A 69,097-nucleotide genomic window follows, 5' to 3' on the forward strand; every position below is an offset into this window, starting at 1 on the left:
CCGAAGGCAGACGCTTAACAACTGAGCCACCCAGGCACCCCTAAATGAATCTTTTGAACCTCATACCTAATTTCCTTTCCTTCTTGGCTTCACTTTTGTAGCTCAGAGCCAGCTGTTTTTTACCCATCTGTAGCTGGGTGATGAAAATATGTCCTATTAAACTGGCTCTCTGGGGGACAAACCCCCCCCCCAAAATTCTGACATGTAACACTCCTGGTTTCTGTAGAATAAATACTTCCATCAAGGCCAATGTGAAGCTACCCATGGTCAACAACTGTCTTTCAAAATTCCTGAATATTTTACAATTTGCTCCTTTTGGCCAGTATAAGACAGCTCCCGTACTCCATTTTTTTTTTTTAAAGATATTCATTTTGTATTTTAGTTTGACCCCTGGGCTTTACTTATTTCTTAGCTTTGTTTTCTCTTTGTCCCAGTTTCTTTTTCTCCTTTTTGTTAAATCGTGAGCTGCTATTAGCGCTTTTTGGAATGAGGGACACAAGGACACGATTCTTTGGTCAATAAAGAAAAAGACAGCTTTCTAATTGTAAAGGCGTAAATCTTAGTTTGGCTCTCAAAGTCTGTGCTGGGCTGTTTTGGGTGTTCCTCACATGTGTGTAGCTCAGGGGTCACTGGGTACTTGTGAGAGTTCCAACCTAGAATTAAGGAATCCCCTTCTCCAGTTCCCTCATGTGGGAAACCCCCTCCACTTTCCTGCCCTCAGGGGCCCCTTTTCTCTGTTTCCTTCATTCCTTTGGTCAGAACCGACTATGGTGTTTCTCTTGGCAGTTTAGGGCACTACAGCTTTGCACCTTAAGCCTGACTCCTCAGGGCAAAGCTGGGAGATGAAAGAGAGAAAAAATTGAAAATCACCCAGAGGGAGCATTGCCTCTCCAAGCTCTGGCTCTTCTCATGACCCACATGCTTTTGTCTATTTTCCAGAGTCCTTCAGCACTTGCTTTTTGTGTGCTTTCCAGAGCTTTTCTAGTTGTGATCAGTGGGAGAGATTGGCTCTTAAACTATTATTTTTTAAAAAAGATTGTATTTATTTATTTGACAGAGAGAGAGAGCACAAGTAGGCAGAGCGGTAGACAGAGGGAGAGGGAGAAGCGGGCTCCCTGCTGGGCAGAGAGCCCAATGCGGAACTCGATCCCAGGACCCCAAGATCATGACCTGAGCCGAAGGTAGGCGCTTACCAGACCGAGCCACCCAGAAGCCCCCTTAAACTATTATTTTAACCTTCAAAATAAATTAAATATCATGGCTAGAAAAAACTCAAGTCTCTATGATTTTAGACTCTGCTCCTCCCCCCCCACAAAAAATACACATGCTCCCAAGGGCATAGCATTGTGTTAGGGTACTTTGAATTTTTATGTTAAGCCTGAGATCCAGAAAGAAAAGCAGACAAAAGCTTCCTGGGGAGCTCATTATGATTTCTGTTAAATGTACCTGTTAACTGCTTACTTACGAGCAAAATGGCATTGACTGTTCAAACTGTAAACCACCTTAGAAGTCAACGCCTTCATTTGACAGAAGAGGAAATAAGGGCTCACAGAAGGGGAATAATTTGTTCTGTCACTCTGGAAATGCATGGCAAAAACTGGGCCAGAACTTAGCCTGTTTAACAACAGTTACTCAGGCAGTTACTAATGACTTCCTAAGTGTCAACTGCTATGCTGGGCTAATTATGGCAGATTTCAAGGGGGACATGATATATGAAGCTTGAGGGAATGGAAAGTTTTATGTTTTATGCGGGAGAATGGCATATAGTAAAACAAACAAACAAACAAACAGCAAATCCCAGTTTTCAGCTTTTGAATTCACTATGACTTTGGTTAAGGGACTTACTTTTTCTAAGCCTTCAACTGTCCGTAAATAGACCTAGTAGTCTAATCTATAAAGGTTTTTTGTTTGGGTTATAAGAGATAAAGCTTATAAGCATTTAGCTAATGCCTTGCTCAATGTTTTGGTTGTTATTATTCTCTGAAACTCACAAATGCCCAAATTTTATACACTTATCATGTATTGATCTCCAATGTGAATGAACACCTTATGGAAAGGGTATCTAACATCTGGGAGGGAAGAGGCCCCCTCACCTAAGCTTCATCTCCCTGAGCTCCCATTTTCCATTGACCATTCCACGTTCTGGTCTGAGAGAGTTTATTACAAAATGATGAAGGGAGGTCTGAGGAAGATTCACTCGTCATAGAATTTCGGCAGCTCATTACCCAAGATCACTTGATGGTCCACACCAGCAGCTGTAATAGTGACCAGGTAGATGACGCCCCCGCTAGAGCCATCCCGATTCATGGCCAGAGCGATAGCTGCAGAGAGTTTCAGGGTGGAGAGGGGGAGAGAGAATGACTTAGCTTCAGGAATCTTTACATTCCTCTCCCGTTCATATGCTTACTACCTCTCAGACCTCAAAACCCGTCTCCTAGGGACACGTATCAAGGGGTGTGCAGGTAAATCAACTTGAAAAAAAAAATAAGCCTTTATATGTAACATCTCCTGGTACCCATGGTCTCAAAACTCCCACCAGGATTGATTTCAAGTTGCAAATAGCTAGATAAGCAGCTCATGAGTTCTTGGATATTTAACAGTTGGCTCTCATGAGCTCGCCCAAGCCAGCTCCAGCACACCTCTGATTCTTATAGTAACTGTATATTTTGATTTGGGGTACTCAAAACAGTCCTGGTTTCTGCCCTGGGTCCTGGAATCCCATCTAATTTAACATTGTCCTGCTCCCTTTCCCTCTCAAAAGTGTTCCAGTTTGGACATTAAATTAAACGGTCACCCATGTACTCCTCACCATGTTCCTCATACTCTCCTTCCTTCCCAGGTTTAAAAACCCTCCCCGGGTACCCTCCCACTTGGTTAGTTACCATCTGTGGTGAAGCTCCTGCACTCCTCAGGGGCCATGCCCGGCTTATATGCTGCATCCACATAGCCGTAGATATAGGCGCTGCCGGAGCCACCGATGGCGAAGGGCTGCCGAGTCAGCATTCCTCCTAGGGTTCCATACACCTAGGGGGGCTCCTCAGGTCAGACTCTGGAAGCATCAGTCCTCTCCTTGCCACTGAGACAGGCAGGGTGTCTCCGTGTTCTGCAGTGAAGCCCCCCATCTCCTACTCCCATCGTGAGATTATACTCTGCTTTCAGAGGCGGTGTCCTGGGAACCCATTGCTAGAAGGATATAACCTCTATCTCCCCCTATCGGGTGGTGGGAACACCAAGGGAGGGGGTACGTAGGAAGACATGCACCTGGCCCCCGGCACGTTGGTCCCAGCCGGCTACTATGAGATGCGCGGACAGGTCCTCCCGATACTTATAACTGATATTCCTCACCACGTTGGCAGCAGCCAGAACAAGCGGAGGTTCTTCCAGTTCCAACCTAAAGGAAGTGTTAGTAATAGGGGTCAATATAATTTCCTGAAGTTCCACCCACCTGTGCCGTTACCATCATCCCTGACAAGTGACATGTGAAACCTGAAACCTGCGGTTGCAATAGTTCAAACTCCAGCTCCTCTCCCACATGGACAGGGCGACTAGTCTCACACCACCCACCAGTAAGAAGATTCAACGTTCCCCTCCTTTACTCTGTCCCACCCACCCATCCCCCAATTATACAACGCTTAGCTGCAAGGGCCGTGCCCATGTGGGTAAAAGCAGATAAGCTTTACTCCTGCACCTTGGTTTCTCACCCGGTAACTTCCTGATATATGGTGGGCCACATCATCATCTTCTTTCTCGTTATTTAGAGTGGGACCGTGATTTACAATGTTCAGGCCATTTTCACATATATTATTTGATTCTCAAAATAACCGTCGGGTGAGATAGGGTAGGTACTATTAATTATCTCCACTTTACAGAGGCGGAAGCCACGTTGGAGATTCAAGAGCCAGTTCAACACTAATAAAAATAGGAGCGCAAACAAGAATTTTTCATTTTTCACTGCAGCGTTCCTGGAATGGGACACTGTCTCGGGGTTGGCTGGTGGGGAGAACTCTGGTGAATGTGGACCTGAGGACCCCAAAGCTTCATACCCGTGGAGCTCCAGTTGGTAGGCGGCCATGTCAACCATGGCTTGGGCATCAGCAGCTGAACCAGAGAGAGCACAGTAGATGTGCTGGTGTAGTGGGGACAGCTTGTCAAACACCCGGTTTACCACCGCCTCTCTGCCGGGAAGGAGTCAGCAGTCATCAACATTAGCAATGCCAGAATTTTTGAGGTTAATCATCCAGTGTTTCACAAATTTATTTGACAAGAGAATAACCCCGGAGCCCATGAAATTTAATACTTGGATTAAAACAGGAAGAAAAAAAAATCATCTCAAATAAATGAAACACTGCAAGTAATTATCAAAATTAGACTTATTTTCAGGCTTAGACTTTATAATAAGACAAAAAATAGTAAATGAAGAATCATGTTCTTAAGCAATTTTTCTTTGCTACACCCATCTTGAGGAAGTTATGTGTTCTATGGGACATAAAGTAAGTAATATTGACCTAATTCCATTTACTCATTTTGCATATGGGGAAACTGGCCAGGATGGAGAAGACAAAATTAGTTCAATGTGTGCTGGATGAGAAACCAGAATATCTGCTTGGCAGGACCATCTTTTTGTTCTTTTCTTTTCTTTTTAAGATTTTATTTATTTATTAAAGAGAGAGAGCACAAGCAGGGGGAGTGGCAGGCAGAGAGAGAAGCAGGCTCCCCGCTGAGCAGGGAGCCCAACGTGGGGCTCGATTCCAGGACCCTGGGATCATGACCTGAGCCGAAGGCAGACGCTTAACCCACTGAGCCACCCAGGCGCCCCTGAACCATCTTTTCTATCTCTAAATATAGATGGAAGGAGGGCCCCTGAAACCTTTGTGTCCTACCTCCTCATACCCTATTCTTTTATACCCATCCCTGCAGGGACAGGCCACATAAGCATCCAGGCCCCAGATTCTCCTCCACTAATTCAGGGACCCAAGCACTTGCCCAGTATCTCATTAGAGGGGCCCTTCTGGAAGCCTAACTCAATTTCTGCAAAACTCCATTTTACCAGTATCTTCATGAATGGGTAAGAAAAATCTGTATTTGGGGCCGTTGGCTTCCTTCCAGAAGCATTCACCTTGACTGGTACTTACCCTGCAGACACCCGGGAATCAGAACCCACCACAACACCTCCGTCAAACTCCACTGCCATGATGGTTGTCTGCAGAGACACAGAGGATGGAATGTCAGAGCAGGATGAACTTTGATTCCCTCATGTTACAGATGAGGAAACATTCCCAGAGAGGGGAGGTGACCGGCTCAAGATCATACAGCAATTTAGGCCAGAGTGGACTCCCAGGACGGGATATCCCCTCCATCCCTCCACTTTCTCCATCTCCTCTCCCAGCTGCAGGGGAATGTCACAGCCTGGTCCTGGCACAACATGGAAAGAATCCTATCCCTGGGCCCCAACCTTCCTAAGTTGAATTCTTCCCACTATAAAGAGAGAGAGGCAGACATGTGGCTCAGGGGGGTGCTTCCAAGCACTGGCGGGCGAGGCAGCCCCACAAGTGAACGACCTCACCACCTGTGCTCGTGGTGCGTGTGGATGTGCTACAGACCCAACACAAAGCAGGCTACTGTGGCCTTGGGAAACAAGCTCAAGTCTTTTTTTGGCCCCTAATTCTCCACCCCACACAGTTGATTAAATAGCAGAAACATCAAGGGGCGTGGTGGTTAGCAGGGTCATGCAGTAAGTAAGGAGGGAAGCAGCCAGGAACACACGAGATGGTTTAAAATAAAGGTTTCATTTAAGGATTTCTTTTTTTTCCTTTTTTTTTTAAAGATTTTATTTATTTATTTGAGAGAGAGAATGAGATAGAGCGAGCATGAGAGGGGGGAGGGTCAGAGGGAGAAGCAGACTCCCTGCTGAGCAGGGAGCCCGATGCGGGACTCGATCCCAGGACTCCAGGATCATGACCTGAGCCGAAGGCAGTCGCTTAACCAACTGAGCCACCCAGGCGCCCTTTTCCCCCCCTTTTTTAAAGTAGGCTCCACGGCCAGCGTGGAGCTCAGTGCGGGACCTGAACACAGGACCCTGAGATCAAGACCTGAGCTGAGATCAAGAGTCGGTCGCTTAACCGACTGAGCCACCCAGGAGCCCCTCACTTAAGGAATTCTGATCAAGAGGTCAATAGGTATCTCAGTAGCCAGGGGGAAGAGATCTGTACCAAGAGAGGATTTGCCTGGGGAGTTTGAGCTCACTTTTTCAGGTCAAGAAAAGAAATCAAGGAAAAGAATTAAAGAAGGTGAAAGGGATAAAGCTACATGTTTTCTACTCCTGTTGAGTTGGCAAGAGCCTTAAAGATCCTTGGTTCAAATGAGGAAAACTGAATCATGGAGGAGGTGATTGACTTGTGAAGGTCACCCAGAATTAATAGCAGACTGGGACTAAAACCCAGGCCTAACTTCCGTCTCTTGTGACTTCTGCTTCCTATTTCCCACTGCTCCTCTGGCAGTGACGGGAGATGTTCTACCTTACAAATGGTTTTAGTGCATTCTCATCACTCCATAGGTAAGTCCGGACCCCAGGGCCATTGCCCTGAGTGTGCTTTCTGACATACTGATCTACCATGAATTGAGGGCCATTGAGAAAGGGCAGTCCCATTCTAGAGGTTATTCCTCTAAAACAAAGCTGCCCCCAAGCCAAGAGTGGTGGCGGTAGCTTAGGAGCAGAAGTCAGCCAGCCTTGGCCTGCGGACAGCCTCAGTTGCCCAGCTGGGCAAGCGGGTGGGAGTGGGCGGGAAGGACACAGGGAAGGGAACGTGGCAGCCCCCGGGCCAGGTGGGAGCCTTCCTGGGTCAGGCTGGGGAAGGACACCACCGTCTCACAAGGAACCCCCGTTATCAGGGCTGGGGCTATGAGTTACCCAGCAGTCTGTGTGATGAGCTGTCCCTTCTCAATCATTGCCCATATTCTCCTCGCCCGAGTGCTGTCCTGCTTCACCCAGGGCACCATTTCTTCATCAATCTGCACCTTCTCCGACCCCCTCCCTTGATTTAACCAGCCCCTCTCTCCAGTCCAGAGTTGAAAGCGAAAGCGCTTTAGAGCCGCTTCCCCTTGACGCTTCCAGCTAAGAGCCACAGCACCCCCTTCTCCACCCACCTCGCGGGCCCAGTCCCTTGGCGGACTCCCATGTGACCCCCTTCAGAATAGGGATGCCCCGTCTTCATCGCAGGGAATCTCTACAAGCACTGGCTGCTACAAGCTGCCTCCTCACTCTTTCAGTCCCTGTATTCACTCCTCGGAGTTGCCGCGTCCCCCTGCCGCTCCACCCCCTCCAGCTCTCTGCTAAACCTCTAGCCCGCACTCCTTACCCCAGTGTGGACTTCTCCGACCCGCAGCATCTCGGCGCCGCGCCGCTTGCCGCCTGGGGCACTGGTTTCCGACCTGGGACCGCGGGCCGCTGGTGCCTCCTGTATTGCGGCTTCACCGCGCCCGCTAGGGGGCGCCTGGGTCCTCTCTGGGAGGCTTCGCACCCGGCGCTAACCTAATTGGCACAGATCTGCCGGGAGACAGGTGACGAAAGAGGCTGGGGTAAGACTGGAGGCTGGGGTCAAAACGTCCCGACAAGTGGAATTCGCGAGACGAAGCCAAGAAAGGAAGGACGACGAGTGTGCGTGATGGAGAAGGTGGAGCCGCAAGGCTGCTCCCCGGAACCTCACCTCTGATTTCCGCGCCTTCTCCCAAAGTAGCCTGGGCGGGCAACATGCTGCAGGGGGGCGGATCTACCGAGCCGGCTGCCGCTTTCGTTTTCTCTTTCCGCGAAACCGCCCGCTTCTAGTAGCGCGGCCAGAACCAGCCGGCCCTGGGACTTTCCGGGATCCCCGCCTCCGCCCGCCCTGCCCCCCTCTCCCGGCCGCGGGTCTCAGCGCTCTCTCGGGCACAGTCTCGGACAGCACCCGGAGCCTGCGGCCCGGCGCCGACAGCGGGGAGTCCCAGGCCGGGGCGCGACCTCCGGCAGCACCCACGCACCCATGGCCAGCTCAGGGTCCCCCAGCCCCTGCCTCTGCTCGTCTCGAGCTTCCCCGGCGTGGCTGGGGGTACTGCTGCTGCTTCTCGCCGACTGGGTGCTGCTCCGGGAGGCGCTCCCCAGAATATGCTCCGTGCTGGTCCCCACCGCGCTGCCCCTGCTCCGGGTCTGGGTGGTGGGCCTGAGCCGCTGGGCTGTGCTGTGGCTGGGGGCCCGTGGTGTCCTCCGGACAACGGTGGGCTCCGGCAGGGAAAGCGCAGGAGTCCGGGGATGGCTGGCCGCTCTGCAGCCATTGGCGGCGGCGCTGGGCTTGGCCCTGCCGGGACTGGCCTTGTTCCGAGAGCTGCGCCCGTGGAGAGTTCCCAGGGATTCTGACAGCTCCAGGCTCCTGCACTGGGGAAGTCGCCTGGATGCTTTCGCCCTCAGTTACTTGGCAGCAGTGCCCGCAGCCGCCATGTGGCATAAGCTCAGCGGACTTTGGGAGCCGGAAAGTCACGGGGGTTCAGGAGACGCGGTGCGCCGACTTCTAGGCTGTCTGGGTTCAGAGATACGACGCCTCCGGCTCCTGCTGGTCCTGTTGGTTCTCTCCAGTCTTGGTAAGAGGGACGCAGGGGCAGAGGGACGGACACTAGGGGCCCGGGCAGGGATCATAGTAATAATGGTCAGTGAGATCGGTTAGTGTGGGGTCTGGGAAATGGACCAGGGGACCAGGGGACCAGGGGAAGGCGACCGAGCTCTGGTCGTGAGAAAACTTACTCCAGTGTCAAGGAAAGAGCCCTGGACTGGGTGGGAGTCAGGAGTCCTGGACTCCAGTGCTGCTTCAGGCGTTGCTTCGCTAGCCACCTTGGGCAAGTCCTTTCTTCTGGGCAGCACACCCTATGACCTCTGGTCTTCCTGTGTAAACCTCTGAAGGTCTGATGGGGCTCAGGGTCGTGAGTTCCAGGGGTCAGGTGCAGGGCTGGGTCCTCAGTGTCCTCTTTCTGCCGGCGCCCTCCAGAATACCCGTGACGGGTTCGAGAAAGAGTGGGATGGGGGAGGGGGGCAATCTGCTTGGAACTGATCTGCTTAGACTTGATATTTGTGACTGACCCCTCCCTCCTCTTCCTCTCCAGGGGAAATGGCCATTCCATTCTTCACCGGTCACCTCACTGACTGGATTCTACAAGACGGGACAGCTTCTGCCTTCACACGGAACATAACGCTCATGTCCATTCTCACCACAGCCAGGTCTGGGGGCTGAAGATGGAAGGCTGAGAATGGGGGACCCTGAAAAAGAGGGATCTGGAAGTTGGGGCTGCTGTCCAAAGTGCACTTCTTTGGGACCTTCTCTCTGTCCCCTGAACACACCCTGATCCTTCTTCTCCCCATCTCTCTCTAGTGCCGTGCTGGAGTTCGTGGCTGATGGGATCTATAACAGCACCATGGGCCGTGTGCACAGCCACTTGCAGGGAGAGGTATTTCGGGCTGTCCTGCGCCAGGAAACAGAGTTTTTCCAACAGAACCAAACGGGTGTGTCCTGAAACTCTTTCATTACACATCTGCATACTCTTTATTTTCCCCATATATCCTCTTTTACTTATAACCTTGCTCTTTCTCTCTTTCTCACATAGACATTGTCATTTCTTATTCTTGATATACCTCGAGCATTATAGCCGTTACCTTCAGAAAAACCTAGTTTTTCCATCTAAATTTCCATAAATTTATCCCTATGTGTATATTTAGATAGAAACTATAGAATTTCAAACCTGGAAATTTTGAGATCACAGAGTCCAACTGCCTAGTTTGCAGAGAAGGAAGCTGAGGCCCAGACCCTAAATGATGAAACTGGCATGGTCACATATGGATAGGGATGAGCTTGGGGTTGATTCCCAGCCCAGTACTCGATAGAGTTTTCTGGACTGCTTTCTAGCAGCACTCTGTTTTTCTCCAGCTCTGTTATATGACCAGCTTAAGCTCTTCTTGCCTCTGTTGTGCAGCACGGGGTATACATGCTCTTTACGGGACAGAAATGTGTCAGAGAAATGGAAATTCACATGGGCATCAATTTCTTTATAGTTGAAATGAAAGTCTTTCGCCAGGTTTTTACTCTCTAACACTCATTCTGCCTGCACCGAGATCCCTAAACTCCCCTATCCCCCTTACCTTGTTTTCCTCAGCCTCCTCAGAACACCATGTTGCCGCCCCCTGCCCCTGGCTCCTCTCCCTGGCTCATTGCTAGTCCCTCCCGCCACTCTGAGCCTCTCATTCATCCACTCTCTTCTCCCCAAACCCTGGCAGGAGCCATCACTTCTCGGGTGACAGAGGACACATCCACCCTGAGTGAGTCTCTGAGTGAGAAGCTGAGCCTACTGTTGTGGTACCTGGTGCGGGGGCTGTGTCTCTTGGGGCTCATGCTCTGGGGGTCACTGCCACTCACCATGGTCACCCTGGTCACCCTGCCTCTGCTTTTCCTTCTGCCTAAGAAGCTGGGAAAATGGTACCAGGTATGTCCAGGGAGTTGTCTCACCCTACACAGACCTTCATGTCCCAGACTGGGTGGAATTGATTCCTCTCAGGTTTCTTTCCTGGCACCCTCACTGATACCCCACCTTCACAGCACTCCCTGTCCCTGTAGCCCATGTTCCCAGATTGTTCAGTGTTGAGCTCCATACTCTCTGTGTCTTCTCTTCCACCTTCCGCCCACAATCTGTCTCTATGAACATGATCACCAGTCTCAAGATTATGATCCCCTATGGCCCTTCTGAATAATTTCCTCTGCTCTGCACCCCTTTAGTATCCAGAAAGAACAACTGTGCCCCTTTCTCTTTCCTTCGTGCATCTGCCTCCTCTCACCTTTAACCTCCAACTAGGTAACTCAGGTACTAGTGCCCTGGTGGTTTGCCAAGCCCGTGTGACGTCCCTTGTCCATGTCTCCAAAGGTGCTGGCAGCCCGGGTGCAGACGGCTCTGGCAGAGTCCAGCCAGGTGGCCATTGAGGTGCTGTCAGCTATGCCCACAGTCCGGAGCTTTGCCAACGAGGAGGCTGAGGCCCAGAAGTTTAGCCAAAAGCTGCAGGATATGAATACCCTCCATCAGAAGGAAGCTCTGGCCTATGCAGTCAACCTCTGGACCATCAGTGTGAGCAACCTGGACATGAATGCCTAGTCCCTTGTCCCCGAGATACCTCGACTCCATTCCCTTTTCCATGACCCTGCTCCACATGCCTCCTCCACCGAGCAGTGGTTGGTTCTGTGTTCTCATCCCAGCAACCTGGCGCTCAGCGTTCCTAACTGCCTCCCTCTTTTTAGACCTGCCGGATGGCTTCCTGTCACCATGGTACACAGAATCCATCCAGCCCCCCTTTTAGGGAGGTGCCGTGTCTTTCAGTCCCAGGCCCTTCCTTTGCCTCTCAGGCAGCCCTGAGGCATAAAGTCCTGCACCCGGCCTGCGTCATGTGGGACTACGTGGCTGTGCTAGTGAGAGCCAAGGGAACAGCAGAAGCCAAGGATGAGGGGCATCTCTTCCGTCACTGAAAGAGAACCAGAGCAGCATTCAGGAATTCCCGGCTCAATGCTGCCATTTACTAGCTCTGTGATCATGGGCTAATAACTTACTTTCTCGAGACTGTTTCCTCATTTTATTTTTATTTTTTAGTTTTTTAAAAAGATTTATTCATTTGAGAGAGAGAGAGAGCATGAGCAGGGGGTGGGGCAGAGGGATAAAGAGAGGGGAAGCAGACTCCCCGCTGAGCGGGGAGCCCAACAACTTGGGGCTCCATCTCAGAACTCTGAGATCATGACCTGCACCGAAACCAAGAGTTGGATGCTCAACTGACTGAGCCACCCAGGCGCCCCTGTTTCCTCATTTAAAAAAGTGGGGATGGTATAACCTTGTTTATAGGGTTCTTGCTATGAATATTAGATGACATTATATTCATTTAAAGCCTTTTGTGAAGAGTGCTCTGCAAACAAGTGCTCTGCACACAAGGCGATAGTGGTGATGGGGAGGACAGTGATGACTTCTATGGCATAGCTGAGCAAGACTCCGTGGAGCCCCCATGGTGCATGCTCCCTTTCCCCCTGTGGAGCCCCCATGGTTCATGCTCCCTTTCCCCCTGTGGAGCCTCCTGCTGTTACCTGGCGGAAAGGGACTTTATATCTCCGTAATGCTAATGAGTCTAGTTCTTTGCACCCCCCTCTAGATTTTTCAACCACAATCCCTTTTCTCCGTGGTCTTTCCACAGATCTCAGGGATGCTGCTGAAGGTGGGAATCTTATACATCGGTGGGCATCTGGTGACAAGTGGGGCTGTAAGCAGCGGGAACCTTGTCACATTTATTCTCTACCAGATCCAGTTCACCTCAGCTGTTGAGGTGAGAGCCTTCCATTTTCACTCCCCAGTGCTTTTCCTTCTTAGGTCCCATCACCGTCTCTGTCACCTTCCTTCCATTCTTTACCCTTCTCATATCACATCGCCCTGGCAAGCAGATTTGTTCTCCCCCTTCTCAATACTCATACCTCCCCTCCAGGCACTGCTCTCCACCTACCCCAGTGTACAGAAGGCTGTGGGCTCCTCAGAGAAAATATTTGAATACCTGGACCGAATTCCTCGCTGTCCTGCCAGTGGTGTGTTGACTTCCTTAAACTTGGAGGGCCTTGTCCAGTTTCAAGATGTCTCCTTCGCCTACCCAAACCGTCCAGATGTCCCAGTGCTGCAGGTAAACCTACCGATCTTTGTTTTTCAGCAGCCTGACTCTCATCTCTACCATCCTAAACTTTCTTCCTGCCTTCAGCCTGTACACGAGGTACAGATAGATCCTTCCTAACCCCTCAAAGGCAAAGATGAGCACCGTCTACTCCATACAACTGCCCCAAACTCAAGAACCTTTTGGATTTGTAAGGAGAATGGGAGAAGAAGAGGCTCTCAGGGAGAAGGGTCTCACATCCTAAGGAACTGCTGAAGCAAAATCTGTCTCTACTATCTTTTCCTATTCGTTCCATTTGTCATTTAGAATGTGATTTTTTTTTTTCTGTTTTCTCATGATATTTGATATCAAGTGTGTGACATAGTGGTGCTTGGTCTTTGCTCTGATCTTTGCCTTGTCTTCCATCTCTACTCCTTGGGGAGCTATCATCCTTGAGGAACAGAAATCTATGCCTGTGGGAGGATAGGAGTTGCTGTATTTTCCCATTTCCCCCCCCTTTCTTCCCTGGGTAAGACATCCTACTGTGTAATAAGACAATGACAGCCTTAAGGTTAGAGGCCTTAGGCTGTCTCTCTCTCTCTCTTTTTAAAGGTTTTATTTATTTATTTTGACACAGAGAGACACAGCGAGAGAGGGGCACACAAGCAGGGGGAGTGGGAGAGAGAGAAGTGGTCTTCCCGCTGAGCAGGGAGCCCGATGTGGGGCTCGATCCCAGGACTCTGGGATCACGACCTGAGCTGAAGGCAGACGCTTAACGACTGAGCCACCCAGGTGCCCCTGTCTCTTATTTTTTTTTGATTCTCTGGCCTCCAGGGGCTGACGTTCACCCTACATCCCGGTGAGGTGACGGCTCTGGTGGGGCCCAATGGGTCCGGGAAGAGCACAGTGGCCGCCTTGCTGCAGAATCTGTACCAGCCCACGGGGGGAAGGCTGCTGCTGGATGGGAAGCCCCTTCCCCAATACGAGCACTGCTACCTGCACACACAGGTGAGCAAGAAGATGGCGGGGGCGGGGGCAGGGGGGAGGGCAGGGGACATCACTGAACACCCTAACCGAGCACTCTGAGAGGAGGACCAGGGAATGATAGACCTTGGGTGGAGATGGGGTGTAGTCAGGAGAGAGAGTGTGTAATTTTGTGATATGCTTTCAGCAGAGATTTGGAGTCATCAGTCTCTAGATAACCATACTCCTGTGCTCCTTGTTCTCTGACTCTTCATCATATTTTGTCCTAGGTGGCTGCAGTGAGACAAGAGCCGCAGCTATTTGGAAGGAGTTTTCAAGAAAATATTGCCTATGGCCTGGTCCAGAAGCCAACTATGGAGGAAATCATAGCTGCCGCAATGGTGTCTGGAGCTCATAGTTTCATCTCTGAACTCCCTGAGGGCTATAACACAGGTGCTCTTTCAGCTCACATCCTCACCCGGACATCTTTACCGAGACCTTTATTCTGTAGTTCTTTCCAACCCGCTGACATCAGTTTGAAGTTGTAGGGTCTTGTACCTATGGCTTCTTCATGCTCACATCCTCAGAACTCTGTCACCTTTTCAGAACCTTCCCTATCCAGCTGCATCCATCAGTCCTTGGTGTGTATATGTGTGAGTGTGCGCCCATGTGCACACACAGGCAAGCATGTGGAGGCACATGTGGTTATCCAGCCCTCACCTTGGCTCTTGTCTCCGCAGAGGTAGGAGAGGCTGGGAGCCGGCTATCAGGGGGTCAGCGACAGGCAGTGGCCTTGGCTCGAGCATTGATCCGGAAACCACGTGTACTCATCCTGGATGATGCTACCAGTGCCCTTGATGCAGACAGCCAGTTACGGGTGAGAGGGACATTTTGTTAGTGACTATATCTCCTCCATTCTTCCTTCCTTCCCTCATCCCATGTTATTTATACTAACATAATTATCCAAACCAGTCCTTGCTATTCTCAGTTCCCAATAGTTGCTCCCCAAGATGCTTAGAACCAATTCAAAGACACTATCTATAGACTTTGAATCTCTGAAGCCAAACATAAGAAGGCCATCCTAATAATATTAATATCTATTGAGTTTTTACTCTTTTACTCTGTGCCAGACATGCGACTAGGCCCTCTCCGTGTATTATCTCACTCATTTATTCATCGTGAATGCCTGTGAGCTGGGCATTGTTATCCTCATCCTACAGATGATAAAAAGGGGGCCAAGAGAGGCTGAACCACCTGCTCAGTGTCACTGAGCTGTTGAGTAGCAGAGCATAGACCCTAAGTCAAGCCCGCCTGACTTGAATGTTCATGCTTTTTACCACTAAGTTGTATTTCTTGAAAACAGAATATAAAATTCCCAGTTTATAGGTAGAAAAGAGAGACTATTCGATACCCTTCAATCTTTTCTTATGGGTTTCACCTTAGGGCCCTTACTTTTATTCCACTGTTGCCACCTCATGTAAATAGCCCTTAACAAATCAAAGGCTGGACAGACAAGCACTCGGAACGAGAATCTGCGACTCCTTGGGGTTGTTGGCAGAGGTAGCAGTGACCCTGGTGAAAGCTTTCCGGGCTCTGGAAACACAGTTGTCTCCCTGGGCTCTTGACAGAGTCTGTGTCTTTTCTCAGGTGGAGCAGCTCCTATACAAAAGCCCTGAACGGTGCTCTCGGTCTGTGCTTCTCATCACCCACTGTCTCAGCTCATTGGAGCAGGCTGACCAAATCCTCTATCTGGAAGGAGGCTCCATCTGTGAAGCAGGAACCCACCAGCAGCTCATGGAGAGGCGGGGGCGCTTCTGGACCATGATGCAGGCTCCTGGCGGGTCAGGAGCTCCAGAATGAAAGACTTCTCAGACCTGCACATGCCGTCTCCCTCCCTTCTTTTCCCGTCTCTAGTGGAGAGTTTGGGAACAAATGGCTTACCACAGCTGCACGGTAGGCAGCTGCTTCTAGGAGGAGCGACATCCTAGAACATAACTCACTAGCTGATGCCTGAAATTCCGCCACGAGTGTTGCCCCCTCTCCAAACTCCTCTTGATAATGCAGATTTCTTGGAAGAAAACAGGGTTTAGAACTTCTTCGTGTAACTGGGTTCAGAGCCAGGATTTTGGTGTGGAACCCTGGAAATGAGAACTTTAGAATATACAGAAAGGGGGAGATCAGCTACTTTCCAATATGACTAAAGTCATATGCCGGCCCATAAGCACACTCTGCATTCTTGATATTTATAATAAAATTGGTGTTTTGTACTGTGGTTTCTCGTGTTTTCAGCGCACCGAATGGCTCACCAACTCTTGCAGTGAATTTTTCAGGAGTCTGCTGTCTCCCTCCTTCAGCAGCCTCAATGCTTCACAGTCCCAAGTGGGCCATATCCTCCCTTAAGTTGTCTGTTTCCTACGGTTGCCTCCTCCACTCTCCCACGCCCCTACGTCGGCCCCTGAGGATGAGCCAGAGTGGGATACAGCACCCTCCAAACACTAGCAGCTGCAGTTCGGAGTCCTGGCCTTTCTGAGGGGGGAAAATGGAGGTCGAGCGTAGCTAGCGGAAAAGGGAGTGCAAGCGCGCCGACCGAGAAACTGACTACCACCTTCCCCGCCCCGGTCCTTTCCCGGAGAGCTCACCTGGCTCAGGGCTGACACCTGCCGGAGTAACTTCAGGGTAATGGGCGGGGTTGTCAAATCTCTTCCATTCTGGGAGGGCCTCGGTGTGTGACGTCAACGGTTGCCGGGCAGTTTAGGCCAACAGAGGTTGCAAGGAGAGGCGGAGTTTAGAGGAGTTTTCCGCGGTGCTCAGTGGAGCGACAGTCTTGCAAGGAGGTGCGGGCAGAAAGGGCGCTTCTTGTGGGTGGCTATAGGTTAGGGAGACCGTTGAACCAGGAGAGGCCTTGAGGGACTAAGTCGAAAGATTCAGAGACTGCGCCCTCTCCTTGGTGCCTCCTTCCCTCACACACTGTGGGTATATTCTGTTGCCGGTTGCCCCAGAACCTGTCCTCAAGCCTCTCTGCCCCCACGTACTCCTCTTTCTCCCACTTTTATAAAATGATGCTACTATGAACACCCCAAGCCCCGGAGGTGAAACTACTCCCAGCTTCTTGCTGACTTGCAGCTTTCAGGCTGAGGCTAAGCCTTTAGACGATACAACCCCATACCCACTTCGTAACTGTTCCAGAAGATACCCGGCGGCGTGTTGGTGTCTCTCACTGGAATCGCAGCACCAAGGGGGCTTTCGAAGCCGCTCCCTCTCTTTCTCCTTTTCTTCTGACAGTCTGCCATCACCCATTCTTTCACCAACTAACATAGGGCGGAGCAGAGAAACTTGTTCCCAATATGATATTCCTGGTCTCCAGTCGCCCACTGGCCTTTTCTTGGAAAGGGCAGGGGGATGTAGAAAAAATTCTGGTTCCCTCCCCTTAATGCTGCGGGCTTTCGCTTTCGCTTCCTCCTCCGACGATTTCTGGGTCCTAGGCGACAATGGCGCTGCTGGAGGTGTGCGGAGCCCCCCGAGGGCAGCGGAAGGATTGCGCGTTCCCGGCCCTGGGAAGCCAGCTTCGCTCCGACCCAGGACACTACAGCTTCTCTCTGCGATCTCCGGAGCTCGCCTTTCCCCGGGGAATGCAGGTCGGGGCTGTAAAGAGAATCCGGGCTGGAGGGGAGGCGGGGAGGAGGGCCCAGAGGAAGGGAGGGTCCTCCTTGAGACTACCTAGAGGCCGGGAAACCCAGAGGGGGCCATCCTTTAGTGAAGGAGAGCCACGTCCAGGGCCCGGTGCCAGGCAAGAGGCCACGTGGGAATAGGGGGCTGACCGCCTGAGGGTTAGAAAGTCAGATTAGGGCAGAGTTAGAGATGTGGTGGAGGGAGACAAGAGAACTTTCCTGCCAGTTCTCCCTTACACAGGAATCACGAATCACGAATCACGAATCACGAATCAGGAAGCCTTTCTCCTGGGACTCTCATGTGCCTTGGAAAACCGGGGAACTTTGTTAGCCTCCTCTCAGCCACTCACTGTTGTGTGTCTTGGCTCAATCACTTCGTCTAGGTCTGGGTCATCGCTTGGGGATATTATTAATAAAACGTGTCGAGAGTGTTAAATGACCCATGAATGGAAAAAAAAAAAAAACCACCCATTAAAGTCGCCCTTAATATGTTTACTTATGGTTAGCATTGATTTCCTTTCATATCTATCCTGCTGGAAGATGGAAAAGGTTGGCGTCATGTGCTTCTTCTTTTCCCTCTCCCAAGTCATATCCTGGTAGAGATTGGTTATTAACTGTTCCAGTTTTTAATGGTTGGAGAATTTCTGCCCATCTCCTCACTCCCAGACTCTTGTGAAACCTTTCCTGGAGCCTTGTGTTTCAGAAGGTTTCAGTGTCCCTTTCTGTGCCTTTTCTCTCTCATTAGCCCACTGAATTCTTCCAGTTCCTTGGTGGGAATGGAGAAAGGAAGCTTCGGATTGAGATGAACCATGGCACTACCACTTTGGCCTTCAAATTCCAGCAAGGAGTGATTGTGGCAGTGGATTCTCGGGCTACCGCTGGAAATTATATTTGTGAGTGTGTGTGTGTGTGTGTGTGTGTGCGCGCGCGCGCGTGCTCGCGCGCACGAGCAGGCAGAATCTGGGGAGCTGGGCCCCTCTCTCAGCAGGAGCCCCACATCTGCATCAAAGCAGAAGCAGATAATTGATTTCGGACACACTGGGAGAGCTGTGGGGTCAATCCAACTCTCTCAAAGCTCCATCTTCTTCCAGGCACCTCAAGGAGTAACAAGGTGATTGAAATTAACCCTTACCTCCTTGGCACCATGTCTGGCTGTGCTGCAGACTGTCAGTACTGGGAGCGTCTCCTGGCCAAGGAGTGCAGGTAGGCCAGGCCTCCTATCTCCCTCCTAAGCCCTGTGGTCAGTCGTGGATCCTGGAACCTCCAGATCACTGTTCCTCCTCCTTTCCCCCTGGGCTAATGTAGCATCTTGGTGCTAATGCAGTATTTCACAAAACAGCCTTTTGGTGATTAGAAAACCTTCTCCCAAATTGCAGCCTGCAGTCTTGCCAATAAGCCAAGTAAGTTGTCGGCTATTTAGCACTGACGTCATCAACCCTGGTGGGATGGTGTCATTTGCTAGGATTTCTTATATGATTTGGATACTTTAAATTCCAAATCTTTCCCTGATCCTTAGATCCTACAAAACCACTCGTCTCAAATGCTTATGTCTTTAATTATTTCCTTCACATCAAGTGGGCTGCTCCAAGAGCTAGCCTTCTCCTGCCACCTCTGAGTCCGCTGCCCCCACCACCCTGTTGTACCCAGGCTGTACTATCTGAGGAACGGGGAGCGAATCTCAGTGTCAGCAGCCTCCAAACTGCTCTCCAACATGGTGTTCCAGTATCGAGGCATGGACCTCTCCATGGGCAGTATGATCTGTGGCTGGGATAAGAAGGTGGGTGCTCTCCATTCTCCCTATTCCCCCACAACGGATAAGAGACCGGTTCCCCGTCGTACACTCCCATGCCCTCCCCTATAAGATGCGTGGCACATAGAACACTGGGTTATAGAACCGTTCCAGCATATCCATGGGCTATTATGTCTGGGTCTAGATGTGGACCATTATTTCGTAAGCTTGTTCCTTTGGATAAAATAGCCGGTTCCCACTTTTCCCCCCTAAAGGTCTATGATTGTTACTAAAATGTTGTCCTGGTTCAGATGTTCCCGGGTAATTCTTATTCTTTTATCCACTTTTTATGGCTCACATTTGAACCTGTATGTTCCTAAAAACTCCCTCTGGGAAACTTCTTGCTTCCTATAGGGTCCTGGACTCTACTATGTGAATGCAAATGGCACTCGGCTCTCAGGAAATATGTTCTCCACTGGCAGCGGGAACACCTATGCCTACGGGGTCATGGATAGTGGCTATCGGCCTGATCTTAGCCCTGAAGAGGCCTATGAACTGGGCCGCAGGGCTATTGTTTATGCCACCCACCGAGACAGCTATTCCGGAGGTGTTGTCAACAGTAAGAAACCAATGCTACCACACCCCTGAGTGGGGAAGGGGGATCCGAGATTGGGAGAGTTAGAGGAGACAAAGTGGTAGGGAGGAGGTTTTCTTTCTTTCTCTCTCTCTCTCTCTTTCTCTTTCTTTCAGATTTATTTATTTATTTGAGAGAGAGAGAGAGCACGCCTGCGAGTGTGGGGAGGGGCAGAGGGAGAGAAACTTCAAGCAGACTCCATCCTGAGTGTGGAGCCTGATGTGGGCTTGATCTCATGACCCTGAGATCTTGAAGTGAGCCAAAACCAAGAGTCAGACGCTTAACTGACTGAGCTACCCAGGCGTGGGGAAGAGATTTTCAGCATCCAAAGGGGGGCACTGAAGTTGTAGTAAACAAGTATGTGTTGAGCGTATGTTTGGGAGTATGTTATTGTCACCTTCCACATAACACCATTAACAGGAACTTGCTGGAGTGAAAGGTGACTCCCTGTTCACTCTCATTTGCCCACAGTGTACCACATGAAGGAAGATGGTTGGGTGAAAGTGGAAAGTACAGACGTCAGTGACCTGCTGCTCCAGTATCGGGAGACCAGTCAGTAACCGCGGTGGCTAGGCACGCCTTTTCTGGCAGAGCCTGGCCAACTCAGGAACCTGGGCTGGTTACACCCCACAGGAGAGGGGAGCCTTAACCTGAGCCCTGAGGGGGAGAACCAGTGGCCAGTGGGGTAGGGTGGAGTTTACCCTTTTGCGTGTTCTCTGTTTCAAGGAGCATTCCCCCTACCCCAACCTCTGGGTGCCCCACTAAGCACAATAAAGGAAAATGGTTATAAATGCCTCTGTGTTGTGGCTGAGTGGGCTTGGGGCTGGGGTTGTTGTGGGGCGGGGGCAGGAAATAGAGACGCTTTCCCTGAGAACAGACCTGAACCCCAACCTAAGAAATGGGGCCTCACCAAATATTTCTGTTGGGTTTTCCTTCCACACTCATCTCTCCATGCCCTCAGGAAGGCTGGTCAAGGTCTGTGGACACATATTTGCCATTTAATTTAGATTAGGGTCCTTTTTATAGGGACACAACCTGAATACTCCTGTGTGGTTCATTGTCAATGGTTTGGGTATCTGGGAGTAGGGTACTAGAACAACTATTTTTGACGTTGTGGAGTCAGATGAAAAAGCTTCCACCTCATGTGTATATGGTGATTGGAAACATGGTACATTTACCTCAAATAACACTTTGGAGATACTGGATATTGAATGCAAAGATGGACATTAGGGGTTCAATTTCATGATGTATCATGCTCAATTGCAAGATGACAGCACCATGATTGAAGAGGAAGAGGACTCCCTCCTTGAAGAGGGAAATATGAGGAAAAAGTAAGCAGGTTAGGAAAATGAGACAGACATAATGAGATTTTCTGAATCATGCAAGGAGCATGGATGATGTCCCCTCTTAGGGAGAGTTAGTCAAAGAAAAAGCTTGAAAGTAGTTAGCAGCTGAACAGAGAGCTTTTTTTTCCATTAGGGAGAGATTCTTAAAATCTCAGAATGGCAGGGTTGGAGAAATTTTAATAATCCTCTACTTCAAATACACCACTCCCCCCTTTAAACCAGAAGTGCCTCATTGGTAAACATGCCAGTAACATTTCAAAGGGGTGGTTTGGAATCCAAGCGATCCCTCCTTTGGGGGTACTTTGAGTTGGGGGGATAGTTTCAATCTGAAGAGTTGTTTCTAGAATAAATAAACCAGCATGTTCCATAGATGGGCTCTGGGTCAGGCAGGACCTGTAGAATCCTGTCTACTGCTTAATCAATGTTAAAATAGACCAGGAAACAAAGTCCATCCTCCCCATATACCAGAGATGCTCCCAAGACATAATCTGAAACACACACCTAGAGGCACCTGAACATGAGCTCTGCTCAAGGAGCTGTGTTGAGGAGGGCAGATGAATATAAAGAATCAGGGCCTTTCAGCTCAAAATCTGTGTAAGTGGAAACCCACTTAGGCCCTGGTGAAAGTGTCTGGGACCTCCTATTTAGGAGAGGTCCTGAGTGTTTCTCGCTCAGAATCTGGCTCTGTTTTGATCCCAGACCCTAAAACAGGAGCTTTGGATGGAGGAAGAGGCAGTTCTCAAAATAGGATCAGAGCTTGAGGCAAGAAAATCCAGTGGTTCTCCAATTACAAAACATCTCAATCCTTGAAATAGCTTTGTTTTAGTTAATGACAATTTGAAACACTTGCAGGAGTTTTCCGTTCCAGAGTAACAGTTGCTAACCGCAAGAGGCTCACTGCGGGGCGGGGCGCGTGCGCGCCCGGCTCGGCCCCGGGCTTCCGCGGGCGGCAGGTGTCGCGCGTCCCCCGCTGGTGGCCGCCCTGCCCGGAACCGGGGCCCGGTCTGGGAAAGCGAAAGCGAAAGCGGCGGGCGCCAGGACGCCCCCGCTTGCAGAGTGCCGCCAGCAGACAGAAGGGGGAAACGAAGGTGAGCCAGCGCGAGCGGATTTCAGAGCTCCGTGCTCAGCACGTAGCCGAAAGACGACCCCCCGGAGCTGCAGTCCCGAAGCCGCCGCGGGTGAGTTCGTGTGGCCGGAAGCCTGGAACGCTAACCGACGCATCCCAACCCGCCACCCACTCCGCGCCCCCCGCCTCCGGTCCCTCTGGCCTCCCCGGGAGTGCAAGGGAGCCGGGCGGGACCGCAGGGCGGCTCCTCGGAACTGGGCGGCGGCGGGCGGGTGGGGGTGGGGCGTAGGGGGAGGGGGGGGTCAGTTTTTTTTTTTTTAAAAGGATGAGGCTCCCTCTGACAGGCAGAATGCCTTCTGTCATAAGCGGGCCGTACTGATGGGCACTGGGGACCCAGGGGATCATTCAGGGTAGGGGTGGATAAAATGAGAAGCCGATGGACGGGTTGAGCGGAGTCGGGGTGGTGAGCATAGGGGCGAGGATGGGGACCCCAGGGCTGTAATTCCTCATTTTCTACCCCTAGATAACACCATGCGGTTCCCTGACCTGAGACCCTGCGCCTTCCTGCTGCTGGCAGACTTGGCTCTACTCTGGCTGCTTCAGGGGACTCTGGGGGCTCTCCTTCCCCCGGGGCTTCCGGGCCTGTGGCTGGAGGGGACCCTGCGACTTGGAGGGCTCTGGTGGCTGCTAAAGGTGGGAGGACCGCTGGGACTGGTGGGAACACTGCTGCCCCCGCTCTGCCTGGGGACCCCGCTGTTTCTCTCCCTGAGGGCCCTGGTCCCAAGGGCCTTGAGTGCTCCCCCAGTCAGAGTGGCTTCAGTCCCCTGGAGCTGGCTGCTGGTGGGGTATGCAGCTGCGTGGCTAAGCTGGGCCATGTGGGCTCTGCTGAGCTCCCCAGGAGCCCGGGAGAGGAAGCAGGGCCAGGAGAACAACACAGACTTGATGTGGAGGCTGCTGAAGCTCTCCTGGCCGGACGTGCCTTATCTAGTTGCAGCCTTCTTCTTCCTTATTATTGCCGTGTTGGGTGAGTCAGGATCTTCCTGTTGCTGAATTGGGAATTGGAGGTGGGCAAAGGCCCTTGGTGCCAGCATGTTCATCTGTTCTCCTTCATGCCTCTTTCAGGTGAGACAGTCATCCCTTACTATTCAGGTCATGTCATTGACATCCTGAGAGGTGATTTCGACCCTGATGCCTTTGCCAGCACCATCTTTTTCATGTGTCTCTTCTCCATTGGGAGGTAGGTGATGCTTGATTGGGTTCATTTGCTAGCCCTTCATCTTTACAGACCCCTTGCATTTCCTAACTCTGTTTTCAGATCCTTTAGTACACAAAGCACAAAATACTTCAACCAAAATATGTGTGAATTTGTTTATTTGCCATTCTATTTCACACATTCGTCCGTTCATTCTTTCATTCACCATATTTACCCAACATTATGCTTCTAATCCATACTTGCTACTCTTTGCTGAAACCAGTTCCTCAGAAGTGACTCCCAGACCCATATTTCTACACCTAGCTCTAGTCTTGTAGTCCAGTTGTCTTCTTGACATTCCCATTGGACAACCCACTGTCATCTTACACTCCACACACCCAGAGCTTCAAATGTATCACACTCCCTCCTGGTCTTGTTGAAAGTGCCTCCCTCTTTTATTCCCATGTACGAAACAATCAGTTTCCTGGGCTCCAAGCATCAGTATTGTTGATGCCTTTCTGATGTTCAGACACTAGCCCCATCATTTTCTGCTTTCAAAGTATTTCTCCTGTGGTGCTTTTCTGGCCATTCTCACTGTGATCGCTGGAGTTCAAACTCTCCTCATTTTATGTCTGACTAGCCCAACAACGTTCTAAACACAGAAACCCTATTTTGTGAAATACTTGCTTCTGTGTTTTCACATTTTCCCTTTAAGTTTAGTTGTATAAATGGTTGGCCTAAGAGGAATGCTCAACTCCAGGGACAATAGAGAAGAGGGAACAGCATGTCTCCAGGGCTCCAGAGAAGCGGAGGGCAAGGGAATTCATTGCTGCAGTTCCCACAATAAAGTAGGAAGAAGGACTTTGGGGGGAGGAAAGAGACCAAGACAGAGGGGGAGAGTAGAGGGACAGCACTGAAGGAGGTCATAGGCTATTTCTCTGGACAACATCTCTTCATTTCTGTTATAGTCTTCCCTGGGTCTAGCACGGAGTGAGCTCCACAGATACTCGTGAATTTGTATGTGTTATGATTTTGTTCCCACATCTAGCTCTCCCTGTCCTGTTTTTCTTCCCTCTGTTTGTTCCGGCCCCTCCCCTTGTCTCCTTCTCTCTTTGCCTCTCTTCTGCCTCTCATGGTACACTTTCCCCAGCCTTGTATTTCTTTTCATTCTGTGCTTTCTCCTCTGCTTCTCGCACTCGTTCCCTCCTGTGCACCTGTGTCCCCTTCATCCCCCGTTCCCTCCCTCCCCCACAGCTCACTGTGTGCCGGCTGCCGGGGAAGCTGCTTCACCTTCACCATGTCCAGAATCAATGTGCGGGTCCGGCAGCTGCTTTTCTCCTCCCTTCTGCGCCAGGACCTCAGTTTCTTCCAGGATACTAAGACAGGTGGGGCCTGGAGTCCGGGTCTGGGATTCCCCTGGACATTTCTTGCCCCTCAGTTACCCTCCAGCCCGTAAATAGCCTCTCTTCCGCTCACTGTGCCAGGCGCTGCTGAGGAGCTGCTGAGTTCTCTTTTGGGATGGGGCAGTGAGGTCGCCTCCCCCAGTCTCTGCGGTGATGGGGCGGGGGGGTGTTTAGAAGACGGGCCTGTGTTAATGGGGAGGGTTGGGGTCAGTCTCTGGGGGTTCTGCATTACGCATGGTTTCCTCACCGGCTCTGTCGTCCCCAGGGGAGCTGAATTCGAGGCTGAACTCGGATACCAAATTGATGAGCAGCTGGCTTGCTCTTAATGCCAACGTGTTCTTGCGAAGCCTGGTCAAAGTGGTGGGGCTGTACAGCTTCATGCTCAGCCTGTCCCCGCGACTCGCCCTCCTCTCTCTGCTCAAGGTGCCTCTGGCAGTAACGGCTCAAAAAGTGCACGATGTCCACCATCAGGTATGTGGGGGTGGTAGGGGATCCCCAGGGCAGAAGAAAACTCTCCCAGAGGTCTTCTCTTCTCAGCCTCAAGAGCAGCAGTTCTGACGGGCTTGAGAAGGGTGCTGACCCCTGGGATTTTATGTAAGTGTGTATGTGTGTGTGTGTGTGTGTGTGAGAGAGAGACAGAGAGAGAGAGAAGAGGGAGCATTTTTCTGGGAACAGGATAACTTCTTTTTTTTTTTCCCACTATTATAAGCCTCATTTTATTTCTTTTTATTATTATGTTATGTTAATCACCATACAATACATCATTAGTTTTTGATGTAGTGTTCCATGATTCATTGTTTGCGTATAACACCCAGTGCTCCATGCAGTATGTGCCCTCCTTAATACCCATCACCAGGCTAACCCATCCCCCCACCCCCTCCCCTCTAGAACCCTCAGTTTGTTTCTCAGTCCATCATCTCTCATGGTTCCTCTCCCCCTCTGATTCCCCCCCTTCATTTTTCCCTTCCTGCTATCTTCTTCTTCTTCTTTTTTTTTTTAACATATAATGTATTTAACATATAATGTATTATTTGTTTCCCACATAAAATTTATGTGGGAAAATAAAGATCCAAAGATAGCTATGAAAAAAAAAGTATACATAACATAAAATTGACCATTTTTACTATTTTTAATTGTGCCATGTCAGTGGCATTAAGTATGTTCACACTGTTGTGCAAGGATCACCACCATCCATCTCCAGAACTTTCTTCATCTTCCCAAGCTGAAACTTGGTACCTATTAAATAATAACTCCCCACTTCCCCTTCTCCCAGCCCCTGACAATGACCAGTCTATTTTCTGTCTCTATGAATTTGATTACTCTAGGTATCTCATGTAAGTGGGATCATCCAGTATTTGTCTTTTTGTGATTGGCTTATTTCATTTAGCGTAATGTCCTCCAGGTTCATCCCTCTTGTAGCACATGTCAGAATTTTCATCCTTTTTAAGGCTATTACTCCATTGATGCGTAGACCACATTTTGTTTATCCATTCCTCTGTTGCTGGATGCTTGGGTTGCTTCCACCTGTTGGCTATTGTGAATAATGCTGCTGTGAGCATGGGTGTACAAATATCTGTTCGAGTCTCTGCTTTCAGTTCTTTTGGGTATATACCCAGAGGTAGAATTGCTGGATCCTATGGTAATTCTATTTTTAATATTTGGAAGAGCTGCCAACATACTGTTTTCACAGCGCCTGCACCATTTTACATTCCCCTTGGCAATACACAAGGGTTTCGATTTCTCCACATCCTTCTCCAACACTTGTTATCTTCTGTTTGTTTCTTCTTTATTACATTCCCCAGTATTTATTTATCTTATAACTGGAAGTTTGTACCTTTTGACCACCTTCCTCCAATCAATCCCCACCCCTGTCTCTGGTCTTTGGTAACTACAAATCTGATCTCTTTTTCTGTGATTTTTTTTTTCTTTAGATGGCACATATAAATGAGATCATACAGTATTTGTCTTCTGTCTGGCTTATTTCACTTAGCATAATGCCCTCAGGGTCCATCCATATTGTTGCAAATGGCAAGATTTCCTTCTTTTTTATGGCTGAGTAAAATTCTGCTGTATACCTATATGCACCACTTCTTAAAAAAATAACAGCCATCCTAATTTTTGTGAGGTGATAGCTCACCATGGTTTTGATTTGCATTTCCCTAATGACTAGTGGTGTTGAACATCTTTTCATGTGCTTGTTGGCCATTTTTATATCTTTTTTGGAGAAATGTCTAAGGTCTTTGCTCATTTTTAAAATTGCGTTGTGTTTTACTTGTTGAATTGTAGGACTTCTTTCACTATTCTGGGTATTAGCCCCTTATCAGATACATGATTTGGGAAATGTTTTCTCCCATTTAGTGGGGTTCCTTTTCTGTGGATAGAGTCCTTTGATACACAAAAGTTTTTAATTTTGATGAAGACCAATTTATCTGTTTTTTTCTTTTGTTGCCTGTGCTTTAGGTTTATATCCAAGAAATCATCACCAAATCTAGTGTCATGAAGCTTTGCCCTGATGTTTTCTTCTAAGAGTTTTATGGTTTTAGCTCTGGTTTAGGTTTTTGATCCATTTTGAGTTACATTCCCACCTTTTGTTAACTAGCTGTGGCCACTTAGGAAAATGATCCCTTCTGCCTTCATTCAGACACCGAGGGTGGTGTGACTTCCCTTAAATGAAGGAGCAAAAATCACCTGTATCCCCTACACTACCCAGCACTGAGAGCTCTGTAACATTTTGTTCCCTCCCTCTCTACTCTCATTAGTCCTTCTGGAAAGAAATGTAAGGAAGAGGGAAAGAGGATGGTTAGATAGTTTTAGGTAGCTCGGGGGAGCATCCCCGGGGCAGGGATGAGACATGGGGTAGTCTCCTGTCTTCTGCCCCATCCGCCCCTTATACCCCCTGGCTCACTTTTGCAGGCAGTGCTTCAGGAGATCCAGAATGCTGTGGCGAAAGCAGGACAGGTGGTTCGGGAGGCAGTTGGAGGGCTGCAGACGGTGCGCAGTTTTGGGGCTGAGGAGCACGAGAGCTGTCTCTATAAGGAGGCCCTGGAGAGGTGCCGGCAGCTGTGGTGGCAACGAGACCTGGAACGTGCCCTCTACTTACTCTTTCAGAGGGTGAGGAGGCTGTGTGGCTGGGGCTAGGAGCCAGGGAGGGGCAGGGAAGGCAATGGGGTCCCCGCTGCTCAGTGTGGTAGGAGTGGACTCTTTCTTAGCGCTTTCTTCTTGCCCTGCAGATGCTGCACTTGGGAATGCAGGTGCTGATGCTGAACTGTGGACTGCAGCAGATCCTAGCTGGGGACCTCACCCAAGGTGGGCTGCTCTCCTTCCTGCTCTACCAGGAGGACATGGACCATTATGTGCAGGTGAGTCAGGAGCCTGGGCATACTCTTCCCCTCCCCACGGCCCCCCCTGTTTTTCTTTCTGGCCTCTGGGCCTTGGCCTTTATTTGCAGCCCTTAAAAATACAAAACCAGGGCGCTTGGGTGGCTCAGTTGGTTAAGCGACTGCCTTCGGCTCAGGTCATGATCCTGGAGTCCCGGGTTCGAGTCCTGCATCGGGCTCCCTGCTTAGCAGGGAGTCTGCTTCTCCCTCTGACCCTCTCCCCTCTCATGCTCTCTCTCTATCTCATTCTCTCTCTCAAATAAATAAATAAAATCTTAAAAAAAATACAAACCAAACCAAATCCCAACTCATTGTATTATGGAGAATTTCAAACATACGCAAAAAAAAAAAAAAAAAAAAAAAAGATAAACTATAATGAACCTGCATGTACCCATCACTTGCTTTAAAGTTATTAACTCATGGCCATTCTGTTTCAACTGTATCCCCACCCATATGATTCTGAAGCAAATTCAAGATATAGTTTTATCTGTAAATGCATCAGGGCGTATCTCTAAAACATAAACATTAAAAAAATATAACCACAAAGCCCTTCTCACACCAAAAAAGTATAACAGCAATTCCTAAAATTCATCAAATACAGGGGTTGTATTTCCACTTGTCTCATCCATGTAACATATGTGTATATATTACATTTATCTCTCTCGTGTATGTCTGGTAGGATCAGCCATTAATGCCCAGTGTCTAGATCCATTAAAATCATGAGGGGTTGCAAGACGGTGACACTCTACCATTCCTCCACTTATTAGCTTGAATACATCTATCCAGGGAGACTTACCCTCGTCTACTCTTTGGTAACCCTCTGGTACAGTTTGAGTAGGAAAGGCAGAATAGCATTTAGCTCTTTCCCTATATTTACCAGTTTTCAAAATAATTAGTTACTTCCTCTTGGTCGTTATTTTATAATTTTCCTAGATATTTGTGAATCGTCTTTTATGTATGGAGAGCTGGGCTAGGCACTCTGGTGGCTGCAAAGATGAGGTGGGCACCATGCCTGCTTTTAAGGAGCCCCCTGTCCAGCTAGGCAAAACAGAGCTGTGCGCGAGTAATACAGAACGGGCATTGGAAGGTCTGGGGATAGAAGTAGCGCTGAACAGGAGGAGTATGGACCTCTCCATCCTTTACATTGCAAATTAAGTATGGACCTCTCCATCCTTTACATTGCTGGGGTATTGGGTTGCCTTTAAAGTCCATCTGAATTGCACATTTAGGGGTAGGGAATCCTTTTTGGATGAGGGGAGGAGAAGCTTGGCCCGGTGGTGTGTGGCAGGGAGGAGCTGGGGAGCTGGTTTCTGATGAAGCTGACTCCTCCGTTCCTGTTTTCCAGGCCCTGGTTTACATGTGTGGCGATATGCTCAGCAACGTCGGGGCTGCCGAGAAGGTGTTTCAGTACCTGGACCGAAAGCCCAAGCTGCCTCCGCCCGGGACGCTGGCCCCTCCCACTCTGCGGGGGCTGGTGGAATTCCAAGACGTCTACTTCGCGTATCCCAACCGCCCCGACCAGCCTGTGCTCAAGGTGCCTGCCTGAAAGGGGCCGCGGGGAGGGAACCCGGGCCCCTCGCTCCCGGGCAGCACGGCCTGTAGATCCTTTGCCTCTGAGAAGTGGATCTTCCCTCTGGCAGAACAGGATGGGGAGGGCCCTGAGGCAAGCCTCTGACTGTTTCCTGGCATTTCTAGGGGCTGACGTTCACCCTACGTCCTGGCCAGATGACTGCTCTGGTGGGTCCCAATGGGTCCGGGAAGAGCACAGTGGCCGCCTTGCTGCAGAATCTGTACCAGCCCACGGGGGGAAGGCTGCTGCTGGATGGGAAGCCCATCTCCCAGTATGAACACTGCTACCTGCACCGACAGGTGGGTGGTGGCGGAGGAAGAAGAGGGACCGGAGCTAGGAGGGAAGAAGCGTGTGCAGTGTGGGAGAGCCGTGGGAATAAACACAAGGAGCCCATTCTGAGGGAGCTAGACCAGGAGGAAAAGAGGATCCCTGCCATGGGGGTTGACGCACCGTCCCCCGTTCCCATCCCCTCCCTCTGCACAGGTGACTTCGGTGGGGCAGGAGCCTGTGCTCTTCTCTGGTTCTGTGAGGGACAACATTGCGTACGGGCTGAAGAGCTGCAGTGATGAGAAGGTGATGGCAGCTGCCCAGGCCGCCAGCGCGGTGGGCTTCATACAGGAGATGGAGCATGGACTGTATACAGGTATCTGCAGTCAGAAGAGGAACTGGAGCTGCTTCTTGGGGGTGCGGGTTGTGTCTGCTCTTTCCTTGCCCTTTGCTCGGCTCCCACTTCCCCGCCTTCCCCAGCACCAGGAGCTCTCTAGTTGCCCGTCCTGTTCAGGAGTCTTTGTTCCCAATGGCCACGGGGTAGTTGTGCTCCCTCTCCGAGGGCAGCCCCAGCAGGTGTCCACCCCTGCCCTCCTGACACTGGCTCTCATGCCTCCTGATGGGTGCTGGTGGAAAGACCAGCTGTGCACTCGCCCGTGCTCATGGGGAGGATGTTGTCGTGGCCACTTGCGTTTGAGGAAAGGTATTTCTCCGTTTCCTCAGATGTAGGGGAGAAGGGGAACCAGTTGGCTGTGGGACAGAAACAGTGTCTGGCCATTGCCCGGGCCCTAGTGCGGGACCCACGAGTCCTCATCCTGGATGAAGCCACCAGCGCCCTGGACGTCCAGTGTGAGCAGGCTGTGAGTACCGGTGTGGGAGGGCGGGGCAGTGGGACCTGAGCAGCACGGTTGAAGGAGCAGCCTATGCAGAATTGGGCAGAGGCAAGACGAATGGAAGAGTATCTGTGCTTTTGCAGGGGGTGGGGAGTGGAATGGAGGGTATGCGGTGTGGGAACACCCCGTTTGTCCACAGCTCCCTTTTCTATGTGCCTCCTGCAGTAGGACAGCTGAGAGTGAAGGGCAGTGCAGACTCTATCATCCACTCTTTCCGACTTTCTCATCTTCCACGCCTTCTTTACCCTATGCCACGAGACATGGTGCCCAGTTGGGATATGGTGCCCATCCTGTTCTTACCTTTATTATTATTTTTTTTAAGGTTTTATTTATTTAAAAGAGACAGAGACAGAGAGGACAAGTGGGGGGGAGGAGCAGAAGGAGAAGCAGATTCCCTGCTGAGCAGGGAGCCTGATGCGGGACTCGATCCCAGGACCCTGGGATCATGACCTGAGCCAAAGGCAGATGCTTAACACTGAGCCATCCAGGCACCCCTATTTTTTTTAAGAGATTTTATTTATTTATTTGAGAGAGAGAGAGAGAGCAAGTGAGAGAGCTCAAGCAGGGTGAACAGCAGAGGGAGAGGGAGAAGCACACTCCCTGATGAGCAGGGAGCCCAACTTGGGCCTTGATCCCAGGACCCTGGGATCATAACCTGAGCCTAAGGCAGATACTTAAGCAACTGAGCCACCCAAGTGCCCCTGTTCTTCCCTTTCTGAGGCATTATGATCCTCCCCCTTCAGCTGCAGGACTGGAAATCCCATGGGGACCGAACGGTGCTGGTGATCGCTCACAGGCTGCAGACGGTGCAGAGTGCTGACCAGATCCTGGTGCTCAGGCAGGGAGAGCTGCTGGAGCACGCACAGCTCATGGAGGGCCAGGACCTCTATTCCCGCCTGGCGCAGCAGCTACTGGAGGACTGAGGCCCCGTCCCCGGGGCCCTTCTCATGGCCATCTCTGTGACCCACAGTAGCTCGTGCTCGGAGTTTCCCTGGGCTTGTGCCCCTCGGTAGTTGTTCATGGAGCTGGAGGCAGGGTAGGAGTTTGGACCATGTGTGCTCCTACTGGGGCTGGGAGTGAGGGGGAGGGGGGTGCCGTCTGTTTCTAAGACCATTTCCCTGGTGCTGAGTAGTGTATTGTGGCATATAATACAACTATTTAGAAATATTTTCCTTATTATGTAAATAGCACATATGCATCAAGAAAAATAAAACTAACCCTTGTTTCACTTCGCAGAGGTCACCATAGCTACTATTTTGCCAGCTACCTATCGTGTCTTATCTGTTCTTTGAGATAAATATTAGCCGATATAAATATTCATGAGGTTGCCTTTCTGTATCTTTCTCCATTCACACTGATGTCTGATATTTTGGGGAAGTTAGGATATGGAGGGGTAGAGCACAGTTTCCTAAGTAACAGTGTTAATAAAACATTGGTAATATCTACCATTTATAGAGTTTTAATATGAATAAGAACTATGCTAGATGTTTTTCAGGCATTATCATATTTAGTCCTTTTCCTCAACCCTATGAGGTTGATTATTATTATCCCCATCTTACAGATGAGGAAACTGAGTCTCAAAGAGATTAAATAACTTTTCCAAGGTTATACAGTGGTGGAGTTGGAGTTGAATCCAGGCCTGACCCAGGTCCACAATCTCAACCAATAAATTATATAACATCATGTGTTCATAATCTCGAATTCATACTCAGATCCAGTAAATAGCTCTGAATCCACTGCCTTCTCTCTAGTCCCATTGTTATTATAACTTTCATTTAGTCTTAGACGATCTCATTTCCAAAGAGGTTTCCCCACCGTTGGTTCACCTTTTCCAGCCATTCTTTGTGAAGTAATTTTTCTTTTCTAGCAGACACATAAGATGATGTCACTTCCGTAAAGTCCTTCAAGAGCTCTTCATTCCTTTCTGCTCAGATCTTCCTCACAGCATGCAAGGTTGTGCAGCTCATTTGCAGCACCCTTTCCTTTTGCATTGAGCTCCTGCAGCAAACTTACTGCCCTCCTCATGCCTTTGTGCCTTTGCATATGGTGTGTTCTTGCTGTTTCCTGAACCACCCTTCCCGATTTACTCCAAGTCCTTCAAGGCTTAACTCAGGGATCAGGTCTTCCAGGAAGCCTTTCCTAATCTCAGTCTGGAGAAAGTGTCCTTTCCATGTGCTTCTATCACCCGAGCGTTTACCTATTTCCCAGCCTGTAATAAACTCCTTATCCTCCCACCTCTCTGTTATCCCACTAGACCATGAGCTCCTGGGGGGAAGGCCATATGTCTTATTAAGCTTTATATTGACAACCTGGTACAGGCTGTCGATTCATAGCAGACAAGAAGCCAATGTCTGTTGCACAAATGAGTAAATCTTCTCTGTCCTCTCTATATGCCAACCACTGAAAATTCAGAGCTGTGTACATTACTGCCTTTTGGGAGGGACTTACCTTTGAAGGTTCCTATTCTAGGAAAGAGAAACTTTCACATTCCCAGAAACACCAGGTACTTTCCAGCTCTAGCAATGAACTAGCCAGAACTTCTGTTTTGCTTTTTTTTTCTTTTTTTCCTGCCTGGTAACTGTTGGGAATGAGGCAGGGTGAGAGTAGGGAGCTTTTTCATGCAGATAAGCCTTTGCTTCATTCTGCTGTTTGTGTCTCGAATATTGAAATACCCACAGAAGAGAGAAGTCTGGCCTAATTCCTTCCCCTTTCAACCAAACATCCTTCCTCTACTTATACAATGGGAATAATCATTCCTATATCTCCCAACCTTAGGGAAACTGTTGCCCTCATGGAAGAAGATGATCTGTTAAAATCCTTTGCTATCCTCAGTATGACACCCATAGACTCCTAATAGTTTAAGCCTGGAAGGCATCTTAAAAGTAACATAGCAGTCAAATCTTACTTTACAGAAAGGAAAACTGGCCTGAAATCACAGGGCTACTCAGTGATTGAGCTGGGAAGAAAACTCAGGCATCCAGATGGGCAGTTCAGAAAGATGCAGCAGACCTCAGGATCTTAGGATGTCTCAAAAGTTGGTTATTTCAGGGAATCTCCCAAGTAGGCCTTCTGTCAGGGACACATTCTGGAAATGTTTCCCTGGAGGTCAAAGAGTGGAACTTTGGCAAATGCCTACAAGTGTGGTCTGTCTGGTAGCCACAGATATGGGTAATTCTGGTCTGTTCCCAAGTTCTAGTTCTTTTCATTCACCTCCCCTCCCCTCCAACACCATTTGATCTGCCAGCCCCTTAACTTCCCCTTCTTGTCACTTACTTTCGGCATCTTTCCCACTCGGTCGTATTTTACTCTTGCCAAAGGATGGTATGAATGGAGAGGGTAAACCTAAGAAACTCTCATAGATTTCTTTGGAGCCCCTAGACAACCTCCCACCCCATCTGCTTTGCCCAGTGTGGAAATGGTGTTGAATTGCAAGTCCTTTATTCCCCAGAGGAGTAGGTAGCCCACCTGCAGTCCACATGGCAGTGTGGTTCAAGAGGAGGAAGAGTTCAGTTGTCAGAATTTTGGAGAAAGGAGTAGGCAGTAAGGAAAACAAAGATCTTCCCGGTTTTTGGTGCTGAGTGAGCCAAAAAAGCACCCATCTGATTGAGTCTGATGCCCATCTAGTGATCCTAGGAAATACTGGGTTTTGAACCTAGAGTTTTATGGACTTATGAATTGTAATAACTTTAATGACAGTAATCATTCAAGTGCTATGCTAAGTGCCTGACGTATATCTTTGTACTTTTTCTTCAAGATAATCCTATGTGGCAGATATTACTATATCAATTCTAAGAATGAGGAAATGGAGGTTTAGGCACATTGCCTGGGTCACAAAGCTTGGAAAAGGTGGACTCTGCCCAGCTTTACTACAAAACTCCTCAAAAGAGTTGCCTATACTCCCTCTATCTGCTTACCCTCCTACTATTCTTTCTTAAAGATATAATTTATGTGAATAGGCAATATATTAATGTGATTTAAAATTCAAAAGCCACAAAAAGGTATGCAGAGGAAACCCTCTCTCCCATCCTTCCCATGGTTTGCCATGGGAAACAAGGGTTAATTTTACTTTTCTTGATGCATATGTGAGAGTGCATACACAATCCATGCTCCAAGCTTTATGTTTATCCTTCTAGGGAAATTTCATGTATATTTAAGCAAATATGTATATACGTTCTTGTTCCCTATTTTTACAAATAGCAGATCCTTAGATCCACTGTTCTGAACTTTAGTTTTTATACTTAGAAATATATGACTATATAGCATTCTATTTTATGGAAGTACCGTATTTCATTTAGCTTGTCTTCTCCTATTGATGGGTAATTAGGTTACTGGAAGTCTTTAGCTATTATAAGCAATGCCTTGTATAGACATTATAATACATATGCGCAAGAATATCCATAGGATAAAATTCTAAAGGGGGAGTTGCTGAGTCCAAGTGTATATACATTACTAATATTGATATATGTTGCAAAATTGCCTTCATAGATGTTGTATTCATGCACAGTTCCATCAGCAATATATGAATTTATCTGTTTTCCCACATTCTCATCAACATGGAATGTTGTTAAATTAGGTTTTGTCAATCTTATGGATAAAAAGTGACATCATGTGGTAGTTGTCATTTGTTTTTCTTTTATTACCACTTACATAAGGATACTAAATTCAGCAAGTAAATTCGGGACACAGGAAGCAAAGATGAGAAACACATACAAACGCACACACACACACACAACAATAACAACAAAACATCTGTCTAAAATATTGGTAAATCAGAATGAGGAATGAAAAATGACTATAAAAATCACTAACAGTTATGGCCATTAAATTTAAGAACATGATAGAACAATCACAACATGAGAATGAGGCAGATAAAGTAAAACATTCTAAAGCCTTTGTCTTATTTGGGAAGAGGGTAGAGTTTAACTTCGGATGTTGCCGGTTTAGGTAGCTATGTTAAAAACATAGGGGTAAAAATAGAGCTACCCAACAACCCAGCAATTGTGCTACTAGGTATTTAACCAAAGGATACAAACATAGTGAACTGAAGGGGCACCTGCACCCCAATGTTTATAGCAGCAATGTCCACAATAGCCAACCTATGGAGAAAGCCCACATGTCCATCGACAGGTGAATGGATAAAGATGTGGTATACACACACACACACACACACACACAATGGAATATTAGCCATCAAAAAATGAATTCTTGCCATTTGCAACGACATGGATGGAACTAGAGGGTATTATGCTAAGCAGAATAAGTCAGGCAGAGAAAGACAAATACCATAGGATTTCACTCATATGTGAAATTTAAGAAACAAAACAGATGAACATAGGGGAAGGAAAGGAAAAATAAAATAAGATGAAAACAGAGAGGAAGGCAAATCGTAAGAGACTCTTAACTATAGGAAATAAACTGAGGGTTGCTGAAGGGGGATAGGGTAATTGGGTGATGGGTGTTAAGGAGGCCACTTGATGTGATGAGTGTTGGGTGTTATATGCAACTGATGAATCACTAAATTCTATCTCTGAAACTAATAATGCAGTATATGTTAATTAAATTGAATTTAAATAAAAATTTTTATTTTTATTATTTTTATTTTTTTTAAGATTTTATTTATTTATTTGACAGAGAGAGACACAGTGAGAGAGGGAACAGAAGCAGGGGGAGCAGGAGAGGGAGAAGCAGGCTTCCCGCCAAGCAGGGAGCCCGATGCGGGGCTCGATCCCAGGACCCTGGGATCATGACCTGAGCTGAAGGCAGACGCTTAACGACTGAGCCACCCAGGCACCCCTAAATAAAAAATTTTAAAAAGTGTAGGGGTAACTCTTAACTAAGAGAATTTAAAATCCTTAAGCCAGGGGGCGCCTGGGTGGCTCGGTCATTAAGCATCTGCCTTTGGCTCAGGTCATGATCCCAGGGTCCTGGGATCGAGCCCTGCATCAGGCTCCCCACTCAGCGGGAAGCCTGCTTCTCCCTCTCATGCTCCCCCTGCTTGTGTTCCCTCTCACGCTGTGTCTCTCTCTGTCAAATAAATAAAATCTTAAATCCTTAAGTCAGTAAGAGGAAATTAGAGACTACTTTAAAAATGTAATCAGGCGGAGCAAGATGGCGGAGGAATAGGAGACCTGGATTTTGTCTCCTCTCAGGAATTCAGCTGGATAGGGATCAAACCATTCTGAACACCTACAAACTCAACAGGAGATCGAAGAAAAGAAGAGCAACAACTCTCTCATCAGAAAAGCGACCACTTTCTGGAAGGTAGGACATGCGGAGAAGTGAATCCGAGGCGATATTCGGGAGGATAGACGGCGGGGAGGGGCCTCCGTTGGCCGCTTCTGGCAAGTGATAGAACCATGGAGCACAAATAATGCAATATATGTTAAGAAAAAAAGAAGAAGAAGAAGTTAGCAGGAGGGGAAGAATGAAGGGGGAGAAATCGGAGGGGTAGACGAACCATGAGAGATGATGGACTCTGAAAAACAAACTGAGGGTTCTAGAGGGGAGGGGGGTGGGAGGATGGGTTAGCCTGGTGGTGGGTATTGAGGAGGGCACATTCTGCATGGAGCACTGGGTGTTATGCACAAACAATGAATCATGGAACACTTCATCTAAAACTAATGATGTAATGTATGGGGATTAACATAAGAATAAAAAAATAAAAAAATTGTAATCAATTTAATATAAGTGATGAAAGGAGAAAAAAAAGCAAAGAAAGAACATAACAAAATAGAAAACACAATAATAGTAGAAACAAATCTAGATAATTTAGTAATCCTAATAAATGTAAATAGCTTAAATTTGAAGTTAAAAGTAAGAGGTTTTTCAGATTGGATTAATAATATAGCTGTCCTACCCTTATCTGTGGGGGATATGTTCCAAGACCCCCAGTGGATGCCTGAAACCGCAGATAGTAACTGAACTCCATGTATACTTTGCTTTTCTCTATATGTACATACATATAATAAGGTTTAATTTGTAATTTAGGCACAGTAAGAGATTAACAATAGTAACTAATAATAAAATAGAACAAATATAACAATATATTGTAATAAAAGTTATGTATTGTTTCTCTTTCTCAAAATACCTTATTGTACTGTGCTCACCCTTCTTATGATGATGTGAGATGATAAAATGACTATGTGATGAGATTAGTTGAGGCGAGTGATGTAGGCATTGTGACCTAGCATTAGACTACCATTGACCTTCTGACCTTCTGATGTCAGAAGGAGGATCCTTGACTTGTGGGTGATAGTTGACCATATGTCATGAAACTGCAGAAAGTGAAGCTGTGGGAGGGGATCACAAAATCCAGTTACATGCTCTTCATATTAATCACAAAGAAAACCTAAAGACATGAAAAGCTTAAAACCAAAACATGCAATAAGATACATGAAACAGACACTAACAGAAGACAATGTTTGTCATTACTTTGACACCTAAAAATATAGTCTAAGAGCAAAGGCATTAGTAGAAACAAAGACGATCATTGGATAATGATACCAAGATGTCACTAGAACATTATACTAAAACAGACTCAGTCTACACCTAACAAAGATACCACAAAATATGTAGGAAAATATAGTCAGAATTAGACGAAATTGACAAACAGAAACATATTTCTCAATAATTGTAGATTGAATGGAAAAATGAGTAAGGATATAGAATAAGCTTATTTATGGCCTTGTCTATAATATCCGGGAGTCTAAAGCTATCTCACAAAATGGGTAAAACAAGTATTCATATTTAGAACATACTGAGAGTACAAAGGTAAACACAAGGAAAATGGAAGAGGAGAGGAGAGGATGTATGCTAGCACTTTTATGATGTTCAAACTGATAGAAACTAAAGAAAGAGGAAACTTATTGTATTATATAAGAATAAAATTATCAGGACAACCCCAAAATATTCACCTTTTAAAATATCTGAAAAACTGCAATTTAGAAAACACGACACACAATGAAAGATTTTTTTAAAAGAAATACTCATATAAATGGCATATTTAAGAAAATAATATTACGTACAAATCACAAATTACACTGCATCTATTTGCTATGTTAATTGTAAATGGGCTTAACCGATATATAAAATAAAAATGGTTTTAGGTTAGATTGAAAGAAAAACTGCTGTTTGCAATATACAAAAAAACACACCTAAAATAGAGTGACTCAGATAGGTCCATTCATTTATTCAAAAAATAAAATGATGGGTAACGCATAGCGAAAGAATGCAAATAAAAAGGAAGCAGAGATCACAACACCTTTATTAAACAGGTGAAATTCAAATGGAAAAAGTTGAGTGAGACAAGAAGGCACTTTATAATGTGAAGTGTAAAATTCATAATGGATATATAAGAGATGTGCATTTAAATTCTAGATAGCATATAAGGAACTCTCATAAAGCTGAAATTAAGGTAGATGCAAGGAAAATATTCAGAAATGTATTAGGTGACTTTAATTTAATTAGTATTAGGTTACTTTAATTTACTTTTCTCAGTGGACAAAAATAAGTATGATCACAGAAGATATTCCAACAGTATAAAATTAGATCTGATGGATCTATATTAAACTTTCTTCATTAAAAATAGAGAACACATGGTGAGCGCTGTGAATTGTGTAAGACTGTTGAAGCACAGACCTGTACCTCTGAAACAAATAATACATTATATGTTAAGGAAAAAGAAAAAAAAAAAAAAGAAGAAGAAGATAGCAGGAGGGGAAGAATGAAGGGGGGGGGGAGTCGGAGGGGGAGAAGAACCATGAGAGACGATGGACTCTGAAAAACAAACTGAGGGTTCTAGAGGGGAGGGGGGGTGGGAGGATGGGTTAGCCTGGTGATGGGTATTAAAGAGGGCATGTACTGAATGGAGCACTGGGTGTTATATGCAAACAATGAATCATGGAACACTACATCAAAAACTAATGATGTAATGTATGGTGATTAACATAACATAAAAAAAAAGAAAAAACAAAACAAAACAAAAAAATAGAGAACACATCTTTTCAAGTTCCAGCAAAACATTAATGAAAATGGACTACATATTACGGTACAAAAAAAAACCTCAATAAGTTCCTAAAAGTAGAAATGATATAGATACTATTCTCTGACCATAATGGAACAAGCTGGATAATAATAAAAAAATCAGAAAAGATAAATACTGATCCACATTGAAACTCAAAGAAACCATTTCTTTCTTGATCAGAGAGAAAAACAAAAATGAAAAATTTCTAGAAAAATGATAATTAAAAATCACACATCAAAAGTCATGGGATATAGCTCAGGCAGTGCTCAGCAGAGAATTCATGGCCTTAATTGCTTAAATCAATTAAAGGAAAGAAGGAAACCAAGCGAATTAAGTGAAAAGAACAACACAATCAGTCACATGAAAACAGGAACAGATAATAAAAATAAAAGCAGAACTTGAAGAGCTAGAAAACAGAAAAATAGAATAAATTCAAAAGCTCTAAAAAATTTCAGTAAAATAAACCACTGACAAACCTAATTTGGCTAATTTCTCTACTAAAAAAGTAGAGAAAATAAGAAATGACAAGGACAAAATTAATAATGAACAGGGGAAAAACCACACAAAATTGTTTTATTCAATTTTATAAAAATAAACTTGAAAACTTGGATTGAATGAATAATTCTCTATACCAAAACCAATCCCTTTAGAGGTAGAATATTTGTATAGAATAATTTCCAATGAAGAAACAGGAAAAACTGTAAAAGAGCTACCCCAATAAAACTTCAGGTCCAGATATTTAGGGCAGTGTAATGAAGTCCTTAAAGAAAAAGAAAAAAGAGAATTCTAATCCTAATTAAATGGTTCAGCAGCAGCAAATGTGTTCTTTTAGTGAAGTAAGGATAATATCAATGTTAAACTATGACAATGTATGAAAATAAAACTATAGATGAATTTACTTATTAATATGCAAAAATCCTTAAAAATATTTACAACAGAATGTAGCACAAATTGAAAAAAAAAACACATCAAGATAGGGTTGGGTTTGTTCTAGAGAGCCTTTTTAAAGTTCATAATATAATTTCAGTGGGTATTTCCTAAGAATAATGAGTTCAAATAAACAAATTAGCAGAACAAAAAACCACCAACATTCACTTTTCCAGGATGATGTGACGGACAAAACCATCCTAGGAGAGAGGTGTCACATAGTAAGCATAAATCAATATGCTGGGTGGATGCACCCAGCCGGCAGTCATATTAAACAAGTGATAGCTGATTAGAATCCAGCCTTTTGGTTCTTCATTCCCAAATGGACTCTCACAGACTAAGGTCACAAGTTTGCTTCTGACACCCCAAATTGCAACAATTTCTGTTGTTTCTCATACTCTTTCCTTCTTACCTTTCCCCTCACTGTATCAGCACTGAAGGAGAATTTAGCAAATGTTTTGAGCTGGCAAAATTCTTAGTACAATTCCTTCAGTTAAACTGTGTCTCAACACACAGTGTTCCCTAAAAATGTTTTAATTCTTTTTTTATAAGATCTTATTTATTAATTTGAGAGAGTGCAAGGGGGAGGAGCAGAGGGAGAGGGACAAGCAGACTCTGCACTGAGCATGGGGAGCCCCATTCAGGGCTTGATCCCATGACGCTGAGATCATGACCTGAGCCCAAATCAAGAGTCAGATGCTTAACCAAATGAGCCACCCAGGCACCCCATTTTCTTTCTTTCTTTTTTTAAAAAATATTTTTATTTTGGGGCACCTGGGAGGCTCAGCTGTTAAGCGTCTGCCTTTGGCTCAGGTCATGATCCCAGGGTCCTGGGATCGAGCCCTGCATCGGGCACCCTGCTCCGCGGGAAGCCTGTTTCTCCCTCTCCCTCTCCCCCTGCTTGTGATCATGCTCTCACTGTGTCTCTCTCTGTCAAATAAATAAATAAAATCTTAAAAAAATTTTTTTTAATTTTATTTTTAAATAGGCTCTACACCCCACGTTGGGCTCAAACTCATGCTCTACCTACTGAGCCAGCGAGGCACCCCTATGTTTTCGTTTTCTGTTCAGTAACTCAGAATATTTTTCTAATGTCTCCAAGGCGGTTTATGTTTCTTGTGATAGGAAGGTGTAGGAAGAGGAAAATGAATGTAAATGAGCAGTTTGTTTCAACTTTAAAGTCACCAAAATAGTAATTGAAGGGGGATTTGTGTCAGATACTAGGGAGAATAATGATTTTATACCTCTCTCAAGAAACAATCACATTGGGTGCCTGGGTGGTCTAGTCGGTTAAGCGTCTGACTCTTGATTTTGGCTCAGGTCATGATCTCAGGGTTGTGAGATCGACCCCATGTTGGACTCTGCGCTCAGTGAGGAGTCTGCTTAAGACTCTCTCTGCCCTTCCCCCACCTGCCCCCACTCCAGTGTGCACTCTCTCTCTAAACAAAAGGAAACAATCACATCTATCATACTTACCTTCTCTCACTCCCTAGAGAATAGAATAGAGAGGGAACGAGGAAGAGGGATGCAAGATACAGATTTGAGTGAAAAATCACAGAAGAGCCTGTATCTATATTAGGTAGGGCTCTTGGCTGAAATCAGACAGGAAGAGGGAGATCAGAATGCCCCACCTTGTTTTTCAAGCTCATACAATTAGAACACAAAGACAAAAACATGGGAGAAAGGAGCCAGGCCACCACCTCTCCCTTTTTTAGCTTCTCCCCAGAACTAATTCAACAAAGTTTCTAACTGCATGAATTGATGCTTGTGTCAGAGGCCATGGACAAGGGAGATTCACAGGTTGATACTGCTTTCTCTTCTTAGTGCCCATAGATAGGTTCTATGCCACTCTTTGCTTGCGATATATGAGACCACTGATTTCCTTTTGTGAGGTAGGATATGATGGGGGTCTATTCTGGTTCCAAGTAGTTCTAATAAAATCCTTCAGTTATTTTGCTCCTTTGTGCATCTTATCATTGCAAGGATACTGAAGGAGTAGAAATAAAGCTTTCCTGGGGCCCCAAGTAAGAAATACCATGCAATGGAAAAAGCACTGCTGATGGAATTACTAGTTATGTGACCCTTGGTTTATTCTTTCACTACTTCAGCTATAAAAGGGAGATCATAATAATATCTCTGCAAAGGGTTATTATTATGATTCTCTCTCTATTCTTCTTTTTCTCTCTTTCTCTCTCCCCTCATCCCCCACCACCATACACACAGACATTCACAGTGCTTAGAAAACTGACTCATAATGTATAATCAACAAATATTAGCTATTATGATGATGATGTAGGCAAGTCAGATTTTAGAGTTTATGAGCCTTAAACACGTTCACACCAGAAGTAGGAAAGAGCAGCCCTCCTAACTTTCTGGTTCAGCATCCACATCCTCCAGTCTCCCCTCAATCAACTCTTTCTCTTCCTCTAAATCCAAATACAGGCACACCTTTTATCTGTATTCTCTAGGCCTCACTCTTTCCCTCTCCTCAAGATCTCTCTCTCTCATCCTTGAGAAGCCCAGCTACAGTATTGCCTGCAGAGGAGCTAACCAGACTTGGACTTAAGCCTCTGTTACCCTCTCATGCTTTTGCTGCTTCTGATAATATCAGTGTCAGGTTCTCATTCACTTAGCTTCAAGTAGAATGTTTTTCTCCACTTCCAAATGAGATAAAATACATGGGAAAGACTAAGGTAGGTGTAGGTAGGAGGAAGGGAGGAAGTTAAAACTCAGTGGCTTGAGCTCCTTCTGATTACCACCTTTTCACTCAGCTCCACACCTGCCCTCCCAAGTGGTAGCAACACAACCATATGCCTCTAGAAGAAGTACCCACAGTCATGGGTCAGATGCTCTGTGGACAGAGTCTACCAGTTTTGGCTTGTGCTCAGGCTTCTAATTCATGAATATTCAAATCTACTTGAGCGATGTGGAAGGGGCAGGTCAACATTCTTGTTCTTGTCCTATATTAGTTAGGTTAAGTTAGGCCAGGCTGTGGTAACAACCCTCAGAGCCTTAATCAAGCAAAACTCTCTCATTCATACAGCACCTGTTGTGGGTTTGGGTGACTCTCTAGGGCTTCTCCTCTTCGTGACGACTCTGCTCATTAGACTGCTTTTGTATTCTGATTCTATCATTTCAACACAAGGCTGTCTTGGTTGACTTGGTAAGGGAAGAAAAGAAGAGTCATCCAATAGTAGTTAAATTCTTTGACTAAGAACCTTTTTGTTCACTAACCATTGGCTAGAACTAGTCACACAGTCCTGGGAAACCAGGAAGTACAGTTTTCCATGTGCCCAGGAAGTAGAAGATGTTGGTGAACACTAGTGATGTCTTCCCCACTTCCCCATCATTTTCTTTATCTGTCTTGATCTCCCAGTAGAAGGCATTATTATTTTGATTGGTCAGATTCCAGGGCAGGGCGTGTTTACTGAGTGTGAGGGACACAGTATTTAAAGGTTACATAGTTGCATTTCACCTCTTTTCTTTCTTTCTTTTTTTATTCTTATGTTAATCCCCATACATTACATCATTAGTTTTAGATGAAGTGTTCCATGATTCATTGTTTGTGCATAACACCCAGTGCTCCATGCAGAATGTGCCCTCCTCAATACCCACCACCAGGCTAACCCATCCTCCCACCCCGGTCCCCTCTAGAACCCTGTTTGTTTTTCAGAGTCCATCGTCTCTCATGGTTCGTCTACCCCTCCGATTTCCCCCGCTTCATTCTTCCCCTCCCGCTACCTTCTTCTTCTTCTTTTTTTTTTTCTTAACATATATTGCATTATTTGTTTCAGAGGTACAGATCTGAGATTCAACAGTCTTGCACAATTCACAGCGCTTACCAGAGCACATACCCTCCCCAGTGTCTATCACCCAGTCACCCCATCCCTCCCACCCCACCCCCCACTCCAGCAACCCTCAGTTTGTTTCCTGCAATTAAGAATTCCTCATATCAGTGAGATCATATGATACATGTCTTTCTCTGTTTGACTTATTTCACTCAACATAATACCCTCCAGTTCCATCCACATCGTGGCCAATGGCAAGATCTCATTCCTTTTGATGGCTGCATAATATTCCATTGTATATATAGACCACATCTTCTTTATCCATTCATCTGTCGATGGACATCTTGGCTCTTTCCACAGTTTGGCTATTGTGGATATTGCTGCTATAAACATCGGGGTGCACGTACCCCTTCGGATCCCTACTTTTGTATCTTTGGGGTAAATACCCAGTAGTGCAATTGCTGGATCATATGGTAGCTCTATTTTCAACTTTTTGAGGAACCTCCATGCTGTTTTCCAGAGTGGCTGCACCAGCTTGCATTCCCACCAACAGTGTAGGAGGGTTCCCCTTTCTCCGCATCCCCGCCAACATCTGTCGTTTCCTGACTTGTTAATTTTAGCCATTCTGACTGGTGTGAGGTGGTATCTCATTGAAGTTTTGATTTGGATTTCCCTGATGCCGAGCGATATTGAGCACTTTTTCATGTGTCTGTTGGCCATTTGGATGTCTTCTTTGGAAAAATGTCTGTTCATGTCTTCTGCCCATTTCTTGATTGGATTCTTTGTTCTTTGGGTGTTGAGTTTGATGAGTTCTTTATAGATTTTGGATACTAGCCCTTTATCTGATGTGTCATTTGCAAATATCTTCTCCCATTCTGTCGGTTGTCTTTTGGTTTTGTTGACTGTTTCCTTTGCTTTGCAAAAGCTTTTTATCTTGATGAAGTCCCAATAGTTCATTTTTGCCCTTGCTTCCCTTGCCTTTGGTGATGTTTCTAGGAAGAAGTTGCTGCGGCTGAGGTCAAAGAGGTTGCTGCCTGTGTTCTCCTTTAGGATTTTGATGGACTCCTGTCTCACATTGAGGTCTTTCAAACATTTGGAGTCTATTTTTGTGTGTGGTGTAAGGAAATGGTCCAGTTTCATTCTTCTGCATGTGGCTATCCAATTTTCCCAACACCATTTGTTGAAGAGACTGTCTTTGTTCCATTGGACATTCTTTCCTGCTTTGTCAAAGATGAGTTGACCATAGAGTTGAGGGTCCATTTCTGGGCTCTCTATTCTGTTCCATTGATCTATGTGTCTGTTTTTGTGCCAGTACCATGCTGTCTTGATGATGACAGTTTTGTAATAGAGCTGGAAGTCCGGAATTGTGATGCCGCCGGCTTTGCTTTTCTTTTTCAACATTCCTCTGGCTATTTGGGGTCTTTTCTGGATCCATACAAATTTTAGGATTATTTGTTCCATTTCTTTGAAAAAAGTGGGTGGTATTTTGATGGGGATTGCATTGAATGTGTAGATTGCTCTAGGTAGCATTGACATCTTCACAATATTTGTTCTTCCAATCCATGAGCATGGAACGTTTTTCCATTTCTTTGTGTCTTCCTCAATTTCTTTCATGAGTATTTTATAGTTTTCTGAGTACAGATCCTTTGTCTCTTTGGTTAGATTTATGCCTCGATATCTTATGGTTTTGGGTGCAATTGTAAATGGGATCGACTCCTTAATTTCTCTTTCTTCTGTCTTGTTGTTGGTGTATAGGAAAGCCACTGATTTCTGTGCATTGATTTTATATCCTGCCACTTTACTGAATTCCTGTATGAGTTCTAGCAGTTTTGGGGTGGAGTCTTTGGGGTTTTCCACATAAAGTATCATATCATCTGCAAAGAGTGAGAGTTTGACTTCTTCTTTGCCAATTCGGATGCCTTTGGTTTCTTTTTGTTGTCTGATTGCTGTGGCTTGGACTTCCAATACTATGTTGAATAGCAGTGGTGATAGTGGACATCCCTGCCGCGTTCCTGACCTTAGGGGGAAAGCTCTCAGTGTTTTCTCATTGAGAATGATATTCGCTGTAGGTTTTTCATAGATGGCTTTTATGATATTGAGGTATGTACCCTCTATGCCTATACTCTGAAGAGTTTTGATCAAGAAAGGATGCTGTACTTTGTCAAAAGCTTTTTCTGCATCTATTGAGAGGATCATATGATTCTTGTTCTTTCTTTTGTTAATGTATTGTATCACGTTGATTGATTTGCGGATGTTGAACCAACCTTGCAGCCCTGGGATAAATCCCACTTGGTCGTGGTGAATAATCCTTTTAATGTACTGTTGGATCCTATTGGCTAGTATTTTGGTGAGAATTTTTGCATCCATGTTCATCAGGGATATTGGTCTGTAATTCTCCTTTTTGATGGGGTCTTTGTCTGGTTTTGGGATCAAGGTAATGCTGGCCTCATAAAATGAGTTTGGAAGTTTTCCTTCCATTTCTATTTTTTGAAACAGTTTCAGAAGAATAGGTATTAATTCTTCTTGAAATGTTTGGTAGAATTCCCCTGGGAAGCCATCTGGCCCTGGGCTTTTGTTTTTTGGGAGATTTTTCATGACTGCTTCAATTTCCTTAGTGGTTATAGGTCTGTTCAGGTTTTCTATTTCATCCTGGTTCAGTTTTGGTAGTCTCTAGGAATGCATCCATTTCTTCCAGGTTATCTAATTTGCTGGCATAGAGTTGCTCATAATATGTTCTTATAATTGTTTGTATTTCTTTGGTGTTGGTTGTGATCTCTCCTCTTTCATTCATGATTTTGTTGATTTGGGTCATTTCTCTTCTCTTTTTGATAAGTCTGGCCAGGGGTTTATCAATCTTGTTAATTCTTTCAGAGAACCAGCTCCTAGTTTTGTTGATCTGTTCTACTGTTCTTTTGGTTTCTATTTCATTTATTTCTGCTCTGATCTTTATTATTTCTCTTCTCCTGCTGGGTTTAGGCTTTATTTGCTGTTCTTTCTCCAGCTCCTTTAGGTGTAGGGGTAGGTTGTGTACTTGAGACCTTTCTTGCTTCTTGAGAAAGGCTTGTATTGCTATATACTTTCCTCTTAGGACTGCCTTTGCCGCATCCCAAAGATTTTGAATAGTTGTGTTTTCATTTTCATTGGTTTCCATGTATTTTTTTTAATTCTTCTTTAATTTCCTGGTTGACCCATTCATTCTTCAGTAGGATGCTCTTTAGCCTCCATGTATTTGAGTTCTTTCCAACTTTCCTCTTGTGATTGAGTTCTAGTTTCTAAGCATTGTGGTCTGAAAATAGGCAGGGAATGATCCCAATCTTTTGGTACCAGTTGAGACCTGATTTATGACCTAGGATGTGATCTATTCTGGAGAATGTTCCATGGGCACTAGAGAAGAATGTGTATTCCGTTGCTTTGGGGTGGAATGTTCTGAATATGTCTGTGAAGTCCATTTGGTCCAGTGTGTCATTTAAGGTCTTTATTTCCTTGTTGATCTTTTGCTTAGACGATCTGTCCATTTCAGTGAGGGGGGTGTTAAAGTCCCCCACTATTATTGTATTATTGTCGATGTGTTTCTTTGCTTTTGTTATTAATTGCCTTATATAATTGGCTGCTCCCATGTTAGGGGCATAGATATTTAGAATTGTTAGATCTTCTTGTTGGATAGATCCTTTAAGTACGATATAATGTCCTTCCTCATCTCTTATTACAGTCTTTGGTTTAAAATCTAATTTGTCTGATATAAGGATTGCCACCCAGCTTTCTTTTGGTGTCCATTAGCATGGTAAATGGTTTTCCACCCCCTCACTTTCAATCTGGGGGTGTCTTTGGTTCTAAAATGAGTCTCTTGCAGACAGCATATCGATGGGTCTTGTTTTTTAATCCAGTCTGATAGCCTGTGTCTTTTGATTGGGGCATTGAGCCCATTTACATTCAGGGTAACTATTGAAAGAGATGAATTTAGTGCCATTGTATTGGCTGTAAGGTGACTGTTACCGTATATTGTCTGTTTTCCTTTCTGGTCTATGTTGCTTTTAGGGTCTCTCTTTGCTTAGAGGACCCCTTTCAAGATTTCCTGTAAGGCTGGTGTTGTGTTTGCAAATTCCTTTAGTTTTTGTTTGTCCTGGAAGCTTTTTATCTCTCCTTCAATTTTCAGTGACAGCCTAGCTGGATATAGTATTCTTGGCTGCATATTTTTCTCGTTTAGTGCTCTGAATATATCCTGCCAGTCCTTTCTGGCCTGCTAGGTCTCTGTGGATAGGTCTGTTGCCAATCTAATGTTTCTACCCTTGTAGGTTACATATCTCTTCTCCCGAGCTGCTTTCAGGATTTTCTCTTTGTCTCTGAGACTCGTAAGTTTTACTATTAGATGTCGGGGTGTTGACCTATTTTTATTGATTTTGAGAGGGGTTCTCTGTGCTTCCTGGATTTTGATGCCTGTTTCCTTCCCCAAATTAGGGAAGTTCTCTGCTATAATTTGCTCCATTATACCTTCTGCCCCTCTCTCTCTTTCTTCTTCTTCTGGGATCCCAATTATTCTAATGTTGTTTCGTCTTATGGTATCACTTATCTCTCAAATTCTGCCCTCGTGATCCAGTAGTTGTTTATCTCTCTTTTTCTCAGCTTCTTTATTTTCCATCATTTGGTCTTCTATATTACTGATTCTCTCTTCTGCCTCATTTATTCTAGCAGTTAGTGCCCCCATTTTTGATTGCACCTCATTAATAGCCTTTTTGATTTCTACTTGGTTGGATTTTAGTTCTTTTACTTCTCCAGAAAGGGTTTCTCTAATAACTTCCACATTTTTTTCAATCCCAGCTAGTATCTTTAAAGTGATGATTCTGAACTCTAGATCTGACATTGTACTAATGTCCGTATTGAGTAGGTCCCTGGCAGTCGGTACTACCTCTTGTTCTTTTTGTTGAGGTGATTTTTTCTGTCTTGTCATTTTGTGCAGAGGAGAATAGATTAATGAGAGAACAAAATGCTAGCAGAGTAACAATGTCCCCAGAAAATATACTCTAAACAAATCAGAAAAGACCTGCAGCAGTGGGAAAAGAAAGGGAAAGAGAGAAAAAAGAAAAAGAAAAAGATAAAAGATAAAAACAAAAACAAACAAAAGAAAACAACAACAAAAACAACAAAAAACCAGAATGTGATCAAATATGATCAGGCTGGTATATAGATCAGTGCCACACACTAGATTTGGGGTGTATTTTGGTCTGTTAGAAGAAAGTGCCTCCCAAAATTTTAAAGAAAGCAAAACTTATATATGTACAAAAATAAGGGTTGATATGATGAAGGGATGGAATATGACTGTAAAGATGGAAATTATAAAAAATTTTATAAAAGGAATTGATAAGAAGTTGTTTGAAAAAAGAAAGAAGAGGATTTAAAAAAAGAAAAAAGAAAAAGAAAAAGAAAAAAAAAAGGGGAGAGGATGTGATCAGGCAGGGGAATAGAAAACAGCGTATACTAGAGATTTAGGGTATATTTTAATCTGTTAGAAGAAACTATCTCAAAATTTTAAAGAGAGAACAACTTATATATATAAGCCAAAAATACGGGTAACTACTATGAAGGGATAGAATATGACTCTAAAAATGAAAAATAAAAATGTTTTTTTTAAAAAAGGGATTGATAAGATGTTGTTTGAAAAAGGGAAAAAGAAAAATTCAAAAAGAAAAAAGAAAAAAAGACAGTTAAAAAAAATTAACTTTGAAAGACTAAAGAATCATGGTAAAAAAGGCATGAATTCTATGTGCAGTAGTCCCCTAGCGCTGGAGTTCTGCCGTTCTCATTGATCGGTAAACTTGGCCTTGGCTGGCTGTTCTCGCTGATCTTCTGCGGAGGGGCCTGTTGCCGTGGTTTCCAAATGTCTCTGCCGGAGGCGGAATTGCCCCGCCCTTGCCCCCTCCCGGCTAAGTAATCTGCTCGGGTTGCTCTCTGGAGCTTTTGTTCTCTGCGAGCTTTCCGTACAGCTTTGGAGGCGGAGAGTGAAAATGGCGGCCTCCCAATCTCCGCCCCAGAGGAGCCAAGAACTCGGGGCCCCGCTTCTCAGTGAGCCCCCAGAGAAAAGCCGTCAGTCACTGCCGTCTCCCCGGTTTCCAGCCGCACTCCATGCTCACCCGGCCTGTGACCGCGCGTTTCTATCTCTGGCACCCGACCCCGGGTGGAGTCTCCAAACCCAGCAGATCCCTGCAGTGCACTCCCGCGCCGCTCCTCCCGGGGGAGGAAGGTTAGTTTCCCCGGGTCTGCCGCTTGTTGGGTCCCTGCTGGAGGAGCAGTGGCTCGACTGTGCCGCGGATCACGGTTTATGGCCACCCCGAGCTGAGAGCCCGCGCCTGGGCTCCGCCTCTGTAGCCGGCTTCCCTGCTCCGTTACCTGGGAGCTCTGCCACAGTCAGGCACCCCCGGTCTTTCTGTGACCCTGAGGGTCCTGAGACCACACTGTCCCGGAGGGTTCCACCCCCGCTTAGCCACCAGAGTGACGTCCCTTGGCGGAGCAGACTTTTAAAAGTTCCGATTTTGTGCTCCGCGGCTCTATCATTTGCCAGAAGCGGCCGACGGAGGCCCCTCCCCCGCCGTCTATCCTCCCGAATATCACCTGGGATTCACTGCTCTGCACGCCCTACCTTCCAGAAAGTGGTCGCTTTTCTGATGAGAGAGTTGTTGCTCTTCTTTTCTTCGATCTCCTGTTGAGTTTGTAGGTGTTCAGAATGGTTTGATCCCTATCCAGCTGAATTCCTGAGAGGAGACGAAATCCAGGTCTCCTACTCCTCTGCCATCTTGCTCCGCCTCTGACCTCTTTTCTGAATCCTATTTCTGCCATCTTGAGCAGAATCCCTTTGTGACCTACGCTATTACTCTTATGTTTGAGAGTTCTTAATCCTTCAGGATTTATAGCTGGCTAGTGGTACAAGTGGGATTTAAGAGGGAACATGAGACCTTGCTTGGGTTTCATGCTTCAGAGAAACTTATCATAAAACTTTCTCCTGGGGTAGCAGAGATTTGACCAGCTAATAACAGAGTCAGTCTTTGATTTACAATTTGGCATTACTACTTATGGGTAGAGATTTCCTGAGGGCCTCCCAAGTGTATTATTAAGTCAAGTATTCCTGGGTGTCCTGGTCAACTACCATCATAATCCTACCTTACATACCCACCAAAGCATGTGTGTTCTCTTTGGAAAGTGAAGAATTAAAAAAAATTATATCTTTTCCCTTTCAATGAAGTAGTAGGCATGTATTTATTTATTGCAGATAATCAGGAATTTGAAAGGGATTCTGGATAAACTTTTTATTTCACTGTTTATCTCCTTTCTGTTGTCCACATGTACTGGGTGTTCCTAATTCTAAAAATCTCTGCTTGTTATGTCACTTGTATCAGCTATCAACTTTATCATGAACTCTTTCTAGATTATGTTAAAATTTACTCTTCTCATGTGCCCAAACATTAGCAAATTAATCTCATTCTTCCTGGCATTACAGTAGATTGTCCCCTTGTCACTCTGTTTAGGTTACACATTTCTTGAGAATAAGGAACATGTCTGTGTCATCACTGCATGGTCCATAATATTGGGCATGGATGGCTCTGTGCTAAATAAATAATAATATAGACTACTTTGGTTAAAAAGCAGCCTTCTCTCTGTAGTTGTCAAATAGATTTTCTTCCACCTCCTTTCTAGCAAGAGATTTTTGCCTTGGGGCGCCTGGGTGGCTCAGTCAGTTAAGCATCTGCCTTCGGCTCACGTCATGATCCCAGGGTCTTAGGATCGAGCCCCACATCAGGCTCTCTGCTCAGCGGGAAGCCTGCTTCTCCTCTCTCTCTGTCTCCAGCTCTGCTTACTTGTGCTCTCTCTCTATATCAAATAAATGAGTAAAATCTTAAAAAAAAAAGATTTTTGCCTTGTTGTAAATGGAGTCCAATGAAGCCATACAACTAGAACTTCCTTATTCCCCTCTTTCTCACCTCCAATCTCCCTGTCTCCATTCTAGTCTCTGAATAAGTGTTCCTTTTTATAACCATGTCTGACAATCTCTTTCTTTGGATTCCATTAAGAATTCTGGGGGTAATTTCTTTTTTCTTCTTGTTATGTTCAATTTCTCCCATGTACAGATGCCTTCCACTTGACTGAGAAACTTGTTAAGGTCTTTCCTTTTTTTTTTTTTTTTTCCATTTCAAGTTTTTAAATTCTAGTTAGTTAAAAATTCTAGTTAGTTAACATATAGTGTAATATTGGTTTCAGGAGTAGAATTTAGTGATTCATCATGTACATATAACATCCAGTGTTCATCACAACAAGTGCCCTCCATAATACCCATCATCCATTTAGCTGTTAAGGTCTTTCTTAAAGGTAACTTATCTTTTGTGTGGCTTTTTGCTCAAGTTAGAGTCCCATCTTTTCCCTTGTTTTCACTTCTAACATTCTTGAGGGACTGTTTATATCTACTGCCTTCGTTTCTAATACTCTATGTCCCAATGAAGGTTGTTGGTGCTCCACTAATTACAAAACAAAATTATCCTTCTTATATTTTATCCTCTTGAACATTTTTAAAGAAGATTGTATTTATTTATTTGAGGGGGTGTAGGGAGGGACAGAAAAACAAGCAAAATCCCACTGAGTGGTAAACCCATCAGGGGCTCAATCCCAGAACCCTGAGATCATGACCTGAGCCAAAGTCAGATGCCTAACCAACTGAGCCACCCAGGAGCCCCCCTCTTGAACATTTTTGCAGCATTTTATTCTTTTGAGAATCTTCTCTTCATTTTCTTTTTTTGTGGCCCTCTCTTGGTTTATAGGAAATCATACGGTCCAGGTGGTTCTCAATCTCTTCTATTTCTTCTCTGATAATCCCGTCATTAACTTCTCTTAAGGCAAAAAGCTTCAGAATGCTGTCTACTTTCTGCTTTATTTGCACACTCTGTTGGCAATGTCAGCCACCCCATAGGAGAAGAGACTTGTTGGTTAAAAGATAGCGGAATGTATAATAAACAATCTGCATAGTTCTTCTAGGACCACATACTATGTACACTATTTAAAAAAAATTTTTCTCACAGTCCATTTCCCACATACCTTAGACTACCATCAGTGATTCTGCAGGCAAACAATTCTTGAGTGGTATACACGACTTTATGAAAGTAGTCTACCCAGCATCTAATGATGTAAAACTCTTCTATCATGATTGGTTATCAGTGTGAAGAGTTTCCAATCCGAGGAAACCAGAAAGGTATTCATACTCTTCATAAATATTTTTTGACTGAGTTTTGTGGGGGTAAGCCCCATTCTGAAGAAGTTGATGATTTTACTGTCTAATTTTTAATTTTTCCTTCCAGAATGAGTTCTGGGTGGGTTCCATGGATGGTGGCTCTGCTAGTGAATGTAATCAGACTGGATTCCTCCATGACTCACATCAGAAACTCTCCAGGTAAGAACAGAGCAAATTTTTTTCAGGTGTGTATGCAAGAATGGGCATGGGGGAGGGATGCTTTCCCCTGTAGGTCCAGGCTGCAGACCAGACTGAAATGGCTTCTGGCTTCAAAGTGTTCTTCCCTTTGAAATTAAAATATGCCTCCCCTCTTTACCACACACAATGGACTGCTGGGAAAAGGGACTTCCTGTACCAGAGCTGCAGCTTCAAGGAGTAGGGTGGTAGGAAGAAGGGAAACATTTTGTCTTGCTTAGAGTCCTTATTGTACCAATGTCAGTCTCAAGAACTGTATCAACTGGGGCCAGTCTGAGAATAGTTGCCATTTTTCCAGGCAGGAGTTTGCTTTGATGATTGCAACTGTTTTTACATTTATCCAACTGGGATACATGTGGACAAAAGAAATTGGAAACACAGGTTTCTTCTTTGGCATTTATTAACCCCAGTTTTTAGAAATAAGAGAAGTTGAATGCATCGTGCCTGTCCTCAGGTTCCTGGTATTTATTGCTGTTATTTTTCTAGCCGAGGAGATGGGCTGTGCCAACACGAGGCAGTATTACACCCTGAAAACATATTTATCAGTAGAAAACAGGATATAATGCACTAAAAACAGAGCCTGTTTAAACGTCAAAGTTTCATTAAACACAAAAGAGGAACAAACCTGGGAGGGTGGGCTGGGTAGGAGAGGATCGTTATTCTCCCAGAATAGAAACCTCTCTGAGCTTATAATGTCCATTAAACAACACAAATGAAAAAAATAAAGTCAGTAATTTTCTTTTTCTGATTTAAACTGTAAGAAGGAAGAGCACTGGAGGTTAGAGGTAACTTTAGCTGGTAAGAGCTGACCCAAGAAGGATGCTGTGGTCCTTAATGCTCAGCTCAGTAGTTCCTGGAGGAGGCCTCTGAGTTTAGAAATGAAAGCAAATTTACAACTCATGATCAGTAACAATTACTCTTCAAGCCTTAACTTATGCCATTTCTGCAGGGAGACCTTTTCTGACCAACCTGCCTTATCAACCCATTTGAATTTCCTTTTATTTTTGTTGTTCTCGAGTGCATACAGAGAATTGCATCAATCTTACCCAGTGAATTCACAGCACTTGGCAATCATTTGTCCTCGCAAGGACTCTCTCCTCTTTCGTGGTCTGCGTTTCCACGCCCTCCTTTCCTTACAGATCCATTCTCCTATGTCTGGTGTGTCTTTACGAGGCTGGCCTTTACAAATATTTAGCATTGTTTTTCATGTGTATTTTAAAACTTTAATAAACGTCATTGTGCTTTGAATCGCATTCTGCTTTTTTTTTTTTTTTTTGTCACTTAACACTATGCTTTCGAGCTCTGCTTCAGTGTTGTTTTCAATGGAAAGCAGGTCAGGGAGGGGAAGTGGTTCTAGGTACAACTACTGGATATAGAACTAGTACTCAGATCAACTGAAACGTAACCCGGGGCTGTTTACCAATTTGTCACTTAAAATTTTTCAGATCTTTAAATCTATGACAGATATCATGGTGTCTTAGTCCATTCTGGCTGCTGTTACAAAATACCTCAGACTGGGTGGCTTATAAACAACAGAAGTTTATTGCTCACAGTTCTGGGCTGGGAAGTCCAAGATCAAGGCATCAGCATGGCTGTGTTCTGGTGGAGACTCTCTTCCTGGTTCCTAGGTGGCACCTTCTCCCTGTGTCATGTGGTGGAAGGGTCTTGGGATCTCTCTGGAGCCTCCTTTATAAGGGCTAATCCCATTTGTGAGGGATGGCTCCACACTCATGACCCAAGCACCTCTCAAAAGCACCTCCTATTGATAACATCACCTTCGGGGGTTGGGATTTCAACACATGAATTTTGGGGGAGGGGCACAAACACTCAGACCAGAGCACGCTGTGTGCTCAGTGAATAAGAATTATACTTTTTCTTACCAATGAGGACAGATTACATAATTTTTGAGTGTTAAATTACATTGAAGAACATGAGCAGAGTAGACCTTGTATGAAAGAATACGTAGCTCAGACTAATCACTATCAACATTAGTAAGGTGCTCTGAAAGTAGAAAATCATAATGGACAATGGAATTAGGAATTTTTTTTATTCCACCTTTAATGGCACTATTTCATGTAAAACCCCCCAAAGAAGGTTTAAGCTAACCGTATATTCCCTATCACCATGTTCTTGTAGCTACTGGAATGGTAGGTATGTTGCCAATGATGCTGATGATAATATTACCCTTTGAGTCATGGATTAGTATTTTTTACTTCACACCAACAAAATTAATGAAATCATTACCTTATTAGAGCCAGCAGAGGGGTGAGGTCTCTAAGTAAGAGTGCAAGGGGAAAGATCCAAAAGAAAATTCTTGGAGAAAACCCATAGTGAGTGAGAAGTAGAAGGGAAGTTAGTTTCACATCAAAATGCTTACCTAGTTTGCATTTCTTTGTCGTCCCTGTCACCCCCCTCCCCCTGCCATCACTCCTTCACTTCACCCCAGAAGGAATGTATAGAATGCACCTGCTAAGGACAGGAGTACTATTGAATTATTTCATTTGGGGATGGATGTTTTCGACTTGATAACAAGGGGAGTTAAAACCTTGGGCTTCTGAAAACTTGGCTTGGAGAAACCAGCCGTGTCAGCAAAACACAAATGGTCAAAAAGTATTTGCGGAATGAATGTTTATGTCTCTTGGGACTCTCTCTTTGGCTTGCCTTTTTTAGGTTACATATCTTCTGCTTGGCTGGCCCAGTAGCATGGGCCTCAGGCTTCTTTCCACAACGGATGTCTCTTTGCTAAATGGAACTAGGGTGGGGCCCAGGGGAAAAGAGGCTACCTTGACCTATTTACTGAGGTCAAAAGCCTCCTCAAATCCATGTGGTCTGGCATAATTTACCATGTATGGTTTCCTAAAAGTGGGGGGTTGGTTTACAGTCTTTTTTGTTGTTGTTTTCTAGAAGATTTTGTGATTCAAGCAAAGGCTGACTGTTACTTCATCAATGGGACAGAGAAGGTGCAGTTTGTGGTGAGATTTATTTTTAACTTGGAAGAGTATGCACGTTTTGACAGCCATGTGGGAATGTTTGTGGCATTGACAGAGCTGGGGAAGCCTGATGCTGAGCTGTGGAACAGTCGGCCGGATATACTGGAGAGGAGTAGAGCTTCTGTGGATGCCCTCTGCAGGCATAACTACAGGCTGGGTGCACCCTTCACTGTGGGGAGAAAAGGTGAGGTGGAAGGTGAGGTCTGGTGGGGTTCAGGAACCTCCCACACGTGAACCTGACCATGGGCTCTACTTCCTTATGATAGGCAATTTCCTGCTTCAGGATCAATGGCTTATGAGCAGGAGAGTCTGTATATATGTTCCGTCCCCCCCAGTTGTGATGCACTCATTATCCTCACAGGTCAGGTCACTGTGGTCTTGGTCCCAGACCCCCGAAGTTCTCAAGGACTTTAAGTCATGGTGGGCTCTCAAGCAGAAGGGGTAATTGTGGGAGTCTCTGATAAGGCCTAACTCCTCCTTGGGGCATTGACATACCCAGTTTCTGAGTCTTGGGGGCAGAGATTTCTTCCCATTTCCAATTTCCACTTGGGTGGTATGAGATGGAGATTAGCGGCAGAGATAGTGTCTCAAGGAACCTGTCCTGGCTTGGTGGTTTTCCTTCACAATGTCTCATTGTTCTCTCCCCTCCCAGTACAACCAGAGGTGACAGTGTATCCAGAGAGGACCCCGTCCCTGCAGCACCACAACCTGCTGCTCTGCTATGTGACCGGTTTTTATCCAGGGGACATCAAGATCAGGTGGTTCCGGAATGGGCAGGAGGAGAGTGTCGGGGTCGTGTCCACTGGCCTTATCAGGAATGGAGACTGGACCTTCCAAACCATGGTGATGCTGGAAATGACTTCTGAACTTGGAGATGTCTACACCTGCCTTGTTAATCATCCCAGCCTGCTGAGCCCTGTTGCTGTGGAGTGGAGTGAGAATCAGCTTTTGTACTCTCTGGGTTTGACTCAGGGTGATGCTGCCTCAGCACAGGGCTGTGTGACCTCCGCATTCATCTTGGTCCCAACACTCATTCTTCTTTCCCCTGATCTGAGGGAGTCATGGAAATCGGGGTCCTTGGGTTAGGGTGGGAAAAGACATGGCAGATATCTATGCTTGTATCTTCCAAGAAATAAGGAGGTCTAATCACCTCATCACTTATTTCCAACTGTGGGAACTAGTGTCCTCTAATACTTTGTCTTAGTAGGTTATGGGACATTCTTGTGGGCTGCAAGAATCAGTTACAGAAACTCCATGGGTGCAAACCTTGGCTTCAAAGAACCATTTCTAAATGTATTTCTTTTCCCGATAGCATTTGATTTGGTGTCCAGTACAGGCTCTGGGATTCCAGGAAGGCACACCAAATATTGGGAACTTTTTACTAATTTTAAGACCTGCTTCCCATAGGAGCTCAGTCTGCATATTCTTGGAGAAAGATGCTAAGTGGAATTGCAGCCTTCCTGCTTGGGCTGATCTTCTTTCTGGTGGGGACTGTCATCTGCCTCAGGGCTCAGAAAGGTAAATGAGCTTCTCAGGAATCCCCCGCCACCTGCCCCATGGCTTCTTGCACTTCCCACTTACCCTAATTTCAAAGATGCAAGGCAGAGAAAGCTCATTGTACTTCTCAGAAATCGCCAGGATAGTTCTTTCTGAAGCCAGAAACATTTGGGGTGGGGGTCAGCAGAGATGGAGTTCTGATATTTCAGGTCACTCCCCACCCTTCAGGATAATCACAACATTTGGTCCTAATGAGAGGCATTCTGTTTCTTGCTCTCATTCCAGGATATGCGGAGACTCAGTTGTCTGGTGATGAGGTAATGTCTTCTTCCTTGTCTTTGGGTGGCTGATTGTTCTCCCAATGCTTTGGCCAGAGGGAGACGTCTTGGGGACCCACCTCTGGCTGGGTGGCCCTGGGTGCATTCTCTCTAGAATGGGAGGGTGGGGTCCCTCCTGAGACCCTGATCACTGTCCCTGCAGGTCTCAAGCGCAGTTCCTTCACCACAACCATGCTAAAGTCCCAACGAAAGCTTCTTGCCCTGGCGCCTGAACTAGTACCAAGGGGCTTGAGCCCAGGACTAAGGGAGCCCTGTGAGTTACCCTCACGTCTTCCTCTTTCCAACTGTGCTCTCCATTGTCTCCAGAAGACAAACGCGCAGAGGCAGTTTCTTTTTCATTGTTTTTTATTACCTTTTTTTTTTTACTGTAAAATAAAACTGAGATACCGATAACCACACAAAATGTAGAGTTTAATGAATTATTTAAGGCAAAACCCCTGTAATCACCACACAGGTCAAGAAATAGAACTTTACCAGCCATGCAGCGGTTTCCATGTACCTCAGACCCATCAAATCCCCCCTCCATCCTCTCAAAAGTAATTCTATTCTGACTGTCAGAGTAACCACTTTGTTGTATTTTTTTATTCCCTATTCACTCAAGTCTGAATTTATGACAACATAGCTTAGTTGTCCTTTGTGTCTCATACTTTACTGGTTTCTTCTGCATCCCTTTCCCTCCCTTATGATTAATATTTTGAAAAGCCTAGGGCATTTGACCTGCAGAGTTTCCCACAGTCTGGATTTTACCAATTGCATGCACCTGGTGCAGTTTAGCACGTCCTTGTGTCCTCTGCATTTTCTGCAACTTGGCATCTGGATGCAGAGGCTGGATAGACTTAGGTTTAATTTCTTTGGCAAGTCTGTAGGCGGCAGTGTGTTTTTTCACCATGAGGCACAGACCGTCCAGTTGTGTCTCTTTTTATGGTGCTGTCACTATTGGTGCTCATTGCCTAGGCCCTTTCATTCACTGGGGGCTGCAGAATGGGGATATCCTCATTCTGTCATTCCTCTTCATTTATATGCTTTATTGCTTCCGTAAAGAGACACTTCCCTTCATTTACTGGTGGGTTGCCCAGTGGTACAGTGGAAAGAAAGGATCAGTGTTTAACTCTTTACCTTTATTAGTTTTCCAGCTAATTTGGTTCCTACTATTATCCAAAGATGAGCAGTTAGGTTTTACTTTTTGTTTTTTGTATCATTATAAGCTCAAGGATTTGAATGTATGCAATGGATTTTAGCTCATGGCAGTTTCTAGCCATGAGTTCAATCGTATCACATTAGGTGCATGGAAACTTCCTCAAGTGGCTCCCGAGTCCTTTTGACACAGTCTTTTGATAGTTTCTTTGTTATCTGTTATATGACAAGATGTTCTGTACATCTCCTGCCCAGACCTGCAACCAGCTATTGTTTTAGAAAGCCCTGGCTTCTTTTAGTGGGAAATGTCACTAAGACCATAAAGTGGAGTTAGGAGTTCATCATTTTATCAGGTCTTTCTGGTGGAAACAAAATGTTTTTGTGCAATATTCATATTTATAGAAGTATAAAATTTATGTATCTATAAATAAAAAGTTAATCCCTTCTATATTACACTTGTGTCTCCTTTCTTCCACACAAACAAAGACACAGGGATACATACAATTAGAATATCCACCCATACTCACTTGCTTTTACCAAATGAATGCACACAGCTGTCTGAGGAGAATGATACTCATACTACAACCACCAAAATGATAACTGAAAACAGTTAATATTCCTTTTGCTTTGTTCTCATCATTTTTCCTTCTTATAGTTATCCTATATCTAGATTAATGGATCACATACCATTACACAGGATACTTGCTCCCTTTTTAGTCTTAGTTCTGTGAGTAATAACATGTTTAATGCTGACTACTATTCCTTATGTCAGTGTCCCTTGAGTGCAGTGATTCTCAAGTTGTGGTCTGTGGGCTCCAGGAGGTCCTTGAGACCTTTTTGCGGGACCTGCAAGGTCAAAACTTTTTTTTATAATAATAATAAGATCTTATTTGTTCTTTTCACTGTATTTGTACTGGTGGTGCAAAATCTACGGTGCGTAAAACTTTTGGTGCCTTAGTGCGAATCCAGGCAGTAACACCAAACTGTACAAGTAGTCATGGTATCCTTGGCTGCCATGCACCTGCAGTGAAAAATCCTCAAAAGACCAGTTTCACTTAAAGATAGCCTTGATAAAGCAATAAAAATCATTAGCTTTACTAACTTTTGAATCTCAAATAGGCATCTTTTTAATACACGATGTGACAAATTAGCATTTCTGCTGCAAAGTGATGGAAAGACATTTATCTTGTGAAAAAGCACTGTGTAATTGCTTGAGTTGTGGGTAAAACTAGCCTTCTCTTCTCTTTCGAATGGACTATCATTTTTCTTGAAAGAGTGACTGACAGACACACTATGGTTATTATGCCTTGTGTGTGTTTGGTAGACATTTTCTCAAAAATAAACAAAAGAAGCCTGTCACTTCAAAGAAAATGATATCGACAGTGAAAATCAGTTTTCCAGAGAAAATTAAAATCTTGGAAAATTTGTGTTTGCCACAGCTTCCCAATAATAAAGATTATTTGGATGAGATTAATGGTGATATTACCAAATATGATCTTTTCATATTGTTTAGTGAACTGTGTCAACGTTTTGGAGATTGGCATAATCCTGTGAACCTCTTTCCAAATGATCAATGCATGATACTGCAAAATTATCATGGTTAGAAGGTCCAAAGTACAAGGTAGACCAATGAATTTTAACATAACAGAACATGAAAAGATCATTGATAAGATTTCAGATTCCACACTGCAACTAATTTGTAAAAATCTACCATTTGTTGAGTTTTAGTATCTTATCAAAGAAGAATATACACAGTAACGGAAAGGCTATTAAATTTCTTCCCCTCTTTCCAGCTACCTATCTGAGTGAGGCCACATTTTCTTCATGTGTTTTAACCAAAACATATTCAGTCTGTAAAAATATATTGTTACAGACTGAATGTAGAAGAATATATGACCAAGTGAGTCATAACTAAGTGAGACATTAAAAAGATTTTTTAGGGGCACCTGTGTGGCTCAGTCGATTAAACCTCCAGCTCTTGATTTTGGCTCAGGTCATGATCTCAGGGTTGTGAGATTGAGCCCCACATGGAGCCCCACATGGAGCTGTTTGGGATTCTCTCTCTCTGTCTCCCTTTGCTCCTCCCCCCACTCAGGTGTGCTCTTTCTCTCTCTTAAATAAATAAATCTTTAAAAAGATTTTTTAACATGTAAAAGAATTCCTTTTCTCTCACTATTTTTTCTGTGCTATAAAATATAGCTACTTTTCATAAATATGTTATTTATGTTAACATGTCATGGGTTTATTACTGTTATTTAAATGAACAAATAAATATTAAAAGTTTTTCAGTTTTAATTTCTAATATGTTAAGTATTGCTTGACATAACCCACATAAACTAAAGCTCTTTGGAGTTCCCAGGAATTCTTTTTTTTTTTTTTTTTTTAAAGATTTTATTTATTTGACAGAGAGAGACATAGCGAGAGAGGGAACACAAGCAGGGGGAGTGGGAGAGGGAGAAGCAGGCTTCCTGCGGAGCAGGGAGCCCGATGCGGGGCTCGATCCCAGGACCCTGGGACCATGACCTGAGCCGAAGGCAGACGCTTAACGACTGAGCCACCCAGGCGCCCAGGAATTCTTTTTTTTTAAAGATTTTTTTTATTTATTTGAGAGAGAGAGAAAGTGAGCATGAGCATGGGGGAGGGGCAGAGGGTGAAGCAGACTCTACGCTGAGCGGGGAGCCCGATGCAGGACTGGATCCCAGGACCCTGGGATCCTGACCTGAACCAAAGGCAGACGCTTACCTGACGGAGCCACCCAGTAATTACTGGAGTTCCCAGTAATTCTTAAGAATGCAAAGGGAGGGGCGCCTGGGTGGCTCAGTTGGTTAAGCGACTGCCTTCGGCTCAGGTCGTGATCCTGGAGTCCCGGGATCGAGTCCCACATCGGGCTCCCTGCTCGGCGGGGGGGTCTGCTTTTCCCTCTGACCCTCTTCCCTCTCCTGCTCTCTGTCTCTCATTCTCTCTCCCTCAAATAAATAAATAAAATCTTTAAAAAAAAAAAAAGAATGCAAAGGGATCCTGACACCAAAAGCTGTGAACTACCCATATAATCATTGTGGTTGTCTGAAGCTCTTTCTCTAGTTGCTTGCTAGGAAGATCTTATACTTAATAGTTTGAAAGTCAGTTTTGCTGGATATAAAAACTTTGGTTCCTATTTTCTGGTCTTGAGTACCTTAATAATGTTACTACATTTTCATGTAACATTGTTATCAAAACATATGATGATAATCTAATTACCAAGTCAGTTATTGTTTTGGCTGAGATGCCTAGGTAGTGCTTTCGTTTTCCTTAATGTTCAGAAATTGTATTAGAATACATCTTGGTTTTGGTCATCTGGGTTGAGGTTCTCAAGTAAGCCATATTCTCTCTCTTTTTTTTTTTAAGATTTTATTTATTTATTTATTTAGAGTAAGAGCATGGGGGAGGGGCAAGGGAGAGGGAGAGAAAGAATCTCAAGCCGACTCCGTGCTGAATGTGGGTTGGACCCTGGGCTTGATCCCCTGACCCTAAGATCATGACCTGAGCTGAAATCAAGAGTCAAAATCAAGAGTTAACCTGCTGTGCCACCCAGGCGCCCTGCCATATTCTCTTTCAATGTATTGTTCAAATCTTTTTTATTTTAGGAATATTTATTGAATTATATTTTTTAGTATTTTCTTTAGTTTTCCTTTTTTTAGAAACTCCTACCATTTACATATTAGATTTTTTTGCAAATCTTCAATATTTGTCATTTTCTTTGGAATCCTCTTGACCTCTCATTTCTTTTTTCTTTAAATTTTTTCTTTTTTTACCTCTTTCTTTCTTTTGGGGCCTTCTTCATTGTGTCTATTTATTCTTCTGTTCTTTCTAGTTTAGTCTTCATTTTTTTTTTAAAGATTTTATTTATTTATTTGAGAGAGAGAATGAGATAGCATGAGGGGGGGGAGGGTCAGAGAGAGAGGCAGACTCCCTGCTGAGCAGGGAGCCCGACGTGGGACTCGATCCCCGGACTCTAGGATCATGACCTGAGCCGAAGGCAGTCGCTTAACCAACTGAGCCACCCAGGCGCCCATAGTCTTCATTTTTGAAGTGGATTTTATTTCTAATTATCTCCTGAGTACTGTGACCATATTTCTGAAATTAAAAAAAAATTACTGTTTTCTTATTTGATAAATCTGACATGCTACATTTTATAAATTTCAAGTGTACAAGTGTGTTATTTTGATAAACATATATTGTAGTATGATTGTCATTGAAGCAATATTTAGTACATCATTAAGCACATCTTATAATACAGTATTATTGTCTATATTGAGATCTTCTAATTCTGATTTATGTTGCTATTTCATATCTTCTAACACTTTCTTAATGACATTTAACTTGTTCTGAAATAGATTATGGTTTAGTCTTTTTGGTGGTGTGCTTTTTCTTGTTTGCTTTGTCTGTAAGGATCTTATTCTGTTCCATATTCTCTTCATATTTACACTAACTTTGTAGAAGATATAGCTTCAATCCTTTTCTGTTGCTCTTTTTATATGAAATTGATCTCCTTGAATTTTAGAAGGTGGCATACTTCAGGATAACTTCCCACTTCACAGAGCTCTCCTGTTATTTTTGCATAATGCTGAAAAATATGGCAGCTTGCTTGGGAGAGTTCCTGACTCTGTTTCCATCCCTCACTTCAAGCTTCTTTTTCTTCATCTCCTTATTTCTCCTTGGCTCAATTTTGATTCCACTACTCCCAGTATTTTCCTCAGTGTAGGGCCCTGCCTTGGAAAAGTTCCTGGATGGTCAGTTTAGAGAATTCTTAGGGGTGAGACTGCTCCATCCCCTTCTAACCTTACCCAGGCCCTTTGTGTTCAACCGCTATTGGATTGGGCAGGTCCTTCCTAGTTTCATCTGCTGCTCTGGTATTGATCTGCTGTGTTTTTCAATGAGTATCTGTTGACTGTTTGGGATTTATCCTATTCTCAGACATGTCAAGTGCCTGGTTACTTCCACCCACATTCTCCAGCACAGACACTAATTCCAGGGAGATCTTGTGACTATTAGTGGGTTGTCCCCCACCAACTTGTCTTTTGAGGTGCATGGATGTACCTTATCAACTAGTTTTGTTGAAAATGTTAATATGCTTTTTAAAATTAAACTTTTCACTTTGATATAATTGTAGATTATAAGATGTACTTATATGAAATAATACAGAGATCTCATGTATCCATGACATCTTGTAAACTATAGTAAATTGTCACAATCTGAATATTGACCTTGATTTAGTCCAATTACAGAACATTTCCATCACCTAGCTGTCCCTCATCTTGCACTTTAATAACCACACCCACTTCTCCTCCTACTCCTTCCTTAACCTCTGGACCCATTAATCCATTTTCATTTCTATAATTTTTTCATTTCAAAAACGTTATATAAATAGAATCATACACTGTATAACCCTTTGGGATTGGCCTTTTTTCCCCCCACTCAGCATAATTCCCTGCAGATTCATCCAGGTTGTTGTGTGTATCTTTGTTTTTTTCTATTGCTAGCTAGTATCACATGCTATGTATGTACCACAGTTTCCTTCCAGTTTTTGACTATTATGAGTAAAACTGCTATAAACATTCATGTATAGGTTTTTGTGTGAACACAGATCTTTATTTCTCTGAGACAACTGCTGGGTTGCATAGTGGCTGCATGTTAGGTTTTAAAGAAACTACCAAACTGTTCTCCAGAGCAGCTTTACCACATTACAGTTTCACCAGTGATGTATCAACGATCCAGTTTTTCTGCAACCTTGTTTTTGCTATTGATATTGTAATTTTTTATTTTAGCCATTCTGATAGGTGTGTAGTGATATATCACTGTGTGTGTGTGTGTTTTTTTAAAGATTTTATTAATTTATTTGACAGAGAGAGAGACAGTGAGAGAGGGAACACAAGCAGGGGGAGTGGGAGAAGGAGAAGCAGGCTTCCTGCCAAGCAGGGAGCCTGATGCGGGGCTCGATTCCAGGACCCTGGGACCATGACCCGAGCCGAAGGCAGACGCTTAACCGACTGAGCCACCCAGGCGCCCCTCGCTGTGGTTTTAATTTGCATTTCTCTGATGGCTGATGACGTTGAACATCTTTTCATGTCATCGTTTGGCATCTGTATCTCCTCTTTGGTGAAACGTCATTTTATGTCTTTTGCCCATTTTCTAATGGGATTGTTTTTTTACCGTTGAATTTTTTTTTTTTTTTAATAGGCCTCATGCCCAGTGTGGAGCCCAATGCAGGGCTTGAACTCATGATCCTGAGATCAAGACCTGAGCTGAGATCAAGAGTTGAACACTTAGGGGGCGCCTGGGTGGCTCAGGTGGTTAAGCGACTGCCTTCGGCTCAGGTCATGATCCTAGAGTCCCGGGATCGAGTCCCGCATCGAGCTCCCTGCTCGGCAGGGAGTCTGCTTCTCCCTCTGACCCTCCTCCCTCTCATGCTCTCTGTCTCTCATTCTCTCTGTCTCAAATAAATAAATAAAATTAAAAAAAAAAAAGAGTTGGACACTTAAGTGACTGAGCCATCCCGGCGCTCCTTTATTGTTGAATTTTGAGAGTTCTTTATATATATCTAGGTACTAGTCCTTCATCAGTTACGTGATTTGCAAATATTTTCTCCCAGTCTGTATCTTGTCTTTTCATTCTCTTAAGAGGGTCTTTTGCAAAGGAAAAAGAAAAAGGTTTTAATTTTTAAAAGAAAAAGGTTTTAATTATAATTTTTCCTTTCATGAATCATGCTTCCAGTGTTCAGTCTGAGAACTTTATGCTTAGTCCTAGATCCTGAAGATACTTTCCTGAAAGTTTTATGGTTTTACACTACATATTAGTCTGTGATCTAGTTCAAGTTTATTTTTATATAATGTGTGATACTTTCTTTTGCCTATAGTAGTCTAGTTGCTCTAGCACCATTTGTTGAATGGTTTCCTTTATTGAATTGCTTTTGCACCTTTGTTCAAAAATCAGTTGAGCACATTGCATGGGTCTGTTTCTGGGTTCTTTATTCTGTTACATCGATCTATGCGTGTGTACCTCTACCAATATCACAGTCCTGATTACTCCAGCTTGCAATCAGGCAGAGAGATTCCTCCCATTATCATTCTTTTTTTTTTTTTCAAAATTATTTTTATCTGCTCTCGTTCCCTTGTCTTTGCATATAAGTTTTAGAATAATCTTGTTCATATCTAAAAGAAGTCTTGCTGTTTTATTTTTTATAGGCATTGAGTTGAACCTGTTTATCAATTCGGAAGAATTGGTATCTTTACTATGTTGGGTCTTTCATTCCATAAATGCAGTGTGTCTCTCCATTTATTTAGATATTCTTTGATTTCTCAGTATTATGTAGTCTTCAACATACAAATTTTGCATGTTTTGTTAGAATTATACCTGCACATTTCATTTTTGAGTGATTTTCAAAACCTATAATGTGTTTATTGGGATGGTTTCCCACTCACTTTGATTCAGGGTGGTTTAGTGCTGCATCTGTCTGAAGGATCATCTTCTGTAAGCTTACTTTCTCTCCAGTAGATAGGCAGAGGACTGTGGAGCAGTTGACAGACAAAACTACTGTTTGCACCTGGCTAAAGACTGTGGTGATTTTATAGCATCCTGGGCATTTCACAGCCATGAAGTAGGAATTGGGGCTCTGAGCCAGGTGCTTCCTTTGTGTTTCCTTTTCTCTTCTGGAGATCTTCTGCAAGAAGCATGTTCTTATTGGGAGGTCGCCATCTCCAGAAAGGCTTAAGTGATTTAAAATGTTGTCATATTTTTAATTTTGGTATTTGTGTGTTCTTTGCTAGTATATGGAGATACAATTGATTTTTTATGTTTATCTTATATCCTATAACTTGCTGAACTCAATTTTTAGTTTTAGTAGTTTATATGTATATTCATTGAAATTTCTATGTAGCCAATCATGTCTTCTGAAAATACAATTTTTTTTCTTCCTTTACCTTCTACATGCTTTTTGTTTCCTTGTCTTGCTATTGTGCTAGCTGGAGGTCCCAGGGCTATTAAATGAGAGTGGGGAGTGGAAATCCTTGCCTTGTTCCCAGTCTTAGGGGGGAAAGCATTCAGTCTTTTACCACTAAGTATGTTAGCTGTAAAGTTTTTTTGTAGATGCTATTTATCAAGTTGAGGAAGTTCTTTTCTATTCTTATTTTTCTGAGCATTTTATCCCGAATGTACCTCATTAACTTGGATTATACTCTTCTTACAGCTGCCTTTTCTACTGGTTGAATGACTATATGGGCTATATATAATGGGCTATATTCTTTCCATTTAATGCCTCCATACGGTGTTGAACATGGACTCTGTCATGTATTTACTCCCCTTTCAGGTTTTCAACACAAATTGATACTATTTCAGCTATGTAAGCACTTCTTGTGGTCTGTGGCTCATACAGTTTAGTTTTGTGAAGAGAGTACACTGATATTTGATTACCTTTTATACTCCTAGGGCCTTTTTTTCTTAAACATGTGGTATGTGTACTTGGATCCACAATATTTATATGTTCTCTGTTACCAGGGGTACCTCTCCTTATGTGTTCCTGGAGAGTTCTGCTGTGTTGTGTTTTCTTTAAGACAAACCCTCCATGCTATTTGAGGGTCAAGCCCACATTTAAGGTTATTCAAGTGGATATAATCTCCATTAATAAAGCACTCAAAAGGCATAATGGTGTTATACTTTAGGAATAATCCATAAAAAGAATCCTGATTTATTAACCAAATGCTCTGTATCTCAAATCATCCGTTAGAGTTTATTTCTATCCTTGGCAAGGTTTTTTTTTCTTTTTTTTTCTGTCAGAACTGGCAATTTTCTTAGTTTACGTAGCTTACTGTCCAATAGAGTGATTGACATTTGTCAGTTTCTTAGTATATTCTATCAAGTGACATTAGAATTGTTTTGAGTTAACAGTATAATGAACACTTAGAATCTTGTATATTTCACCTACTTTGCTGTTGTGCAGAAAGGGAGAAGACAGGTTTTATTTCCTTTGCTGACAATCTCCTAAACTTTCTTAAGTTACACAGTTGCAGTGATAATTTAGCAAAATATTGTTAACATTTTTAACCTAATATAGTTAATTAAATGTGTAGTAGACAAATTCTGATATAGAACATATATTCTGATATATTTAATATTAATTATTTGCAAT

The 69,097-nt window shown here is 44.7% G+C and overlaps 5 protein-coding genes across 6 annotated transcripts; 4 read left to right on the forward strand and 1 right to left on the reverse strand.

Moving 5' to 3' along the window:
* Window positions 1–2,140: 2,140 nt before the first annotated feature.
* On the reverse strand, window positions 2,141–7,761 carry PSMB9 (proteasome 20S subunit beta 9). Its single transcript, XM_021684538.1, has 7 exons — window positions 7,704–7,761; window positions 7,356–7,543; window positions 5,133–5,200; window positions 4,044–4,175; window positions 3,262–3,391; window positions 2,883–3,024; window positions 2,141–2,321 (listed from the first exon to the last, which is right to left on the reverse strand). The coding sequence occupies exons 2-7, from the start codon at window positions 7,383–7,385 to the stop codon at window positions 2,194–2,196; spliced, it is 630 nt and encodes a 209-aa protein (XP_021540213.1). The 5' UTR covers window positions 7,386–7,543; window positions 7,704–7,761; the 3' UTR covers window positions 2,141–2,193.
* TAP1 (transporter 1, ATP binding cassette subfamily B member) lies at window positions 6,504–15,902 on the forward strand. 2 transcript variants are annotated; one of them, XM_021684537.2, is made up of 12 exons: window positions 6,504–6,553; window positions 8,438–8,607; window positions 9,124–9,238; window positions 9,390–9,520; window positions 10,289–10,494; window positions 10,930–11,127; window positions 12,233–12,361; window positions 12,518–12,706; window positions 13,508–13,681; window positions 13,927–14,089; window positions 14,377–14,513; window positions 15,284–15,859. In XM_021684537.2, exons 1-12 carry the CDS (start codon window positions 6,507–6,509, stop codon window positions 15,494–15,496), a joined length of 1,872 nt encoding a protein of 623 aa, XP_021540212.1. In that variant the 5' UTR covers window positions 6,504–6,506; the 3' UTR covers window positions 15,497–15,859. The 2 variants fall into 2 exon arrangements, with proteins under 2 accessions (XP_021540212.1, XP_021540211.1); XM_021684536.1 differs by lacking the exon at window positions 6,504–6,553 and having other exon boundaries at window positions 7,803–8,607; window positions 15,284–15,902.
* Window positions 15,903–17,099: 1,197 nt separating this feature from the next.
* PSMB8 (proteasome 20S subunit beta 8) lies at window positions 17,100–20,461 on the forward strand. The gene is made up of 6 exons (XM_021684535.2): window positions 17,100–17,271; window positions 18,050–18,197; window positions 18,396–18,507; window positions 18,952–19,081; window positions 19,448–19,652; window positions 20,139–20,461. Exons 1-6 carry the CDS (start codon window positions 17,125–17,127, stop codon window positions 20,225–20,227), a joined length of 831 nt encoding a protein of 276 aa, XP_021540210.1. The 5' UTR covers window positions 17,100–17,124; the 3' UTR covers window positions 20,228–20,461.
* Window positions 20,462–22,146: 1,685 nt separating this feature from the next.
* On the forward strand, window positions 22,147–32,219 carry TAP2 (transporter 2, ATP binding cassette subfamily B member). Its single transcript, XM_021684534.1, has 12 exons — window positions 22,147–22,191; window positions 22,603–23,103; window positions 23,202–23,316; window positions 24,526–24,656; window positions 24,940–25,145; window positions 27,588–27,785; window positions 27,905–28,033; window positions 29,397–29,585; window positions 29,747–29,920; window positions 30,105–30,264; window positions 30,612–30,748; window positions 31,525–32,219. The coding sequence occupies exons 2-12, from the start codon at window positions 22,611–22,613 to the stop codon at window positions 31,702–31,704; spliced, it is 2,112 nt and encodes a 703-aa protein (XP_021540209.1). The 5' UTR covers window positions 22,147–22,191; window positions 22,603–22,610; the 3' UTR covers window positions 31,705–32,219.
* A 21,527-nt stretch (window positions 32,220–53,746) lies between these two features.
* Window positions 53,747–59,200, forward strand: LOC110575560 (HLA class II histocompatibility antigen, DO beta chain). The gene is made up of 6 exons (XM_021684533.1): window positions 53,747–53,942; window positions 56,883–57,152; window positions 57,621–57,902; window positions 58,376–58,486; window positions 58,751–58,782; window positions 58,946–59,200. The coding sequence occupies exons 1-6, from the start codon at window positions 53,852–53,854 to the stop codon at window positions 58,979–58,981; spliced, it is 822 nt and encodes a 273-aa protein (XP_021540208.1). The 5' UTR covers window positions 53,747–53,851; the 3' UTR covers window positions 58,982–59,200.
* The last annotated feature ends 9,897 nt before the right edge of the window (window positions 59,201–69,097 follow it).

This window comes from Neomonachus schauinslandi, chromosome 8, assembly GCF_002201575.2.
Source record: "Neomonachus schauinslandi chromosome 8, ASM220157v2, whole genome shotgun sequence".
NCBI lineage: Eukaryota > Metazoa > Chordata > Mammalia > Carnivora > Phocidae > Neomonachus > Neomonachus schauinslandi.

Excerpts from the sequence above, each read along its gene's own strand:
- PSMB9 (XM_021684538.1), bottom strand. The coding sequence starts at position 7,385 with ATGCTGCGGGTCGGAGAAGTCCACACTGGG. Across the intron at positions 5,201-7,355 it reads TCGGAGAAGTCCACACTGGG|ACAACCATCATGGCAGTGGA; the intron begins GTAAGGAGTGCG and ends GTGTCTCTGCAG. Across the intron at positions 3,025-3,261 it reads ACCAACGTGCCGGGGGCCAG|GTGTATGGAACCCTAGGAGG; the intron begins GTGCATGTCTTC and ends GAGCCCCCCTAG.
- TAP1 (XM_021684536.1), top strand. The coding sequence starts at position 8,016 with ATGGCCAGCTCAGGGTCCCCCAGCCCCTGCCTCTGCTCGTCTCGAGCT. Across the intron at positions 8,608-9,123 it reads GTTGGTTCTCTCCAGTCTTG|GGGAAATGGCCATTCCATTC; the intron begins GTAAGAGGGACG and ends CTTCCTCTCCAG. Across the intron at positions 14,090-14,376 it reads CCCTGAGGGCTATAACACAG|AGGTAGGAGAGGCTGGGAGC; the intron begins GTGCTCTTTCAG and ends TTGTCTCCGCAG.
- PSMB8 (XM_021684535.2), top strand. The coding sequence starts at position 17,125 with ATGGCGCTGCTGGAGGTGTGCGGAGCCCCCCGAGGGCAGCGGAAGGAT. Across the intron at positions 17,272-18,049 it reads CCTTTCCCCGGGGAATGCAG|CCCACTGAATTCTTCCAGTT; the intron begins GTCGGGGCTGTA and ends CTCTCTCATTAG. Across the intron at positions 18,508-18,951 it reads CTCCTGGCCAAGGAGTGCAG|GCTGTACTATCTGAGGAACG; the intron begins GTAGGCCAGGCC and ends TGTTGTACCCAG.
- TAP2 (XM_021684534.1), top strand. The coding sequence starts at position 22,611 with ATGCGGTTCCCTGACCTGAGACCCTGCGCCTTCCTGCTGCTGGCAGAC. Across the intron at positions 23,317-24,525 it reads TGTCTCTTCTCCATTGGGAG|CTCACTGTGTGCCGGCTGCC; the intron begins GTAGGTGATGCT and ends CCTCCCCCACAG. Across the intron at positions 30,749-31,524 it reads ACGTCCAGTGTGAGCAGGCT|CTGCAGGACTGGAAATCCCA; the intron begins GTGAGTACCGGT and ends CTCCCCCTTCAG.
- LOC110575560 (XM_021684533.1), top strand. The coding sequence starts at position 53,852 with ATGAGTTCTGGGTGGGTTCCATGGATGGTGGCTCTGCTAGTGAATGTA. Across the intron at positions 53,943-56,882 it reads TCACATCAGAAACTCTCCAG|AAGATTTTGTGATTCAAGCA; the intron begins GTAAGAACAGAG and ends GTTGTTTTCTAG. Across the intron at positions 58,487-58,750 it reads CTGCCTCAGGGCTCAGAAAG|GATATGCGGAGACTCAGTTG; the intron begins GTAAATGAGCTT and ends CTCTCATTCCAG.